General features: G+C 38.2%; 1 protein-coding gene across 1 annotated transcript; it reads right to left on the reverse strand.

Annotated features, from left to right (window-relative positions):
* Nucleotides 1-7,040: 7,040 nt before the first annotated feature.
* On the reverse strand, nucleotides 7,041-8,038 carry LOC121998043 (chloride conductance regulatory protein ICln-like). Its single transcript, XM_042552769.1, has 3 exons — nucleotides 7,872-8,038; nucleotides 7,681-7,804; nucleotides 7,041-7,211 (listed from the first exon to the last, which is right to left on the reverse strand). The coding sequence occupies exons 1-3, from the start codon at nucleotides 8,036-8,038 to the stop codon at nucleotides 7,041-7,043; spliced, it is 462 nt and encodes a 153-aa protein (XP_042408703.1).
* Nucleotides 8,039-72,089: the final 64,051 nt, after the last annotated feature.

Genomic DNA, 72,089 nt, shown 5'->3' on the forward strand with positions numbered 1-72,089 from the left:
ATAGGATCGATAAATGTAAAACTTTATTTTTGTCGCGGATCGTATCCTTACAAGGCATGATGCTATTTGAGGACCAGAGGCACAGCGGAAAAGGAAGTAAGATAGATGCGACGACATGACCCTTTGGTGGCGGTTAGGGTTAGCGGTATATGGAGGACAACTATGGATGAGGCCATAATAGTTGGAAAATATTTTTTCATATTTATTGCCTTTTATGTGTTGTGATGTGTATGCCTTTTTGTGTGTGTGTGATATGTGTGCATGTTTAAATTTCTCGTCTTAAATAACTAAGTGGGAGAGAAATTATTTAAATTCCACGGTCCCCATTACTGGTTTGTAAGTGATGCATTTAAATTTGCGCGTTGGCTTTAAGTGCCTTCCTCCACATCAGATGAGTTTGTTTGCAGATGACTAGATCAAACTTCCTCTATGGATGATTATAGGAAATTATTTAGTTTTGTGTAATCTTCTCCATCTGAAGGGGCACAATCCTAATTAATGGACTAAGTATCAAGTAATGGTATACACTTAGGCGCATTTAATAGTATCCTCCCGATCGGAGTCACTGCTATTATTTGTGTGACTAAAATTAAACCAAATATTAATTTTATTTGTCATAAAGGTAGTTTGACAAGATAATAAAATTAATGGGTAAAACCTCCTCTTACAAATATTTGAATTAGTATACGTCCACACTATCGTGGCATACTAAATTCACGGTGTTTTGAGGTGTTGGTAAATTTAAATTATATTGTTTGAGGGATCAATATTATTTTAAATTCTAAAGTTTTGACCAAATATCTTATTTTATGATTCTCAGGATTTCAAAATGGCTTTCAATCCTCTCACTATTATTTTAAAAGAAAACAAACTTACTAGTCCCAATTATACTGATTGGAAACAAAACTTGGACTGTTCTCATAGAAACAAGAACAATAAAGGTGTATCTTATTCATTAGTCGTCGAAACATATTTAGTGGTGTTATCTAATGGTACCTGGTGTGTAGATACGGGAGCCACTGATCATGTCTACAATTTATTGCAGGGGTTCCAGGAAACCCGATGACTACATGAAGGAGAAATCACCGTCTACATGGGCAATGCAACAAGAGTGGCGGCTATTGCAGTGGTAGATGTTTTATTATCTTTCGATAGAAATAAAACTTTGATTTTGAGAAATTGTCTTCATGTACCATCTTTTAGAAGAACTTGATTTCGGTTTCTAAATTATTTATGGATGGATATTCTGTTTCTTTTGATGACAAAGTAGTTATCAAGAAAAATAGGGTAGTTATCTGTTCTGGTACGTTGGTTGACAATTTATACACTTTAAATCCAATAACTCCCACGACGCTACAAATGGAAATTAATAACACATCTTCTAATTCAAATAAGAGAAAGCAACCTTTGGAAATGAACCAAACATATCTTTAGCATCTAACGCTTGGTCATATTAACTTGCACTACAAGGAAAACCCTCATAGACATCAGTTTTCCACCGTTGTCTATTACAAAATCGATCGATGTCTTTGAAGGCGATGTTAAAAGTTTGCCATTTTAGACATCGGGTTATAATCGGTGCAGTATCACTTAACGACATCGATTTTCGAATCGGTTATGAACCGGTGTAGTATCAACTAACGACACCGTTTCAGCAACAGTGTAAAATCGATGTAATATATGTTAATAACACCAGTTTTGGCAGTGGTGGAAAATCGATGTAATATCAATATTGTTTAACGACGCCGATTCGATTTCCGAAACAGTGAAAAACCGATATTATACAACATTTTAATAGTACAAAATTTAGTTAATATTATTATACATGTAACAACCCAAATTTCCTCATTTGGAGTTCTAATAGAGGTTAAAAATATTTAGAAATACTTTAGAAATATTCTAGATATTTTTAAAAAATTTTAGAGTATTTTTATGTAATTTTTGGAGGTCGTTTGGTATTTTTATTAAACGAAGGAAGTTTGATAAAAAAATATCCAAGTCGAGATTCGAACCGTGGACCTCGAGTTAAGTCAAACCTTAAGTAAACCGGGTTAACCAAGTGTGCTGTGGATATTTTGTGATCATATATGAACCAAATTAGTATTAAGAAGTTTTTGGGAACAGAAATACCAAAATAAAAGGGAGCCGAGCAGAGTTCGAACGCGCGACCTCCAACTCGCGCTAAACCGCTGCTGACCAAGTGTTCAGGCCGTTGGTTCTGTTTAGAATTGATAGCAAAATTATTTAAAGAAGTTAACCGAATATTGAAGTTATAAAAGAGGAGAACTTAGGGCTTGATTGATTACCCGTAACCTAAATTCTTTCCTCCCCTCTCGCTCACGCGTGCGCAACGTCGGCGATTTCTCGTAGGCGGAAATGAAACCGAAGCTAGGTTTCGTCCCCGGCGGCCGGCGAGCACCTTCCTCCGTGGGGTCTTCACACCTTCTCGGTCGTCTCATCGAGGGGAGCACGCGGACACAGAAGAGTCACCGAGAGCTCGAGTGGTTCAAACCCTAGAAGTTGTCTATCCGGCCGTGAATCCAAGAACACGCTGTAAGTGCTTACTCACCTGCGGTAAGATAGTTTCGAGCCTTTGATTTAGAGTTTCTCTTGTTTTGTGAATGTGCCGTGAGGAATTGTTGACAAGGAAGCTTGATGCCGTGAGTTTTATAAAGAAGATTGTTCTTCCCTTTTTAAGCTTTCGGATTTGTTGTAAGGATTTCGGAATATCTAGGGATTTGGTGTTTGTGATTGCAATCGTTGCTGTGCTGTTTCTATTGGTTTTCTCGAGTTCAGGACAGTGTCCTTAGTTTTTGTTTGGGTTATCTCATGGCAGTTGAGTTCCGGATCTAGATTTTGATGTTTTGGTTGATCGATGTTTTGTTCTCTTCTAGTGTTTATGGAAGTTACGGACAGAATGTTGATGACTTTGTTTACCTATTGTTGGTGAAAGGCTGGATTGATTATGAAGATAGGAGTTCGATCGATGTAGTTCGGTTTATTGAATTTCCATGGGTTGGTATGAATTCCATTCATTGTGATTCTGTTTCACTGAATTGAAGCAGACCTGTGTGGATTTTGGGAGTTAATCCGATGGATTATGGAAATTGTAGATGGTTTTCGATGAAGTTCCTCTCCTTCGTGACGCCTACCGGTCTTCTAGGCATATTTGATTTTTATTGGTGTTAGCCGTGACTTGTGGACGCATCTGATCTTAATTCTTGTGTTAAGTTCCTTAGTTGAACTCTTGTTTTAAGTTCCTTAATTCATTGCATCTTTGCTACAGATTCTGCGTTATTGAAATGCTGCGGATTTCTCTTCCTTAGACATATAGCAAGCTAGGGGTTTTCATAGTATCTTGGTTTTATCTCGCGATGTTTCTTGTTTTCTGCTAGGGATAGGAACAATTTAGTAGTCTCAGTGTTGAATAGACTTCTTCCTCATAGATTAAATTTCGGACTTGGGCTTTTGGTGGTACATGCTGAGTTTCAATGGTGTACGTTTATTCCTGATGCTCGGTTAGGTACATGTGGGTTTAGGTGATTGTTAACATGGATGCAGATTTGATATTAGGTTCCTTACCTATCTGATGTAGATTTAATGCAGACTTGGTTTTCGAAACATGTGAGTTATGAGCACAACTTAGTATTACTAGAATTTTCTTTAGGAACATGTTTATGCTCGTCGGAATCTAGTGATAGATTTGTAAATGCTGAAATATAGTGTTCAGATTTATGTATGCTAGAATTTTTGTGAACAACTTTAGGTAGTGCTGGAATTTCATCATGATCACTTGTGCATCGTTAGGATTTTTCCATGACCAGTAGATTGCTATTATGTTTAAGCTTAGATTGATATGGGTTGTATTTTAAATTTGTTGTGCTCGTGATTAGATATAGGTGCTGAATGTATGGGTTTAGAGAGGTTCTCTTGGAACAGTATTATGTGGTTTAGATTTTCTAGATTTCCTCGCTATTAGAATAACATGAGCAGATTTTCTAGATTCCTTGCTATTAGAATAACATGAGCAGATTTTCTAGATTCCTTGCTATTAGAATAACATGAGCAGCTATACATATATGTTATTTATTTCAAGCATTCAGAATTAAGTTTCTTGTTAACTCAATATGCATGAACGGTTTTATTTATAAGCATGCAATTTTTATATCTCAATTTTATATGAAACATTCTTTTATTAGAAGTGTTAGCAAGTTTAAGCAAGATGAAGAAAAGAAAGAAAAAGGTCAAGGCCTTAAGTAGATCCCAAAGTCAAGACTTTAGGGATTTTGGCACACAAGGTGCTTATTAAAATGCCGAGACATTATATATTAGAAGTATTAAAAGATAACAAGTATTTTACTTTTATCAGTGGCACTGTACTGGACTCTCAGTTGTCCTTGGGTTGGGCTCCCATAGTCGTCCCTAGATTTAGATAACCTAGTATGCAGGACTCTCAGTCGTCCCTAGGTTTAGATAACCTAATAAATCCTACTAGATTCGGGACCAGCTATCTCGGGTCTAGTTAGGGATGCGCGCATAGCAAGTACAGTTGCCGGGCCCAAGAAGAAAGTTTATTATTATTTTGAAGTATTATAAGTATAAGTTTTTGAACAAACAAAATAAGTTTCACATAAGTATAAAAGTATAAAAGAATAAGTTTAGAACAAATGAATTAAGTTTCACTTCGTTTTAAAATCAGCAAGTTTAGTTTCCTTTTATGCTAGCATGTTATTTAGATTAGGTTACTGTTCTTTTCTATTAGAAGAGCATGAGTAGCTTTACATGTTTAGCACTTCAGTATGTTTTTTTATTTACTAGTAGATGAGCATGAGTAGTTTTTCTTTTGAGCATTCAATTTTAGTTTTCAGTATATTCACATGCATATCAAGTTTTTGTGAGTTAGATAGCGCTTACTAAGCATTTTGCTTATAGATTGCATTTCCTCTTACTGCAGATACAGGAAAAGAAAAGTTTTAGCAAAGGAAGGCGACAAGGAGGTGCGGATGGATGTGTGATGCCAGGACTATGGAAGAGACTTGGGACGTTATTAAGTTTTCCGTATTTTAGTAATTAATAAACATTTGAAGTTGTATTTTATGTTCATGTCATTTGAGATTTATCCTTGTTCTAGGTTGCATGTAGGATGAGTTCAGTTTAGTAAATAGATATTTGTGTGTTTGATACTTATTTAACTGCGTGGGTGTTTGATAAATGTTCCAGCCGCCTGTGGCTGAAGTATACTATGTTTGTATCTCAGTTTAAGGTCACCGGTACAGGGGAGACTTTGTCGAAATTTTTCGGTAGAGACTCCTCGTGATTTCGATCATACCGGTTAAGTAGAGTCAGTAGTTAAGTAACGGTCATCCTTAGAGAGTAGTATAGTATAGTAAGAAGGGTGGTCGTTACAATACATCGGTGTATCTAAACACACCAAGTCAATATCCATCTAACCAACACATAAATATTATTCTTACAATATAAAAAGATAATAGATATTGTACACATCAAGTCCGTATCCACAAATTACACAAATATTCTTCTTACAACATCAAAAGATAATTAACTGTGATGACTAAATCGCATTGGCTGATGACAAATCACCGACAGGGGCTAAATCACCTGGAAAAATTATATCAAGCTTACAGTTGCAGGGAGCAGTGTTGCCATTTTCAATCAACTTCTGTAAAAATCTTCTACCATTGTTGAATTTATGTTTGTAGCTGATGCCAAACGCATTTCATCAATTTCTATTGTAAGCAAAGCGTCGCATACAACTCGCCTAACTTGGAGAATTTTTGGGCAACCTGATAGGATGTAGCTGTAATGAGCAAAAAGATCAACAATGAAAGATCAACTGCAACAGATAGGGCACTTACCTGCAACTGGGCATCGAGGATGTGGTTTCTTTGTGCTTATGTAGTGGATTACTGGTTCCTTCTCATAAATGTGCTTGCAGTCCATCCTGCTTGATGAAGAACAACAGATAGAAAGAACACGGTTTATGACTTTAATAATAATAATAACATACCTTTTGCTTGGGAAATAAAAAAAAAAGTGAAACAGACTAGTCATAAGCTTCTTCATCACTTGATAAATAAATATACATCAAATATTGTTCATGTGTTTGCCACATGAACAATTGAATCAACAGAATCTGTTAAAAGGTTTTTTTTGAGTTGTTAGAAGGAAATATAAGTAGAAAGCTATGGAATGTTGTCTACGGCATTAACATATCCTGGGAATGCGCAAGGACCAATGTTTATTTGTATATGATACCAATGTTTTATTGTATATGATATTCTCATTTTCTAAAAATGCATTATAAACGATTTTAACGTTTTTCCATTCATAATTTCCAAATGGCTTACTATTAATATTTTCTTCAAATTGACATTAACAAGTACAAAAATTTACTGCCTCCTTTGGTCTTGAGCACAGTAAAATGTTTTAAGGATCGAATATACTAATTACCATGATGTTGCAAATCAACCGGAAAAGAGCTAAATCACTGCTTGGTACCCTCTACACACTAACAACATGATTCACAAACATAACTGCTACTAGCATTGTAGATCAACATTGTACAACATATGATTATTCAATATGTAATATTTTTATATTACCAAGATACTGAATATGAAAGAAACAATTGACCAAACCTAAATTCTAAGGTTTTTTCAATATCAAGAAAAGAAAAAAAAAGCAACATGCAAGGATGATCTGAACTTAACAACCATATAAAAAGCATAGAGATTTTTCTCTTAGTGAAAGATGGGACATGATAAGAAGACAATCACAGTCCCAGAATATGCAATCAATGAGTTACAGATCAATGCAATGAACTTGCAGGATAATCAGAACAATAAGATAAGATGACATTCATAATTGTATTATTATGCCATAACTAAAATCCATGATGAAGCAATGCCAACTGCATCAGATTCTTTCCTACTTTGACAAACACACTTATAATAGCATTAAATAGAAAGTTGACCACAAAAGATTCAGCAACGCCTACTTTATACATGAAAATGCATCAATCAATGAACTTGCAACAAATGAAAACAATATGAGGCATGCATGATAGCAAGGATACACTTTCCAGCATCTGAAGGAAGAAGTCTCATTTCAGTGACTTTTGACAATTCCAAATCATCATTACTTTCTGAATCTGAGCTTTCAGACTCTTCATCTTCGTCACCTATCTCAATCTGATGAAGAATCCAGCAAACAGTACATAAGCAATAAAGCAAAAAATAGCACAGGAGCCATCAGCCAATCTGACTATCCTCAATGGTGTAACTCAAATTTGCCCCTCAAATAATTCAAATCCTTCAGGACATTATTACTATAAAGAACCATTCTCAGCTAGTAATCACCAACTCAAATAGGCAACCTCAAGAACCAACATGTAGCTATCCAAGAAACAGCTTACCGGTAGCTCCTTAATTCATGCTTAGAAAATTCAAGTCAGAGGTAACAAAAGTTCATGTTTACCAATCAGCGAGGGAAAATATCGCATTATTGAGCACCACAATGAATTCCCCAAAAAAACACAGAAAGCTTTCTAATGTTCAAGATAAACAGAAAAGAAAAAAAGTTACGTTTTGTAACTTTGATCCTTTGGATTCAATAGAAGTTCAGGTAGAATCGCCCCAAACTCAGTCATAGATCAAATACCTGAGTATAGATGCAAGGAAAGGGGTAGGTCTCTGGGTCCCTCGACACAGCGTGGAGGGACAACGACAAGAAATCCACGGCATACCCTTTCCCTTTGTCGGCATCACTCAGCCAAATCACCCTCCTGCAGGATCCACTCACATCTGAGAGAAGATAAGAAGCAAGAAACTGAGTGAGCGTGGCACTGATACCTTGAGGTGACGTAGAGAGTTCCAGGCGACTCCATGGGTCGAGAACCGAGGGCGACGGCGACGCGAGGCTGAACATGCATCAGCTCCTTGCTGTGGTCGGATTCCAGCAGGGGTCGTCCATCGTTGTCGACGATGCGACCATTGAAGTGCAGCAGCCCTAAACCCATAACAGGAGTATCTTTAGGGTTCCCAGGACACAACGCCCCTTTTTAATCCAGCATGGAGAGCTCAAAGGCCTTCTTCAGAAGGCCTCTTCGGTGCTCGGAAAAGGTCACCTATTGGCTGGCCAGGTTCTCTATCCTCCTCATATGTGTCTTCCCCCTCACCATGTCGACCGATTAGTCAATAACACACCCGGAGGCTGCGCCGAATTCTACTGCGAGTAGTAAAATCAGCGAGCAAGGAGCTCTGATCAGTCCTGGCCACATGAGGATCGACAAGGAGGGATCAAATCGGAAGAAGGAGATGTGGAATCGAGGTTACCAGATATAGGATCGAGAAAGAGTGGAGGAGGGCGACTTCTAACGACTCGGCGATGACTCCAAGCCACGCAGGCAACCTCTTCTTACCCAAAGGGAGGAGTTGTAGGAGATGCGGTGTGGTTGGATGGAGAAGCAAGGGCGTCGTGTGTTGATCTTGATCGGGAGAGAAAGGGGCGTCGATCTAAGAAGGGGAAGAGGGAGATGAGGCTGAGAGAGATGGTCGGATGGCTAGCGGCAAGGAGGAAAGTGGCGGCGGCGTTGAGACGGTATACGGTGGACGATGCGATATAGGTTAGGTTTGGAGTGAAGAGTGAAGGGTTGCAAATTTCAGCTAAGTATTGGTGGGAAAATTAAATTATTTTATTTTATCATAGACACCGGATTTTAAAAACCGTTGTTAAAATCGGTGTCTATTAACGAAAAAAAGATGCTCATAGACATCGTCTTAAAAAATCGATGTTTATAAGCGAAAATCTGCGCTTATAGACACCGATTTTTGAAAAAACTGGTGTAAAATACTCAAAGACATCGGTTTTTGCTTAAAATCGCTGTTGTTCCACCGATGTCTATGAGGATTTTTCTTGTAGTGTTGAGTAGGATTTAAAGGCTAATAGCTGATGGACCTTTGGGTTCATTGATGGTGGAAAACTTTCCAACCTACAAATCTTGCTTGGAAGGAAAAATGACCAAGAGACCTTTTAAGGCCAAGGGGTATAGAGACAAAGATGTATTGGAATTGGTTCATTCTGATTTGTGTGGACTTATGACTATCCAGGCGAGAGGTGGTATCAAATATTTTGTCTCTTTTATAAACAACTATTCGAGATATGGGTGCATTTACTTAATGCACCGCAAGTCTGAGTTCTTTGATAAGTTCAAAGAGTACAAGGCTGATGTGGAGAAATGTCATGGTAAAAGTATGAAGACACTACGGTTTGATCGTGGTGGCGAGTACCTCTTAGGAGAATTTAGGAATTACTTATCAGAGGTCGGGATTCAATCCCAACTGTCTGCACCTGGTACACCCCAACAGGATGGTGTGACAGAATGAAAGAATATGACCCTTATGGAAATGGTTAGATCAATGATGAGTTATTCAGAATTACCAAATTCATTTTGGGGATATGCTCTGGAAACGGCGGTGTACATTCTGAACTTGGTACCTTCTAAGTCAGTACCCTCTACACCCACAGAATTATGGAATGGGCGTAAGCCTAGTTTGGAATACATTCGAATTTGGGGTAGTCCAGCACTTGTGCTAAAGGGAGATGCTGATAATTTAGAATCACGTACAGAAGTTAGCTTGTTTGTGGGTTATCCTAAAGGAACGAAAGGTGGTTTATTTTATAGTCCTAAAGATCAGAAGGTCATTGTTAGCACCAATGCCCGATTTTTAGAAGAGGATTACGTGATGAACCATAAGCCCATGAGTAAAATTGTTCTTGAGAAAATAAGCGAGGGCATGTCTAATTTAGTACCAACGGTACAAGATGAGATACCACAAGAAACTACAATGTGTGTCACAAATGATATACAATTACATGTAGTGCCTCGTCGTAGTGGGAGGGTTGTTCAACAACCTGATAGATTAATGTTTTTAGAAGAGTCTTCAGACTTGATCCCTGGTGAACATGAACCTGATCCCTGGACATATGATGAAACACTCCAGATAAAGATATAGCATCTTGGCAAAGTGCAATGAACTACGAAATAGAATTTATCTATTCTAATCAGGTCTGGGAGCTTGTAGAACCACCAAATGGTATAAAAGTCATTGGATGTAAATGAGTCTACAAAATAAAAAGAGGGATAGACGGGAAGGTGAAAACCTTCAAAGCAAGGCTTGTTGCAAAAGGGTATACTCAAAAAGAGGGAATCGATTATGAGAAAACCTTTTCTTCGGTAGTCATGCTCAAGTCTATCCGGATTCTTTTATCTATTGCTGCTCATATGGATTATGAGGTTTGGAAAATGAATGTCAAGACAGCTTTCCTTAATGGATGTCTTGAAGAAAATATCCATATGAAGCAACCAGAGGGATTTATTGCGAAGGGCAAAGAGCATCTTGTATGCAAGCTCAATTAGTCTATTTATGGACTGAAGCAAGCTTTGAGATCTTGGAACATCTGGTTTGATGAAGTGATCCAGTCTTATGGATTCATTCGGTGTCCAGATGAGTCTTGTGTATATAAGAAAAGTGACAGAAACGTGGTGGTATTTCTTGTACTATACGTAGATGACATTTTGCTCATTGCCGACAATGTCAAAGCATTGTCAGACGTAAGGGTATGATTGTCCAAGCAATTAGATATAAAGGACTTTGGAGAATGTGGGCGTATTCTTGGGATCAAAGTAATAAGGGATCGCAAGAAAAGAATGTTATGCTTATCCCAAGCTTCATACATCAATACTATCCTAGCTCGTTTTAACATGCAAAACTCCAAGAAAGGTTTTCTACCTTTTCGACATGGAGTACCTTTATCTAAAGAGATGTGCCCTAAAATATTAAAGGAGATAGAGGACATGAAGGCAGTTCCTTATGCTTCCACTATAGGAGGCCTAATGTATGCAATGCTCTGTACGAGACCGAATATCTATTTTGCCTTGGGTATGGTTAGCAGATATCAAAGTAATCCAGGATAGGGACATTGGACTGTCGTAAAGCATATATTAAAGTACCTGAGAATGACTAGAGATTATATGCTAGTTTACCAGGTAGATGATTTGCTCCCTGTAGGTTACACGGATTCGAATTTCCAATCAGATAGGGACAGTAGTAAGTTAACCTCAAGGTATGTGTTTACTTTGGGAGGTGGAGCCATAACATGGAGGAGTGTTAAGCAAAACTGCGTTTCAGACTCCACCATGGAAGTTGAATATGTGGCAGCCTCTGAGGCAGCCAAAGAAGCAGTATGTGTAACGCCCACCATCCTCCTACCCTTATAAAGGGGGGTACAGTAAGGGCGGTGCTACACGAACATACATACATGCATATGCAATCGTTTCAGCGGAAGAATTTAAATTTAAACATGGAGAAACAAACATTTAAACATGTAAATCTCTTAAAGCATGTAAACATGTAACACATGTGAGCATGCTTAGCATTCTTGCATATAACTTGGTTTAGTATCTATTTCTTGAAACATGATACATGATTGTTTAAAACTAGAGCATAAAGCGTACTAATAAAGAGAGGATGAACTACTAAGCATGTATATTGTTCTCTAAAGGGGTACTTGGTACTTCTTTAATGAAAGTTCATGATAACTAACCTGATGGAAGTATAGGAGTCTAAACACCAGTATGAACATTAATATGGGGTTCGAAGCATAAACTAAGTACCTAGTCATCTATCACTTAACACTTCAAGCATGATAAGGAGGTTCTTAGCAATTCTTTAACTAAAACAAGTGCTTATCATTTCAAGGTTTCATGGAAACAAAAGATAGTATAGTTTCACATCAAGTAGCAACCATTAAAAGCATCAAGTAAAAGAACAAGTTAACATGCAGGACTTAGAACATGCATAAGTCTTGAAACACAAAATAGATCTCTTCCACCATGCCACTACCACACACATCTTTGCCCCTCCTGCTGCTCCCTTTAGTTTAGCCATTCTTTACCCTTTTCTACAGTACAAGGAAAAATAAAACTATAAGCACATAGGCTTAGTAAGATCCTTTCTTACTCACGAAAGCCATAAATCATGAATTAAACATAGAGTAGTGACCTGTTCATTCAGACAACATATAGGCATATCACAAGAGTACATCATCTTAAAGCATAATAATCGCATAGCATGAAAAAATATATGCAAGATGTTCTTTTGAAAACATATATTATATAAATACTTAAACATAAATCTCAACATGAGAGCCCGACATTGTACCACATAAATGATTTGTGCGCATCCTTAAATAAATCCGAGGTAGCCAATCCTGAACCTACTAGGGAACTAGGCCCGTGCTTCGACCTAGGGGCGACGTAGGAGCCCATCCCCTAGACCTTGCTAGGGTTCGGTACAAGTCATGCAAAAGTAAAATAGCATATCATATTCCTTGTCATATCATAAAGAGTGCTCTTAGTCCCAATTTATAGGGAAGTATCTCTTAGGCCTTTCATCATACATAAGCCTTGCATAAGCATAACATGGTAACATAAGTTTCACCCAACACATAGCATATCATAGGGAACCATTAGTAAGCATGATTGGAGTGTTTGCTCTCTTCTAGCTCTAGTATTTCTCTTGGATGCAACTTACAAGTAATCCTAGGTTTTAAGCAACATCAACCATGAATAGCATCTTAATAACATCACATAACATATTAGGTATCATGAGAGAAAGCATAAGCAAGTCTAGTTGGAGTTTAAACTTTCCTAATCCCTTTATTTCTTCTTAGCCGAAACTTCAAGGGACATGGTCCTAGTTTTTAAGATACATAAGCCTTGCATAAGCATAACATGGTAACATAAGGTTCACCCAACACATAGCATATCATAGGGAATCATTAGTAAGCATGATTGGAGTGTTTGTTCTCTTCTAGCTCTAGTAGTTCTCTTAGCCGCAACTTACAAGGGCATGATCCTAGGTTTTAAGCAACATCAACCATGAATAGCATCTTAATAACAACACATAACATATTAGGTATCATGAGAGAAAGCATAAGCAAGTCTAGTTGGAGTTTAAACTTTCCTAATCCCTTTATTTCTTCTTGGCCGAAACTTCAAGGGACATGGTCCTAGTTTTTAAGAAACATAAAAAAAACAATGAGGAAAACCACTTGTACTATAGGTGAGGGGAATACTTACATCCTCTCGCTTGGTTTACCACAAGGAGAATACCCTTGGTGGAGAGAAAAAGAAGACCTTCCGCTTCTAGGACTCCCCCTTGCGTATCTTGCTTGTAAGAAGACTTAGGCCTTAAGGACTCCTCCTTGTGAAGACTTCCTAGGAAGGAATCCTAGGCTTGATTCCGAACATGGGGGAGAAGGAGGCTAGTTTCGGTGGAGGGAGGAAGGAGGAGGAAGAAGAAAATAACTTTTCATTCCCTTACTCCTATTTATTCTAAATGAAGGGAGAAAGGGAAAATGACCTTTTCATTCCCTTACTTCATTTACTCTAAATGAAGGGAGAAAGGGAAAATGAACTTTTCATTCTAAGTGAAGGGAGAAAGGGAAAATAAACTTTTCATTCTAAGTGAAGGGAGAAAGGGAAAAAAACTTTTCATTCTAAGTGAAGGGAGAAAGGTGTCCCTTCACCCTCCCTACCCTTAACCACAATTTCCCTTTCCTTCCTAACAGTGCACCCCTGCTGGGGCTACTGGTTATCCCATATCACAGAGAGCTTGTCACCTACTAAAAGGTTCAAGGTTCGAACCTTGGCCATGCCTCTTTTTGGTTCTATTTTTTCTCTTTTTTTTTCTTTTTTTTTTGAAGAAGGAACCCACACAAAACCCATTCTAACCATGCAAAAAAATTATATAAAATTGCTAGAAATTTTATGGGTGTTACAGTATGACTCAGAAACTTCTTGATGGACTTAGATATAATTCCTGGTTTGCCTAAAATTATCACAATTTATTGTGATAATAGTGTTGCAGTAGCAAACTCGAATGAACCACGAGCCCATAAGGCAAGTAAACACATTGGGTGCAAGTACCACCTGATACGAGATATCGTAAAGTGAGGAGAAGTTGTTGTCGCCAAAATTGCATCAGCAGATAACTTGGCAGATCCTTTAACCAAGGCCCTTCCAGTGAGAGCTTTTGATGGGCATGTTGAGGGGATGAGAATTAGATGTATGACAGCATATATGGCAGCATAGTCTTTTAGTATAAGTGAGAGATTATTAGGATGTATACTAAAAGCCTAGCTTTTTATATGAACATTTTTATTTTGAAATGAGAATCACTCTGGTCAAATATTGCATGTTAATGCAGTTGTCCATTTAATTTATATTGTAGATAACATGGTGTGTGGTGCCACATAGAAGATCATGTTATCAGTTCCTTATAAATTATAAATAGTTGTTACGCTCCGCAAGTGTACGGAAATATCACAAGTAATATAAAAGATTATCGTATCCACAGGGACTGGAATAAGCACTAGAAATGTCTCAATGCGAATTAGCTAAACAACTATCCAATTGTTTCAAATGCAAAGTGAAGGTAAACAAATCTAATATTAAAGATCAATAAACAAGAGTTTAGTGTTTTGGGTTATGATAAAGGGAGATTCTAGGAGTTTCGGTTTCTTTGTAAGATTTCTTGAATGTAAATGGTTCACCAATTCTTATCCCTCAATTGCCAAACACTTGTAGAAAGTTGCCGGTTCTCTCTTGCAATAGATAACCGGCTAAGGACTGAGAAATGTATCTAAATATGATCAATTAGACGTGAACCTACGTTGTCCTTACACAGAAGCGCACCTTGTTAGAATGTATATTAAAAGTCTAGCTTTTGGTATAAAATATTTATCTAGAAATAAGAATCACATTGGTCAAATGTCTACATTTGTGATAAATGTAGTTGTTCAATTAATTTATATTGTAGATAACATGGTGTGTGGTGTCACACACAGAAGATCATGTTATCAGTACCTTATAAATTATAAACAGTAGCTCACGACCAAGATGGAAAGGAACAAACCATTGGAAGGTCGTAGTGTAATTAGGTATTAGTTTATCTTAACTATATAATTACACTAGTACACTTAGAGTGTATTGAGTAGGACCATTTGAGGTCGTTCCTTTTATACTGACTTTATGAAGGAATAAAGACCTCAGTTATTATGGAAGTGTGTGCTCTTAATCCTAATATAATAACAAGCACATATATTTGATATTTATTTCTTTAATTTATCAATGGATGAGATTTAGTTCGATAAATCAATAAGCCCGATAAGTTGGGAAATGATATCACTTATAGTGTGTGTTGTTGATTATAGAAGGAAACTGTGCCCTAGTAATTAGGTTGAGAATGTCCCCAAGAGGAGCTCATAAGGATTGTCATGTTAAACCCTGCAGGTGGACTTAGTCCGACATGATAATGAAGTTGAGTGGTACTACTCTTGGAGCTAGATATTAATTAAGTGAGTTGTCAGTAACTTACTTAATTAGTGGACATTTGTTATCTTAAGCACAGGGAGACTAACACACTCATAATAAGAAGGAGCCCAAAATGTAATTTGGGATTGGTGCGGTAGATCAATAATAGTTCTCTAGTGGAATGAATTATTATTGATAAAATTAAGTTGTGTGTTCGGGGCGAGCACGGGATGCTTAATTTTATCGGGAGACCAAAACCAATTCCTCCTCTCGGTCCCTATCGAGCCTCTAGTATATAGAGATTTATACCCACGCATACCCACCTTCTAACCCATCCAATGGGGCCGGCCAAGCTAGCTTGGAACCCAAGCTAGGACCGGCCAAGACCAAGTGGATGAGCCATGTAGGTGGCCGGCTAAAGCTTGGGTCCCAAGCTTAGGTGGCCGGCCACTAGAATATTAAAAAGGATTTTTATTAAAATTATTTCTTATGTGGATATCATGATTTTAAAAGAGAGTTTAAAAATTAAAAATTTCCTTTTATAGCTTTCTACAAAAGATTAAGAGAAGAGATTAATCTCTTTCCTTATTTGTAGTTTAAAAGGATGGTTTTAATTTTTGGTAAAAACTTTCCTTATTTGTAAATCATCTACATGTTTAAAAGAGAGTTTAAAATTTGAAATCTTTCCTTATTTGTTGATTAAAGGAGGATTTTAAATTTTAAGAAAACTTTCCTTTTTAACCATGTTCATGATTTAAAAGAAAGTTTAAAAATTAATAATTCTCTTTTATTAGTTTCTACAAAAGATTAAGAAAAGACTTGATATCTTTCCTTATTTGTAGATTAAAAGAGATTTTAATTTTTAGAGATAACTTTCTTTTTATCCACATGTTTAAAAGAAAGATTTTAATTTATTAAATTTCTTTTTTATAAACCAATCATGAAGGGATTAAATTATTAGAGAAATTTTTATAAATTTCCGGAAACAAATTATGAAGTTTTAATTCTTGTTTTAATTAAAACTTTCCTTGATTTGGGGCTTGAGGTGGCTGACCATTGTATTTGAAAAAGAAAATTATTTTTAATTAAATAATTTTTCTTTTCAATGGAAAAAGAATTAAGGAAATTTTTATTAAATTTTTCTTATTTGCCAAGACCAAGGATTATAAAAGAGGGGGTAGAGGAGGCTTCAAGGTGAACGACTCTATTCTATTTTTCTTCCTCTTTTCCTTGGTGGTGTGGCCGGCCCTTCCTTCTTCTCTTCTCCTTCTCTTTGTGGCCGAACCTCTTCATGCTTATGGAGTTTTAATTGGTGGCCGGATCTAGCTTGAGGAAGAAGGAGAGAAAGCCTACATCCCTTGGAGCTTGGTTGGTGGAAAATATCTTTATCTTTTGGAAGCTTTGTGCTTGGCCGAAATTTGAAGAAAGGAGAAGGTGCTTTGGTGGTTTCTCATCTCGGAAGATCGTTGCCCACACAACGTCCGAGGTTAGAAGAGGAATACGGTAGAAGATCAAGAGGTTTTTCTAAAAGGTATAACTAGTATTTTTTCTTTCCGCATCATACTAGTTATTTTTGGAAATAATACTAAATACAAGAGGCATACGATTCTAGAGTTTCGAATTTGTTTTCGATATAGTGTTCTTTTGTTTTTCTTTTCCTTGTGATTTGATTGTTCTTTTCGGTTAACCTAAAGTTATTTTAGGAAATTAAATATTAGCTTTCATAAAAGGTTTTGTCTAGTCGGTGGTGGTTGCTCCCATATCCAAGAAGGCCATGTACCTCGCCACGTCAGTACTGGGAACCAATTATGGAAATTAATATTTAATGGAATTAATAACTTAAGGTGACTTGGGTCGAACGTGTTAAGTTCTGCAGGAGATCCAAGTCAAAACCTAAAAGAACAAATAAATTAAGTTTTGGATCAAACGTGTTAAGTTCCGCAGGCGATCCAAAATTTAATTTAAAAGAACACATGGTAGCTAGGAAAAGGTTCAGACCTTTGTACAAAATTTTTGTACAGTGGAACCTCTAGGTTTTCCGAGTAGCAACCAACAATTGGTATCAGAGCTAGGGTTTTGCCTCTGTGTATTTGGTATTAGTTTAATTATACACATGTCATACATAATTTAGGTAGGTTAATAGTAGGATGTGCTAACTTTGTGGATGCAGGATCCAACTATTATGGCTTATAGTTATTATGTGTGTGATTGGACCCTTGGACATGTCAAGAGCATTTTATTATGTGTGCATGATTGTATTATAAAATACAGCAGGAGCTGTATTTAGTTTTATTAGGATTTTATTTTTTGATCTAGTTACATGTACATTCCTTTTATGAAATATAGGATCGATGGATGTAAATTTTATTTTATGTTCGATCTAGTTTACATGTACATTCCTTCAAGGAATATAGGATCAAAATGTAAAATTCTATTTATGTCGCGGATCGAATCTTGCAAAGCGTGGAACCTTCTAAGGACCAAAGGCGCAGCGGAACTAGGAGCAAGATGGATGCGACAGCTAGACCCGGTGGCAGTGGCCAAATATGGCAGCAGCTTGGGATGGCAACACACGGAGGACAACTAGAGATAAAAGCCATAATAGTTGAAAATTAGATTTTCTATTTATTGCTTTTATATTGTGCTGTGTGTGCATGTTAGTTTACATATTTAGTAGGCTAGCATAGTTAAAATTCCTCATTTATAAATAACTAAGTGGGAGAGGGATTTTTAAGTAAATCCCATGGTCTCCATTACTGGTTTGTAAGTGATGCAAACAAGCTTGCGCGTTGGCTCTGAGTGCCTTCCTCCATAACGGATGAGCTTGTTTGTGGATCACTAGAACAAACTTCCATTTTTGGATGACTATAGGAAGTTAATTAAGACCGTGTGATCTTCCCCAACGGAAGGGGCATAATCTTATTAATGGACTTAGTGTCAAGTAATGATATACACTTAGACACATCTAATAGTATCCTTCCCATCGGAGTCACTGCTAATATTTGTGTGACCAAATGATACCAACTATTAATTTTATTTGTCAAAAAGTTAGTAAAATTAATGGGTTAAAACCCTCCTTTTACAAATGTTGAATTTGTATACGTCCACACTAACGTGACATGCAAAATTCACAGTGTTTGAGGTGTTGGAGAATTTAAATAATATTGTTTGAGGAATCAATATTTTTTTATTCAAAAGTTTTTGACTAAATATTTGATCAAAGACAGATCAACTATTAATTTTATTTCGTCATAAAGTAAAGTTGATGAGATGAATAAAATCTCATCTTCGATTTTGTATACGTCCACACTATCGTGGCATACAAAATTCATGGAGATTTTTAAGGAGTTAATCTTGACCAAATATTTTTGTGATTCTTAGGATTTAAAATGTTTGTCAATTCCCTAGTAGTCATACTATAGAAAAGACTTAGTAATCCCAATTGTAATGATTGGAAATAGGACTTGGACATTAAGGTAGACTGTCTTCTTAGAACTAAGAACAATATAGGTGTATTTAATTTATTAGTTGAAACATGTTTAGTGGTGTTATCTACCAGAACCTAGAGTGTAGATACAGATGTCATTAATCATGTCCGTAATTCATTGCAGGGTTCCAGGAAACCCGACAACTAAATGAAAATTAAAACACCGTCTACATGAGCACTACTATAAAAATGGTAGCTGTGGCAGTGGGAGATGTTTATCTTTTGATAAGAATAAAACATGGATTTTTGAGTAATTGTCTTTACGCACCAAGTTTAGAAAGAACTAGTTTTCAGTTTCTAAACTATTCAAAGAACTTGATATTCTGCCTCTTTTAATAACAAAGTTGTTATTAAGGAAAAGAGGGAAGTTATCTGTTCTGGTACGTTGGTTGGCAATTTATAAATCCAAGAACTCTCACGATGCAACAAATGGAAATTAGTAACACATCTTCTAACTTTAAGAGAAAGTAACCTTCGAAAATGAACCAATTATATCTTTGGCATCTAAGGCTAGGTTATATTAACTTGAGTAGGATTCATTGGTAGCTGATGAACTTTGGGTTCATTAGTAGTGGAAATCTTTCCAACCTACGAGTCTTACTTGGAAGGAAAAATAACCAAGAAGCTTTTAAGTCTAAGGGGTATGGAGTCAAAGATATATTGGAATTGGTTCATTCTGATTTGTGTGATCCTATGAGCATCTAGGCAAGAGGTTGTTTCAAATATTTCATCTATTTTATAGACAACTATTTGAGATACGAATATATTTACTTGATGTGCCGCAAGTCTAAGTACTTTGATTAGTTCAAAGAGTACGAGACTGATGTGGAGAAATGACAAAGTAAAAGTATCAAGATACTACGGTAAGATCGTAATGGCAAGTACCTCATGGGAGAATTTAGGAGTCATTTAACAGAAGTAGGGATTCAATCCCAACTAACTGCACCTGGTACACCCCAACAGAATGGTGTAGGAAAAGGAAGGTACAGGACTCTTATGGAAATAAGTAGATTGATAAGTTATTAAGAATATTATCAAAATCATTTTAAGGATATACTCTGGAAACGGGAGTGAATATAGTACCTTCTAAAGTCAGAACTCTCTACTCATATAGAAATGCTGAATAGGCGTAAGCCTATTTCGAAGCATATTCGGATTCGGGTAGTCCAGCACATATGTAGAAGAGAGATAATGATAAGTTGGACAGGAATTCACTTGTTTGTGGGTTAGCCTAGTGAAATGAAAGTAGATTTATAGTCTTAAAAATCAGAAGGTCATTGTTAGCATCAATGACCAATTTTTAGAAAAGGACTATGTAATAAACCATGTGCCCATAAGAAAATTTGTTCTTAAGGAAATAATAAAAGGCATGTCTAATCTAGTACCAACTGTATAAGATGAGATACCATAAAGAAACTGCAACACGTATCACAAATGATACACAATTGCAGAAAGTGCCTTGTCGTAGTGGGAGGGTTGTTAGGCAACCTAAAAAGATTCATGTTTTGGGAGAGTTTTTGGACTCGATCCCTGGAGGACATGAACCTGATCTCCGGACATATGACGAAACACTCCAAGATAAAGATGCAACATCTTGGCAAAGAGTAATGAATAACAGAATTAGAATATATGTATTCTAATAAAATCTGGAAGCTTGTAAAACCACCAAATGATGTAAAAGCCTTTGGGTGTTAAAAGGTCTATAATAGGAAAAGAGGGATAGAAAGGAAGGTAGTAACTTTCAAAGCAAGGCTTGATGAAAAAGGAAACTTTTCACTGGTAGCCATGCTTAAGTCTATCCGGATTCTTTTATCTATTTGGCAAGTGGATGTCAAGACAGCATTCCTTAATGGAAGTCTTGTTGAAAGCATCCATATAAAGCAACCAGAAGGGTTCATTGCAAAGGGCTAAGAGCATCTTGTGTGCAAGCTCATATGGACTGAGGCAAAGCTTCAAGGTCTTGGAATATCCGGTTTATCAAAGTAATCCAGACCTATGAATTTATTGAGTAAACGGATAAGTCTTGTGTATACAAAAGGTGTGATGGAAACGTGGTGGTATTTCTTGTACTATACGTAGATAGCATTTTTGGTAGTTGGAAACAATATCAAAATGTTGTCAGAAGTAGGGGTATGGTTGTCCAAATAATTCGATATAAAGGACTTGGGAGAATGTATATATTCTTGAGATCAAAGTAATAAGGGATCGCAAGAAAAGAATATTTTACTTATCCCAAGCTTCATACATCGGAAAAATCCTTGCTCGTTTTAAGCATGCAAAACTCCAAGAAAGGTTTCTTACCTTTTCAGGATGGAGTAACTTTATCTAAAGATATGTCTCTGTAGACATCAAAGGAGATAAAGGAAATAAAGGCAGTTCTTTATGTTTCGACTGTCGGAAGCCTAATGTATGCTATGCACGAGATCAGAAATCTGTTTTGTCAAGGGCATAGTTAGCAGTTATCAAAGTAACCCTGGACAAGGATAGTGGACTGCAGTAAAGCATATATTGAAGTACCTTAGAGGCACTAAAGATTATATGCTAGCTCACAAGGCAGTTAATTTGGTTCTTGTGGGTTGCATGGATTTTGACTTCCAATCAGATAGGAACAATAATAAGTCAACCTCGGGGTTTTGTGTTTACTTTAGGAGGAAAAGTTATAACTATGGAAGAGTGATAAGTATAGGTGTTTTTCTGGACTCCACCATAGAAGCTGAGTATATGGCAAGCCTCTGAGGTAGCCATAAAAGCTGAATGACTTAATAACCTCAAGATAGACTTAGATATGATTTCTAGTTTGACCAAAAATTATTACAATTTATTGTAATAATAATGGTGCAGTAGCAAACTCGAAGAAACCATGAGTCTATAAGGCAAGTAAACACAATAGAGCGCAAGTACTACCCAATACGAGAAATTGTATAACGAGGAGAAGTTGTTGCCGCCTAGATTGCATCAGATGATAACCTAAGGTCCTTAAGGCAAGAGCTTTTTAAAAGGCATGGGAATCAGATGTATGGCAGCAGATATGACAGCTTAGTCTTTTAGTATAAGTGGGAGATTGTTAGAATGTATATTAAAAGTCTAGCTTTTGGTATAAAATATTTATCTAGAAATAAGAATCACATTGGTCAAATGTCTACATTTGTGATAAATGTAGTTGTTCAATTAATTTATATTGTAGATAACATGGTGTGTGGTGTCACACACAGAAGATCATGTTATCAGTACCTTATAAATTATAAACAGTAGCTCACGACCAAGATGGAAAGGAACAAACCATTGGAAGGTCGTAGTGTAATTAGGTATTAGTTTATCTTAACTATATAATTACACTAGTACACTTAGAGTGTATTTAGTAGGAAAAACTTTCCTTATTGGTAAATCATCTACATGTTTAAAAGAGAGTTTAAAATTTGAAATCTTTCTTTATTTGTTGATGAAAGGAGGATTTTAAATTTTAAGAAAACTTTCCTTTTTAACCATGTTCATGATTTAAAAGAAAGTTTAAAAATTAATAATTCTCTTTTATTAGTTTCTACAAAAGATTAAGAAAAGACTTGATATCTTTCCTTATTTGTAGATTAAAAGAGATTTTAATTTTTAGAGATAACTTTCTTTTTATTCACATGTTTAAAAGAAAGATTTTAATTTATTAAATTTCCTTTTTATAAACCAATCATGAAGGGATTAAATTATTAGAGAAATTTTTATAAATTTCCGGAAACAAATTAGGAAGTTTTAATTCTTGTTTTAATTAAAACTTTCCTTGATTTGGGGCTTGAGGTGGCCGGCCATTGTATTTGAAAAAGAAAATTATTTTTAATTAAATAATTTTTCTTTTCAATGGAAAAAGAATTAAGGAAATTTTTATTAAATTTTCCTTATTTGCCAAGACCAAGGATTATAAAAGAGGGGGTAGAGGAGGCTTCAAGGTGAACGACTCTATTCTATTTTTCTTCCTCTTTTCCTTGGTGGTGTGGCCGGCCCTTCCTTCTTCTCTTCTCCTTCTCTTTGTGGCCGAACCTCTTCATGCTTATGGAGTTTTAATTGGTGGCCGGATCTAGCTTGAGGAAGAAGGAGAGAAAGCCTACATCCCTTGGAGCTTGGTTGGTGGAAAATATCTTTATCTTTTGGAAGCTTTGTGCTTGGCCGAAATTTGAAGAAAGGAGAAGGTGCTTTGGTGGTTTCTCATCTCGGAAGATCGTTGCCCACACAACGTCCGAGGTTAGAAGAGGAATACGGTAGAAGATCAAGAGATTTTTCTAAAAGGTATAACTAGTATTTTTTCTTTCCGCATCATACTAGTTATTTTTGGAAATAATACTAAATACAAGAGACATACTATTCTAGAGTTTCGAATTTGTTTTCGATATAGTGTTCTTTTGTTTTTCTTTTCCTTGTGATTTGATTGTTCTTTTCGGTTAACCTAAAGTTATTTTAGGAAATTAAATATTAGCTTTCCATAAAAGGTTTTGTCTAGTCGGTGGTGGTTGCTCCCATATCCAAGAAGGCCATGTGCCTCGCCACGTCAGTACTGGGAACCAATTATGGAAATTAATATTTAATGGAATTAATAACTTAAGGTGACTTGGGTCGAACGTGTTAAGTTCTGCAGGAGATCCAAGTCAAAACCTAAAAGAACAAATAAATTAAGTTTTGGATCAAACGTGTTAAGTTCCGCAGGCGATCCAAAATTTAATTTAAAAGAACACATGGTAGCTAGGAAAAGGTTCAGACCTTTGTACAAAATTTTTGTACAGTGGAACCTCTAGGTTTTCCGAGTAGCAACCAACACACCTATTACTATGCCTTCCTCGGATATCAACATAGAAGCCCACTACTTATTAATCTATCAAGATACAAGAAACTAATCATAAGATCCATCCTACTCTCTTGAATATACCTATTTCCTCATCAAGATTATCTCTCAAACGGCCTTACACGGGCTTGCACCTGTCACGTGGATCCCTCGGATGATCGAGTGAGAGTTTATCTTTACAAAGTCCACAAGAAATCCAAACAATCAATCAAGAATGAGAATTAAGCACAAATCACCATTAATCATTCAAGATCTAATTGATACAAGCAAGACAATGTCATTGAAACAAGAAAATGGTAAATCCATAAGAGATTACATCAATCCATCATACAAATACTCCCTTAATCCTAGAATACAAGATCTACTCCATGAATCGAGGAAGAATACCCGAAGAAATAAAGATTACAAGCATTTCTTAAATCCCCAATCCAAGAAACCAAGAAAAGGGGGAAAGAGAAAACTTATCTACGAAGAAGCCTCGTCTTCGGATCCAATCCTCGCTCCGGAGTCGAAATCGTCAAGAACTCCCCTCGAATCGCCCAGAAATCCTCCCAAGAATGGGAGGAAACCACCAAATCTTGCCTTCTCCCCAAAGGGGAAGAGATCCTCTTTCAATTCATGAAGGAGGGTTTAAATAGAGGAGGAAATCGGGCGCCACACGACCCCATGACACGGCCGTGTGAGATTCACACAGCCATGTCCAGTTCCTTCTCTGCCAAAGCTGCACGGCCATGTGACTCACATGACCTAGCTCTCTTCTGTTTAAAGCAACCAAGCACGACCATGTAGATCCACACGGCTAGGACCCTTCTGTTCTCTGGAAATGCTACACGGCCGTGTGGTGCACACGTCCACCACCTGCTTGGCCTCGGGAAACCTCACACGGCCGTGTAGATCTACACGGCCATGTAAGGCATCTGCTCTAATTTCTTCAAATCAAGACACGGCCGTGTGAGATTCACACGGCCATGTCCTCTTCCTACACGGCCTTGTGTGGTACACGGCCTGATGCTCTCTCTCCCTTCAATTCCTTCCAAGCTTGCCCGAGGACGCATAATCTTCACCAATTTCAACTCCTGTGTACAGAAAATGTACAAAAAGCATATCTCCGAACCAAAAGAGTAAATATGCTAAAAGGAAAGCTGGAAGTATAAAAATGCATAGATCAAGCATGCTCAAAGTATGTAAATGTGCGTAAAAACATGCATAAAAGAGTATATAATCTACGCGCATCACACCCCCAGACTTAAACCTTTGCTTGTCCTCAAGCAAAATGCTGCAGTCTAAATTCATATGTTCTACAACACATTCATAAAACCTAGTGCACTTTCCTAACTCTATCAAAAAGTTTCATTAACAAGCGTGATCATGGAAACAAGTAAAGTATGGTTCAAGCATAAGAATCTTGTGCACAGTGTAAAAGTAACTCAACACCCTTCAAGTTTCAATCCATGTCCTAATCAAGTCGTCATCAAATTTGAATTCCTAGTGTTTCCAGTGAAAGACAAGTAACCAGTGATAGGCACTTACTCACCATTCACTTGGTTCATATTTCTCAACTAACCCAAGGTCTCAAAAGTGTGCTCAATCTCAAGGGAAGTTAAGCAGTCATTTCCCCAGTAACCTAACTCGGTCTCAAAGGGGTGACTTGCTAGATTCCACTCATGACAACTGTTTTTTATATCCCTTATTTTTTATTTTTTTATTTTTTTTATAAGTGTTTGCATTGTGCAAAACTTATTCACAAATGTACTTTTAGCACACATGTTGGGATATTTTGATTTTTCCAAATGAGCTTTAATAATTTGAGCCTCATCCAGTAACCAAAATGAAAGTTGAGAAATCACCATGGAAACCAAGTACTAAGCAAACAAGATGAATCATGACTATTTCAATGACATCAACTATTCAAGCATCAAGCACAAGTGTAGTGAAGATAAAATCCTTAAGGTTGAACCAAAACTAAAACTCATCACCATAAGATTCTTAGCTTATTAATGCTTCCCAAGATAGAAAAAAGAACTACACAAAGTTTACTACTAGCATCATTCGAACATCATGAATCAAGACAATAATCGTGCTAACATTTCACTTGAATCCAAGAAAGCATATAAGTGAAGATTTGATGTTCTCAAAATTGCCATGATTATTTCAAAAACAAGCAAAATAAAGCAACAAGCAATGAAAATAAGAACCAACATGAAAAACTAACAAAAACTAAAAACTACATGACACCCCCCCAGACTTAAACTTTTCATCGTCCCGATGAAATCAATATGGTGGAGGAGGTGGAGGTGGACGAGGGAAAGGAGGTCTACGACGTGGTTGGCCAATAGGAAAACTAGGAAAACCTGGAATCTCACCCAAGGATCTATGATACTCATATAAAGCATCTACTTGTTGGCTAGTAAGCATCATGCTCTGCATAAAATCTCTCATCCTAGCCTGATCAGTATCATAATCCTGCACAAACTCAGCCACTTGACCTTGAAAATTCCTCGTAAACTGAAAATGATTTTGTACCTCCCTAAACTGATCATCAGATAAAGAGAAGCGCCCCTCCAACATTTTTCGTTGGGCATCTTGCTTCTCATGAAGTGATTCTAGGGACGTACGAAAATCTGAAAAATCAAACCTAGAAGATCCCGTGCCATATGCAAAAGAATGCCTAGCAGGCTCCATAAAACTAGAAGGCTGCGGGTGTCCAGATGACGAGGGCTCATGATGTGGCTCAGTGTCTCCAGGTATAGAAGGGTTATCCTCAAAATCTAACTTAGAAATTACCCAATTAGCCGGGTTACGAATATTAGTTCGTTCAGGAAAAGGAAGGGGTAAAGGAGAACCACTTCTCCTAGGAAACGCAAAACCATTCTCATCCCGAACGATTATTTTCATAGCAAGACATGCATCAATGTCAATCATGTCATTACCATGAATTATTTCCAACCCATCAACATCAAGATTTAAATTATAAGCTATTCGGGTAATCAAACCACCAAAAACAATTGATCCCGATGATGCCCTAGCAGATCTTAATAAGGTTTGAACAAAATGAAAACCAGAATCAAATTCAACCTTATAAAGCATAGCCCATAAAGCATAAAGCTCTATCTTTTTAACCACCCCATCACTCTCTCCCCTACCAAAAATAGTTTTACTCATGACTCTATGTAGATACTTAAAGATGGGGTTTTGCATATGGGAGGCCTTAGCTCTTGAAGGCTCATAAGGTTGATCTAACCTAGTTATTGCATTCCAAAAATGATTCCAATTAAACCTTGGATTAAACCTACGAGGGCTACCGGTAGTTAATCCAAAACAAGAATTAAAGTCACTAAATGCCCATAGAAATTCTTGATTCATTAGTCTAAATGAGATTTTTCCAAAATAATCATCTTCATTAGTAAAATGGACATCCAATGAACTTAAAAATTCCAAAACAAGACGAGGATATGTAGGCAAATGTGTGTACATAATATCACTCCAATCCAAAAACCCAATCATCAAATCTACATCTTCCCTAATTCCAAGCATATCAAGAACAGTTGGGTCCATATATCTAGTACACACTATCTTTCTATTGACAAGAATTGCAAATCTAGTTACTTGATCATCATTTCTAAACACAATATTGAATTTATTGTCATTACCTTCGTTGTGTGAAGTCCTTTTGCCTTTGCCCTTCACTGGTTGTTTTCCTTTGTCCCTTGATGGCTCCTTCTCTTTGTCTCCACTGGATCCACCACCTCCTTTGCGAAGTTTCTTCAAAATGTTGGACATCTTGATGAGTTTAGATAGGGGAAGAATTATCTAGGGTTGGAAAAATGGAACTCAAAGAACAAAACTTCAAAGAGCAAAGATCTTAGGTTAGGAGAACAAAAAGTCCAAGTCTTAGAGAGGAGGAGAATCCGGATCTAAGAGATCTTGAGAGATTAGGGAGGAGTTTTTAAGAGATTGGGAGAGAAAGAGATGTTTTGGAGAGTTGGGGGTGTGCGGAACACGGCCAAGATCTGGCCATGTAAGGTAGAAAGAAGACTTTAATAACTCTCCTACACGGGCAGTGCAGATCCACACGGCCTCCCCCTCTTCCTTCTCTGGATTCTTCGCACGGCCGTGTCTGGGACACGACCTCTCCATCTTTCTTCTCGGAATTCTTTGCACGACCGTGTTTGGGACACGACCTAGACCTTTTTCTCCTCGGGATTCTTTACACGGCCGTGTTTGAGACACGACCTAGACCTTTTTCTCCTCGGAATATCCTACACGGCCATGTCTGGATGACACGACCCAAGCACTTCCCTTCTCTGCAACCTTTACCTGGCCGTGTATAGCACACGGCCGGGCTCTGTTTTGCACCTAACCTGAAAACAAAATCAAAAGAATGCATCTAAAAACCAACAAAATGAATTTATACTAGCTAAAAGAATTCAATCTGGAGGGCGAGGTTCAGAAAAATACAACCTTTGTACCTCTTCTATTTCCGTACCATGAATATATTTTTTCAAACGTTGACCATTTACCTTAATTATACCAAAATCTTTGTTCCAAATATCTACAGCTCCAAAAGGATAAACCTTCTTTACCTCATATGGACCCGTCCACCTTGACTTAAGCTTCCCAGGAAAAAGTTTTAATTTTGAATTGAACAACAAAACCAAATCTCCTACATTAAAGTCTTTACGAAGAATGTGCTGATCATGCCATTTCTTCGTCCTTTCTTTGTAAGATTTAGCATGCTCATATGCATCCATCCTTAATTCATCAAGTTCGTTCAACTGAAGCTTTTCTCCCCTGCTTCCTTTAAATCCATATTCAAATTTGCAATTGCCCAATAAGCCTTATGTTCTAGTTCAACTGGAAGATGGCAAGGCTTACCATAAACTAATCGAAATGGGGTCATCCCAATAGGAGTTTTATAAGCAGTTCGATATGCCCATAAAGCATCATCTAATTTCAATGCCCAATCCTTTCTTGAAGTGGATACAGTCTTTTCCAATATGGACTTAATTTCCCGGTTAGATATCTCAGCTTGCCCATTAGTTTGAGGATGATAAGGTGTTGCTACTTTATGCTTCACTCCATATCTTCTAAGTAAGTTTTCAAACTGTTTCTCTATAAAATGTGATCCTCCATCACTAATGACTGCCTTTGGCACCCCAAATCTTAGAAAGATAATACTCCTAAATAATTTGATAACTGTTTTCGCATCGCACGTAGGAGATGCCACAACTTCTACCCATTTGGACACATAATCTAACGTCACAAGAATATACCTATTCCCATATGAAAGAGGGAAAGGTCCCATGAAATCAATTCCCCAAACATCAAATAACTCAACCTAAAGAATGTAATTTAACATCATTTCATTTCTTTTTGTTATATTCCCAGTTCTCTGACATTGATCACAAGATTGAACAAACAACTTAGCATCCCTGAATAAGGTTGGCCAATAAAATCCTGCTTGAAGAATTTTCGTAATCGTTTTTGAACTACCCAAATGTCCTCCATAGGACGAAGAATGACAATGAAACAAGAGATTTCTAACTTCTTCTTCAGGTATACATCTTCGATAAATCACATCATTGCACTTCTTATACAGGAGAGGTTCATCCCAAACATAATTCTTAACTTCTGAAAAAAACTTTTTCCTTTGTTGATGAGAAAAATCTGGAGGTAACACTCCACTAGCAAGGAAATTCACAAAATCTGCGTACCAAGGAGTTTTCACACTTGATAAAGCTAATAAGTGTTCATCTGGGAATATGTCATCAATAGATAAATCAAAATCCACCTCATTTTCTGACTTTTGAGATATTCTAGACAAATGATCCGCTACTACATTTTCAGCTCCTTTCTTATCCCTAATCTCAAGGTTGAACTCTTGCAAAAGTAAAATCCACCTGATTAACCTAGGTTTAGCGTCTTTCTTTCCAAGTAGATACCGAATAGCTGCATGATCAGTATATACTATTACTCTTGATCCTACTAGATAGGATCTAAATTTATCAATAGCAAATACCACTGCCAATAATTCTTTTTCTGTAGTAGAATAGTTTACTTGGGCTGCATCAAGTGTTTTACTTGCATAATGGATCGCATGCAAAATCTTATTTCTTCGTTGTCCCAAAACTGCTCCTACAGCAAAATCACTAGCATCACACATTATTTCAAAAGGAAGATCCCAATCAGGTGCTTGAATGACTGGAGCTGTTGTAAGAGCACTCTTGATTTTATTGAAGGCTTCAATACATTCGCTATCAAAACAAAACTCAACATCTTTAATCAACAGATTAGTTAATGGCTTGGAAATCTTTGAAAAGTCCTTAATAAAACGTCTATAGAAACCAGCATATCCTAAAAAACTCCTAACTCCTTTTACATTGATGGGTGGGGGTAATTTGTCTATTACTTCCACTTTTGCTTGATCTACCTCAATACCATGCTCTGAAATTTTATGCCCCAAAACTATTCCTTCCTTAACCATAAAGTGATATTTTTCCCAGTTCAACACTAGGTTTGTATCTTCACACCTTTTTAGAACAGTAGAAAGATTTGACAAACAAGAATCAAAGTCATTTCCATAAACTGAGAAGTCATCCATGAAAACCTCCATAATTTTTTCTATTAAATCTGAAAAAATTGCCATCATGCATCTCTGAAAAGTGGCTGGAGCATTACAAAGCCCAAATGACATCCGACGATAAGCAAAAGTACCATAAGGACAAGTAAAAGTAGTCTTCTCCTGGTCTTGAGGATGAATTGGAATTTGAAAAAATCCAGAATATCCGTCCAAGTAACAAAAGTAGGAATGTTTAGCTAATCTTTCAAGCATTTCATCAATAAATGGTAAAGGGAAATGATCCTTCCTTGTTTCTTTATTCAACTTCCGATAATCAATGCACATTCACCACCCCGTCACTGTTTGTGTTGAAATTAGCTTATCTTCTTCATTCTTGATAACAGTCATTCCTCCTTTCTTTGGAACCACGTGGACTAGACTCACCCATTCACTATCCGAAATTGGGTAAATAATCCCTGCATCAAGAAGTTTAATCACTTCCTTCTTTACTACCTCTTTTAAATTTGGATTTAGTCTCCTTTGATGCTCAATTGAGTTCTTGTACCCCTCTTCAAGTAAAATTCTATGCATACAGAGAGATGGACTAATCCCTTTTATATCATCAATTGTATATCCAATGGCCTTTCTATGCAACCTTAACTCATCCAACAGTCTCTTTGTTTCAAACTCATTTAACTGAGCATTAATTATAACTGGATAAGTAGAATTCGACCCAAGAAATTCATACTTAAGATTTGGTGGTAATGGTTTAAGTTCAAGTTGAGGTGGTACTATTTCTGGTAAAACTGGCTCTTGTTCTATCAACATAGTCTCCTCCTTAGCCAAGCTTTCTTCTAAAAACTCTTCATTAACTAAAGACAAATCATCCTCCTTATGATCACCAAGACATACCCCCTTTTCTGTTGAAAATGCTTTTTCACCAAACATTTTTGATAATGATTCACAGCACCAAGGAAATAATGTTTGCAAATCGTTTTGATTCAAGATAAGCCCTTTTTCAACATCATCCTTTTCTCTAATGATATCCATTGTTAAGAATGAGCTATCTTGCTCTGCTCAATCATTGGAATTTTGCGTAATTCTGTCAACTATCTCAAAAGTTTCTTCTAGACTTTTTTTCAAAAATGATCCTCCATATGCTAAATCCAGTTGATTCTTATTTGAGAAAGAAAGCCCATCATAGAACAAATGCATAATTAACCATTTCTCAATTCCATGATGTGGACATAACTGCAGAAGAGAAGAATATCTTTCCCAGGCTTGGTATAATTTTTCTCCATCCAATTGCTTAAAATTTAAAATTTGACTTCTCAAATAAGTAGTTTTCCTTGGAGGGAAATATTGGTCAAGGAATTTTTGCTCTAACTCATCCCATGTTTTGATACTTTGAGACTTTAGAGAATTATACCATCTTTTTGCATCATCCTTCAGACTAAAAGGAAAAGCAAGCAGCTGAACAATATCAGATGAAACTTCTTCATATTTCAAAGTATAACAATATCTATAAAACTCCATCAAATGGGAATAAGGGTTCTCAATCTCCAATCCTCCAAACTGAGTTTTCTGAACCATGGAAACAAAAGATGGTTTGAGTATAAAATTTCTTGCTTGTATGTTAGGGTAAACAATTGCTCCCATTTATTTTGCAGACTTCAGAGCTCCATAATCTCCTAGTGACTTGCACACCATGTTTAGATATTCTTGTTCTTCTATTTGCCTTTGCAGAATTCTTCTTTTATGGAAAGTTCTGTCAATTTCAGGGTCAAAAGGAAAGAATTCCCCTGCAAAGTTAGATCTTCGCATACACAAGAACAAGATAGCAAATGACAATTCAACAGAAAAAGAGAAAAATAAAAGAATCAAAAATGCAGAATTGAATTTGTACAAAAAGAATTAACAAGAAGTAAAAGTTATACAAGAAAGTAAAAACGGAAATCTAATGATTAGTTAAACTATGCAATATGAAAGGAAAACAAATGTTATGTTTAGTCTAACTCAATTGATAATTCCTAATGTTATAGCACAGTCCCCGGCAACGGCGCCAAAAACTTGTTACGCTCCGCAAGTGTACGGAAATGTCGCAAGTAATATAAAAGATTATCGTATCCACAGGGACTGGAATAAGCACTAGAAATGTCTCAATGCGAATTAGCTAAACAACTATCCAATTGTTTCAAATGCAAAGTGAAGGTAAACAAATATAATATTAAAGATCAACAAACAAGAGTTTAGTGTTTTGGGTTATGATAAAGGGAGATTCTAGGAGTTTCGATTTCTTTGTAAGATTTCTTGAATGTAAATGGTTCACCAATTCTTATCCCTCAATTGCCAAACACTTGTAGAAAGTTGCCGGTTCTCTCTTGCAATAGATAACCGGCTAAGGACTGAGAAATATATCTAAATATGATCAATTAGACGTGAACCTACGTTGTCCTTACACAGAAGCGCACCTATTACTATGCCTTCCTCAGATATCAACATAGAAGCCCACAACTTATTAATCTATCAAGATACAAGAAACTAATCATAAGATCCATCCTACTCTCTTGAATATTCCTATTTCCTCTTCAAGATTATCTCTCAAACGTCCTTACATGGGCTTGCACCTGTCACGTGGATCCCTCGGATGATCGAGTGAGAGTTTATCTTTACAAAGTCCACAAGAAATCCAAACAATCAATCAAGAATGAGAATTAAGCACAAATCACCATTAATCATTCAAGATCTAATTGATACAAGAAAGACAATGTCATTGAAACAAGAAAATGGCAAATCCATAAGAGATTACATCAATCCATCATACAAATACTCCCTTAATCCTAGAATACAAGATCTACACCATGAATCGAGGAAGAATACCCAAAGAAATAAAGATTACAAGCATTTCTTAAATCCCCAATCCAAGAAACCAAGAAAAGGGGGAAAGAGAAAACTTATCTACAAAGAAGCCTCGTCTTCGGATCCAATCCTCGCTCCGGAGTCGAAATCATCAAGAACTCCCCTCGAATCGCCCAGAAATCCTCCCAAGAATGGGAGAAACCACCAAATCTTGCCTTCTCCCCAAAGGGGAAGAGATCCCCTTTCAATTCATGAAGGAGGGTTTAAATAGAGGAGGAAATCGGGCGCCACACGGCCCCATGACACGGCCGTGTGAGATTCACACGGCCATGTCCAGTTCCTTCTCTACCAAAGCTGCACGGCCATGTGACTCACACGACCTAGCTCTCTTCTCTTTAAAGCAACCAAGCACGGCCGTGTAGATCCACACGGCTAGGACCCTTCTGTTCTCTGGAAATGCTACACGGCCGTGTGCTGCACACAGCCACCACCTACTTGGCCTCGGGAAACCTCACACGGCCGTGTAGATCTACACGGCCATGTAAGGCATCTTCTCTAATTTCTTCAAATCAAGACACGGCCGTGTGAATCTACGGCCGTGTGAGATTCACACGGCCGTGTGAGATTCACACGGCCATGTCCTCTTCCCTTCCTGTTAAAACTACACGGCCGTGTGTGGTACACGGCCTGATGCTCTCTCCCTTCAATTCCTTCCAAGCTTGCCCGAGGACGCATAATCTTCACCAATTTCGACTCCTGTGTACAGAAAATGCACAAAAAGCAGATCTCCGAACCAAAAGAGTAAATACGCTAAAAGGAAAGCTGGAAGTATAAAAATGCATAGATCAAGTATGCTCAAAGTATGTAAATGTGCGTAAAAACATGCATAAAAGAGTATATAATCTATGCACATCAATAGTAGCTCACGACCGAGATGGATAGGGGCAAACCATTGGAATAGTTGTAGTGTAATTTGGAATTAGTTTGTCTTGGCTATATAATTACACTAGTACACTATGTGTGTATTGAGCAAAACCATTTGAGGTTATTCTTTTTATACTGACTGTATAAAAGAACAAAATCTCTATTATTATGGATATGCGTACTCTTAATCCCTATATAATAACAAACACATATACTTAATATTTATTTCTTTAATTTATCAAAGGGTGAGATTTATTCAGTTAAATCAATAGACCCGATAAGTGGGGAAATAATATTATTTATATGGTGTGTTGTTTATTATAAAAGGAAACTGTGTCGTAGTAATCTAGGTTGATGATGTACCCTTGAGAAGCTCATAAGGATTATCATGTAAACCCTGCAAGTGAACTTAGTCCGACATGATAATAAGGTTGAGTGGTACTACTCTTGGAGCTAGATGTTAATTAAGTGAGTTGTCAGTAACTCATTTAATTAATGAGCATACGATATCTTAAACACAGGGAGACTAACACACTCATGATAAGTAGGAGCCCATATTGTAATATGAGATTGGTGCGACAGTTCAATAATAATAATAATTCTTTAGTAGTATGAGTTATTATTGATGAACTTGAGTTGGGTGCTCAGGTCGAACACAGGAAGCTCAAGTCCATCAGGAGGCCAAAATCAATTCCTTCTCTCGGTCCCTGTTGTAGCCTTATAAAGCCTCGCATTCACCCATGAAAGGGGTCGGCCACATCCTTGCTTGGTGCCCAAGCAAAGGGTCGACCAAGCCTTGCTTCCTACCCAAGAAAGGGGCCAGCCAAGCCTTGCTTGGTGCCCAAGCAAGGGGACGACCAAACCAAAAGAAAATAAAAGAAAAAGAAAAAAAAGGGGGAGATTTTTTCTCAACAGAATTAGAGATTTTTCTAAAAAGAATTACGTTGATTCTTTCTTAGAAATTTTCTAAAAAGAATTATATTAATTCTTTTCTAAGAATTTTTTCTAAAAAGAATTATGTTAATTCTTTCCTAGAGATTTTTCTAAAAAGAATTATGTTGATTCTTTCTTAGAAATTTTCTAAAAATAATTATACTAATTCTTTCTTAAGAAATTTTTCTAAAAAGAATTATGTTAATTCTTTTCTAGAGATTTTTATAAAAAAAAATCTATTACTTTTTCACCTTTTTTATCTGGGGCAAAGGGTTATAAAAGGATAGGAGGTTGTGCCACAAACATCAACAATTCAATTAAGAATTGATAAGTTTCTCTCCTTTCCCTTAAGGATGGCGCCCCATTTTTTCTTTTCTTTCCTCTAGGGCCGGCGCCCCACTTCTTTTCTTCTTCCCTTTTCTTCCCTGTAGGGCCAGCTCCCCATCTTCTCTTGGTGGTCGGAGCTTAGCGGAAAAGAAAATGAAGAGATAAAGCACCTTGGTGGCTGGTGGTTTGGAGGAGAAGAAGAAGAAGGAGGCGTTCCTTTCTTTGCATCTTTTGGTGGTAGGCGGCTTGGAAACAAAAGGGGTTCGGGTGTTTTTGTCTTGGTAGATCATTGCCCACACGACGTCCAAGAAGAGGAGAAGAATACGGTAGAAGATCAAGAGGTCTTTGTCTACAAAGAAAGGTACAACTAGTTATTTTTACGCAGCACAACTAGTTTTATTTTCTTTGTATGGATCCTGAAATACCAAAACATAAGGCTAGCGATTTCGTGTTTTCATTTTTGTGCTTCAATTTTATGTTTTGATCTTGTGCATTGATTGAGATCTCTGTAGTTAAACCTAAGGTTACTGTGAGAAGTTTAAATATTCAATTTCTTTGAAAGAATTTATCTAGGAAGTGGTGGGTGATCCCATAACCAAGAAGGCCTAGTACCTCGCCAACGACCTGGAAGCCAATCCTTGAAATAAATATTTAATCAACTTCTGTAATATGGTTTAACTTCTGAAGAACACAAGGGTTGAACTTGGAGTAAAAATGTTAAGTTTCATTTCCGATCCAAGTTTAACTTTGAAGAACAAACTTGGAGTAAAAATGTTAAGTTCCATTTTCAATCTAAGTTTAACTTCTGAAGAGCACATGGGTTGCTAGTGTAGGTGCAACGTAGGCCGGCAAGAGGGGAGTGAATTGCAAAAAAAATAAACTATACCCTCCTCAACGTTTTTAACAAAATAACTAGCAACTATAATAAAATTAAAAGCAGAAAGGAATCAGAGAAGACCCGGAATTGACTTGGTTACAACCGAGACGGTTGTTAATCCAAGGCGATGAAAAGCACAATCAAGATCTCCTTCTCTGAAGGCGGAGAAGCCTTTTACACACTTAAAGAGCTCACAAATTGCTAGGAAATCGAATACAGAATTCAATAATCGTTTCTTAGCTCCAGGGGCCTTTATATAGCTCCTGGAAGTTCTATCCCGAGGGTCCAAGGCGCCTCCAACAAGGTTCAAGACGCCTCTAACCAAAGTCAATGGATAAGGTTCTATCCATAGCTCAACGGCTGTTTTGACCAGATTGGAGGCGCCTCCAACCTAATTGGAGGCGCCTCCAATGTGGAGGCACCTCCAACCTGATTGGAGGCGCCTCCAATGTGGAGGCACCTTCAATGCAGATGGAGGCGCCTCCATTAAGGCTTGAGGCGCCTTAAGCATAATTTCCAGCATGGTGCTTCTTTTACTTTGGCTTCCGATGCTCCATTCTTTTGGGTGATTGCGGCCAACTGGAATAGGGCTCACCAGAACCCAATTCCCGGCCTTCTCCTCGAGCAGCCTTCCGTCCCAACTTAACGTCCCTCGAACACCGCGCACGCTCTTCACGCCCACCGGAGTACTCTTCCGCAGCTCTCTCGTCCTTCGGACGCACCGAGCTTGTCGACTCCTTTCTCGTGACGTCCTTCTCACTAGCTTCGTCTTCCGCTCGACTTCTTGCGCTCCTAAGCTCCTGCACACTCAGACACAGGGATTAAACACAAAGTAGGACCTAACCAACTTGGTTGATCACATCAAAACTACCACGGGGTCTAACAATCTCCCCCTTTTTGATGTGCATCAACCCAAGTTCAAGTTAGGGTTAACATAGACATAAATAGTAATTTTAAAGGAAATTACTAAACAAATATATTTAAGCATAAATTTGCAATAACTAAAATTGCAACACAGTTTTGAAAAAAAATATTAAAATTTTCTGTACTCCCCCTAAACTTGTACCTCTCTCTCCGCCTTTGATCACAGCAAAAATGGGGTAACAATAAGAGAATATTAAGCAAATTATTAAGGTAGAAAAAAAATTCTGAGCAAAAATGAATTTTTAGAAAAAATTTCTAAGTTAAGCTGAATTTTTCAAAAAGAACTTTCTAAGTCAATTAAAAAAAATCCTAAGTAAACTTTTTGAATGTTCCCACAAAAAATTTCTAAGTCAAATGAGGTTATTTAGAATTTCTCCAGGAAGAAAATAAAAAAAAATTTCTAAGTTAGAATTTTCAAGAAAAGTTTCTAAGAAAAAAATGTTTGATAAAATTTCAAAGCATTATTTAATTCTTGTTTTTAATGCTTTTTCAGAATAATTAAACATTTTCTTTCAATATTTTAGCTTCCAAGTCGTGGCGAGGCACTAGGCCTTCTTGGTTATTGGAGCAACAACCACTTCCTTAGACAAAGCTTCCATAAAGAATTTCAATGTTTAATTTTCTCACTGTAAGCTTTTAACTAAAGGAGAAATTTAAACTAGCAGAGATTTTGGAACCCAATAAAGGTTCCTTCCTACAGGGTTATTCAAAAATTTAGGGGGTACATAGTTTCTTGGTACTTTTCTAAATTGACCCTGATGGTTTCTAATGTACCAATTTAATTTACCATAAATTCTAATTTTTGAATTTGGAAACTTCTTTAAGCATGCATCATTTTTCAATTTTTCAATTTTCAATTTTAAATTTTCATTTTCTGATTTCAAATTTTCATTTTCTTTTTCTAATTTATCTAATTCTTTAGAAAGAGCTTTAATAAATTTAAAAGATTGATTCGAGGTTAGATTGCGTACCTTACTTACCTGATCTGGTGACTCTCCCCCTTCACTGCTACTTTCTTCTTCTGATGATCCTCCCCCTTTATCCATGCTCATGTCTGAGCTTGAGTCTTCTTCCGGCAGATGGTTCGCCATTAGCGCTAACCCCGAGAATTCTTCGATGTCTGACTCAGTGGATGACGAATCTGACCAAGTAGCCTTCAGGTTCTTGTGCTTGGAAAGTTCTAGTTTCTTATACTTTGACTTTTCCCTTTCTTTCTCCTTTCTCTTTAGCTTTGGACAGTCATCTTTGATGTGCCCCTCTTCGTTACAGTTGTAGCAGCGAACCGTCCTCTTCTTTCGATGATGCCTCCGCGATTTAAATTTATTAGTACTGAAAAACTTATTGAAGCGTCTTACCAGTAGTGCCGCTTCGAATTCGTCGACTGAGGCTTCGAAGTCAGAACTGTTCATTTTTGCCTTTAAGGCAATGTTCTAACTGGTCTTCTCTACTCCATTGGGCTCTGAAACTCGAGATTCGTGAAGTTCAAAAGTGGAAAACAATTGTTCTACAGTACTTACCTCGAGGTCCTTAGAGATTTAGTACGCATCTACTAAGGAGGCCCACTCTGGAGTTCTCGGGAAGGCTTTGAGCGCGTATCGGATGGAATCCCGGTTTGTTACCTCTTCTCCAAGGTTCGTTAGTTGTGTTATCAGCTCCTTGATTCTCGCTTAGAGTTGCGCTACCTTCTCGCCTTGGTTCATCCGGAGGTTCGTCAACTGGTTCCGGAGGATGTCGCGCCTCGCTAGCTTCGCTTCGGAGGTACCTTCGTGAAGCTCCAGGAATTTTTCCCAGAGATCTTTCGCGGAGTCGTAGCTTCCGATCCGAGTTACCTCCTGAGGCGGCAGAATGCTGAATAGGTGGAACTCAGTCTTTCCGTTGGCGACGAAATCTGCTTGCTCCTTTTTCGTCTAGGTATTTTCCTCCTTATCTTTCGAAACTGCATAGCCATATTTCATTATTAAAAGAATGTCAAATTCGGTTTTAAAAAATACCTCCATTTTGCGCTTCCATGTGGCGAAGTCTCCGTCGAACTTCGGGGGATGGATGTTCGCTCCGGCCATCATCTTGATCATAGTGCTTCAGTTGGCGGTTAGTCCTTCTGAGGCGATCAGGCTCTGATACCAATTGTAGGTGCAGTGTAGGTCGGCAAGAGGGGGTGAATTGCAAAAAAAAAATAAACTATACCCTCCTCAACGTTTTTAACAAAATAACTAGCAACTATAATAAAATTAAAAGAAGAAAGGAATCAGAGAAGACCCGGAATTGACTTGGTTACAACCGAGACGATTGTTAATCCAAGGCGATGAAAAGCACAATCAAGATCTCCTTCTCTGAAGGTGGAGAAGCCTTTTACACACTTAAAGAGATCACAAATTGCTAGGAAATAGAATACAGAATTCAATAATCATTTCCTAGCTCCAGGGGCCTTTATATAGCTCCTGGAAGTTCTATCCCGAGGGTCCAAGGCGCCTCCAACAAGGTTCAAGGCGCCTCTAACCAAATTCAACGGATAAGGTTCTATCCACAGCTCAACGACTGTTTTGACCAGATTGGAGGTGCCTCCAACCTGATTGGAGGCGCCTCCAATGTGGAGGTGCCTTCAATGCAGATGGAGGCGCCTCCAAGATGGAGGTGCCTCTATTAAGGCTTGAGGCGCCTTAAGCAGAATTTCCAGCATGGTGCTTCTTTTGCTTCGACTTCCGATGCTCCGTTCTTTTGGGTGATTGCAGCCAATCGGAATAGAGCTCACCCGAACCCAATTCCCGGCCTTCTCCTCGAGCAGCCTTCCGTCCCAGCTTAACGTCCCTCGAACGCCGCGCACGCTCTTCATGCCCACCGGAGTACTCTTCCGCAGCTCTCTCGTCCTTCGGACGCACCGAGCCCGTCGGCTCCTTTCCCGTGTCGTCCTTCTCGCTAGCTGCGTCTTCCGCTCGACTTCCTGCGCTCCTAAGCTCCTGCACACTCAGACACAGGGATTAAACACAAAGCAGGACCTAACCAACTTGGTTGATCACATCAAAACTACCACGGGGTCTAACAACTAGGAAATATTCTGTGCTTGTACAAACTTTTGTACAAGGGAAACATAATGGTATTCCGGGTAGCACCCAACAATAATGGTTGTTGAAGGCGCCTCCAAGCCTCTTGAGGGCATTGCCATCACCGCCAAGTCAGCCATGCGGATGAGCGCTGAAGAAGTCCTCGCTGATCCTCTTGAAGGCACCTTTATACCCCTTGAAGGCACCTTCAAGCCTGTCCGAGGTGCCTCAAGCTTCCATGAGGGCGCCTCCAGCCTTGCTGCGCGTACATCTTCTCCTTTGCACCCGAGGCGCCTCCAAGCTCCATGAGGGCGCATCGGGTACTACTCATCCGAGGCATAATGTGCTCTTTTATCCCTGCAAGATAGGTTAGTCCACAAAACAACCATATATCCTACAAAACAAAGTTACCACATAATTAATATAGCAACAGAAATATTTTGACAGTCTCCGGACTGTCCGGTTCTGACTTCGGATTTCTGACAGGAAATCCTAGGTCGAACCGACGCCTACTATTCCCTCTTTCGGGGAACGCGTCCTCACCTACTCGACTCAAGAGAGCATACCTGATGCCAGTCTGGTCCTACAGACTGACTGGACTTTCTACCTAGGGTTACCTCCCCCTAGGGGTTTTCGCCACGTAGGGTTACCTCCCCCTAGGACCTAAGGTTATCCCCCTCTTAGGATTTTCCTCCACCTAGGGTTACCACCCCCTAGGACCTAAGGTTATCACCCCTTAGGGTTTTCCTCCACCTACGGTTACCGCCCCCTAAGACCTAAGGTTACCGCCCCTTAGGGTTTTCCAACACCTAGGGTTACCATCCCCTAGGACCTAAGGTTACCACCCCCTAGGGTTTTTCACCTGCATAACCGCAGCTAAGACTTTTGCCTAAGAACACTTAGGACTTTCCTGCAAAGCTCATTCAAGTACATTAAATAACAAAACAACTTAACTTGAACCCTTTGACATAATCAAAACATAGGTTCAATTATCAGATGCTTTCTGCACCAACACAATTGCCATCAATTTACACTCCATCCCCTGAAACACATGATTTGACTATTTCTCCAATATGGGCTTGAAGCATTAACTTGTCATAGGGATCAGAGAAACAAGATCCCTCTTTACACCATGAGCTCTTCTAAATCTTGAAATGTAGTCTTCATTTGACTAGGAGTTGGAGTTTTCATATCTTGGGAGTCTCCCTAGTAAGTCTGCTCATTGGGTCGCAATTGATGTGGTCTGTTTAACAGTGAATCATTCTAAAATTTTGACAAACTCTGATTTGTTTGAAAAAATTGCTCAACACTTTGTGTATAGCTATAATTAAAATTTTGATGGTCCATCCGATCTTGATTGTAGTGCTGAGATGGGTTATGTAACGACCACCCTTCTTACTACTACTACTACCTAAGAGTGACCGTTACTTAACTACTAACTCTACTTAACCGGTATGATTAAAATCACAAGGAAACCTTACCGAAAAATTTCGACAGAATCTCTCCTGTACCAGTGACCTTAAACTGACATACATACATAATATACACAGCCACAGACGGCTGGAACATGTAACAGACTCTCACGCAGTTTAATAAATCCAAAACAAAAGAGAACAACACACAAATATCTACTTACTAAACTGAACTCAAATGTTTACAATAACTAAAATGCGGAAGCTAAAAAAAAGAATAAGGAAAGAAGACTAAAGGAACTCCTTTCTAGTCCCAAGACTTCCATAGTCCTGACATCACACATCATCCGCACCTCCTTGTCGTCTTCCTTTGCTAACACTTTTCTTTTCCTGTATCTGCAGTAAGAGGAAATTCAAACTATAAGCAAAATGCTTAGTAAGGGCTATCTAACTCACAAAATCACGAATATGCATGTATACAGAAAGAACTAGAAACTATATGCTCTAAAAGGAAGTAAAGCATAAACATAACTGCTCATGTCAAATTAATAGCAAAGAAAAGCTAAGGAATCTACTCATGTAACTCTAATAGCTAATCATGCTGCTCATCTAATAGGTAAACATGAAAAAAATACTCATCTACTAGATAAACATGGTAGAATAAAGAACTAAACTTATTGATTTTTTTAACTATATGAAACTTATTTCATTTGTTCTAACTTAATCTTTAATACTTTATGTTTATGTAAAACTCGTTTTACTTGTTCAAAAACTTATACTTATAATACTTCAAAATAATAATCAACTTCTTCTTGGGCCCAGGCGTAGTACCATCTTATGCGCGTTCCCTTAATAGGTTGGGGTAGCGAGCCACCAATCCTAAAAGAGTCGACCTCGGTCTACCAGAGCCAAGACCTCGGAATTGGACACCTGGATTTGTTTAACGACAACCTCGGAAGTTGGGTACTAGCCTCTTCTTAAAAGTAAAATACTTATAATCTTAATTACTTCTTCTTTAAATGCCTTGGCATTTTAATAGGCACCTTGTGTGCCAAAAATCCCTAAAGTCTTGACTTTGGGATCTACTTAAGGCCTTGGCCTTTTCTTTCTTTTCTTTATCTTTCTTATACTTTTCTTTATCTTTCTTATACTTTTCTTAAACTCTTAAAATTTGTAACTGAAATGCTTAATGAAAAATCTACATTGCGATGCATATTAAAAATCTGCACATGCACTACTTAACAAAAATCTACACTGCTCTACTCAATAAAATCAGCACTACTCTACTCAATAAAAATCTGCACTACTCTTTTTAATAAAAATCTACACTATAAGCCTACATAAAAATATGCACTATAAGTTTAATTAAAAATCTATATTTAAGCTCTAAGAAATCTACATACAAACTCAAACTAAATCTAAACCTTGCTGGAATTAAAACCTATGTGAAACTAATCTTGTTTATCAATCATAGCCTTATATTCAAACAAGGTGCAATGGCATGTTTCCATCATGGCGTTTAGAACTTGTATGCATATACCTGTTAGCATAGTTCGGTCATGGCTACTCCTACTTGTGGTACATGCAAAATAATTCATTACTAGCAAACCTTTAAACATTAACAAGGAAAACATTAAACTAAGCACATGTGAAACATTAACTGAACCAATGTACGAGCTATCCTCTACCACTAAGAAGGTGTAACATCAATTTTTTTCTTATCTGTTACATGAGATGGAAGATCATATTACTAAATTTACATTGTTACTCTAAACTATACATGATCAAAGTGCCCCTAATTAAATTAGGAAATTGTCCTAACCCTTATATCAGTGACCAAAACAAAGCTGCAACAGAAACCTACCACAACTTCCAGTCAAAACAGATCATTCTCAGTGGCAACAAATTAAATTCAAGCAAGTTCTTCAACAACCTAGCAAACTCAAGCATTAAACACTAAGTTCGACTGAATCATTCCTTCGGAAATCATCACAAAGCTTAGTTGACACTAGCATAAAGCACAGAGGAAAGAAAACTATCATTCCATCCAAGAAACCCCGTCCAGAAAGCTTGCCACCAGAAGCCAAACAGTGCAACAAATTGATCAAACACAAATGCCCAAATCTAAACATGTCTAAATCTGCACATTCTGAAATATTTCCAACAAAACAAGTATAAGGAAAGGATGTTTCTATTGAACTAAGAATCTGTTGAAACTAAAATCCTTGCAACATGTTCACAACATAAAGCAACAGAATTCATCAAGCATGCTTCAAACAACCCGAAATCACAGTCCAATTCCTTGTTCAGTGCCACGGTAGAAATCAGTGGGAGCAAAACACTCTACTTACTTAATCCTTTTCATGTTCTTCCCTTGGAAACTCACGACAGCGAACCCTAAACCTTAACTTTCACAGCATAATTCGAGAACCAACAGAAACTAGATCCCTATCACATCCAAATTCTTCACGGCGAAATCCGAAACCAAAAGAAACTCTAATTCGAATTCGAAACTACTCTACTGCAGGTGAGTAGCGACTTACCTTGCTTCTTGGAGTTCCTTGACTTACAACCGAAGGAGAAAACTTCTAGGGCTTCGGAGAACTCGATATTCCGGCAACTCCTCTGTCCACGCGCTCTCCTCGCCGAGGGGAGCTCGGATCTGTGAAGAACCCACGGAGCCTTGCCTTGTCCGACCGCCGGAGTCGAACCCTAACGCCGTCGGCTTCGTCTTCGCTCGAGCCGAAACGCCGTCGTGCACAGAAGGGAGGAGGAGAGGGGAAAGGTTAGGTCACGAGAGAGGAAAATAATCCCTTCTTATAACTTAGGTATTTTCTAATTCAGTTATGGCTTAAGACCAATTCATTATTAATTTGTTCACGAAACATCAGCGTGCGCGCTTGGTCCGCTGGAAAGGCGAATTCCCGAAGGTCTCGGGTTCGAGCCGCCCACGACTCCTTTTTAAACGGAAATTTTATTTCGTTTCTTAAGACCGCTTAACTATATTTAATTCCCTTATATTATAATAAAATAGCCGTGGAACAGTTGGCTAACCGGATTCATTCAAGGCTTGGCTTAACTCGAGATCCATGGTTCGAATCTCGGCTTGGACATTATTTTTTTGCAACTTCTTTCGTTTAGTAAAAATACCAAATGATCTCCAAAAATTACATAAAAATATTGTAAAAATTTCTAAAAATCTCTAGAATATTTCTAAAGTATTTCTAAATATTTTTAAGAACTTGTAGTACTCCTAATGAGGAAAATTGGGTCGTTACAATCTCCCATACCTTATAAAAAGTTCGTCCTCGAACTTAGAATAATTTTGTGACTATTGTGGGGCACCGGCAGCTTCTTCCCGAGTAAGAGAAAATACTCTGGCATTGGTTGGATCAGGTGGGGCTTCCAACCGTCCCTGACTGAGACAGGGTCCTTCTAGCGATGTTGTCATGTGGTGTAACTGTGCAGGCTCGTCTCTATATTGCACTGACTGTTGCTGAGGTGCCTTAAACTTGTTAGGACATGCTCTAGCTAGATGTCCTTCTTGACCACATGAATAACATCCAGTTGTACCCAAAAGACAGGTTCCTGGATGTACTCTTCCACACTTAGGACAGGGAGGAAACTTGGTCTGCTTGTTTGCTGGGCCTTCCTCTTGGCTACCTCCAAAATTCCATTGTTTCCTTTTGTTACCCTTGCCCTTCCAATTCTGATCACTTGACTGGGGTCTCTGATTCTCCACTTGTTGGGTTTTTTGGGCCGCGAAAACCGCTTTTCGCGTCGCGGAAACCCCGAATCACCCATGCCACCAGATCCATGCAAAGGAAAAATTCGAAAAATTTCAAGTACGAGTTAGAAAACTTCGATTTACACTAAATCTACAAAGGTTAAGATGTTTATACCCTTGATGCGTGCCCGACGTGAATCCCGCTCATCCAAAATGTCGGATCTCTAGAGTATCAAAATAGATACTCCTCTAGAAGTATCCACACAAACAACTCTAGATGGAGAAAACCAAAACCAAGGTGTGCTAGCACCTATGTGGTATTCGGCCAAGGAGGAGGAGAGGGGAGAGAGCAAAAACTTGAGGAAGAGGATGAAGTGAATGAGGCTTGAATGAAAAATTCATTTCATTCCCCTACAATAGTGGCCGACCACATTCAAAAGAATGTAACTCCCATTTCCACATTAAGTGCAATTAATGTGGAGCCATTAAAGAGTTGTAACCTCCATGAGATGACACCCATGATGATGTGTAGTAACATCATTGGTCCACATCAATGCCAACTCACCAATGAGGTGGCATAAAGTCAAGTCAAACTTAACTTTTAATCTTCCTCTCAAGTCAAGTCAAACTTGACCAAATCTCTTCCATGGTTGATCTAATCTAACCATTTGGTTCAAGCCAACTTAATATAATAAATCTAATTCATTAAATTAAGTTGATTTAATGAGTCATAATCTAAATTAGACTCATTGAATACATGAATCCACTTGAGTCCAACTCAAGTTAGCCCAATTAGGATTACTCTTAATCCAATTTGATTCATCAAATGAATCTAATCCTCTTGGTTCATCATATGAACCTAATCTCCATCTAATTGTCCTAAGTGTGTGACCCTACAGTTTCTTGTAACGTTGGCAATGCCCTAAACTCATTTAGGAGCATAAGTAATGAGCGGTATCTAGCAACACATCATTACTACCCAAGTTACAAGAATGTTGAGATCCAACATCACCTTGTGACTACTAATTGTGACTCCTCACAATATATGACAAGTGTCCTTCTATCCTAGACATCTAGATTGGTCAATGTGAGGCATAGACCGTGTCATCCTCTGACCAATCTAAATCTTGAACTCCAAGTAGACTCACTAAATCAAATGAGCTCAATATCCTATATTGACTCATTTGGGCATGGCCATGCACTTCGTGGTCTCACTCTATCAAGAATACCGATGTCTCTCCCGTCATATAGGAGGGATAGATCCCATCTACATCACTCACATCCCTCTGCATAATTTGTTATATACCCAGTAATCGCCTTTATAGTCCACCCAGTTACGGGTGACGTTTGACGAAACCAAAGTACATAACTCCTTATGTAGGGATCTATGGTGACTTCAGGTCTAAGGACTAGTAGTCATACTAATAGCCACATGAGAAAGTATATGACACTCATATAACGATCCATGATACTTTCTCATGGTGGGTCATTCAGTATACATTCTCTAATGTATACCCATGTGTCAACTTGATATCTCTATATCCATGACTTGTGAGATCAAGTCATCAAGTTGACCTACATGCTAGTCTTATTGCATTAACATTGTCCCTGAATGTTAATACTCGACTAGGAATGATTAAGAGTAGTGTTCCCTATATCATCTCACTATCGGTTCAACTAACCGATTGATATAGGTAAGAACCGTCTACTCAGGGACATTATTATACTTAGTTTATTTGGCACCAATACAAGTAAGTATAATAACCAAAATCCAAATGCCTTTATTTATATAGAATATGATACAATAAGTCCAATATACAATCATCAAATGATTGGCTCTAGGGCTCTAGCTAACACCACTGTCTTGTTTTTTATCTTGTCTGGCTTGTGTTGCTCTCGTTGTGCCTTGATGTTGTTCAAATAATGCTCAACGACTAATGCTCTGCTGACCAGCTCTTCACCAGTCTGAGGCTGGTGTGTTCCACTACTCACATTAAGTGTTATCACTGGTCTCAGCATCCTAAGCATCAGTCTGACTCGTTCCTTCTCCGTACTTACTAGCTCTGGGCAAATGTGAGCCAGCCTGTTGAACCTCTTGACTGCTTCTTCCACTGATAGATCACCTTGTCTGAATTTTATAAACTCCTCATAATGCTTGTTGGTGATTCGTTGACGAAAGAATTCTTCGTAAAACTACGTCTCGAAGTCAGCTCAGTTCATCTGATTGACTATTCTCTTGCTCTTCACTCTCTCTCACCACATACAGGCATCTCTAGATAAGCAGAAAGAAGCACACTTGACCTTCTCGACTTCTGGCCAGTCAAGAAGCTCCATGGTGCTCTCCAGTGTCATGAACCAAGCCTGAGCATCCCAGGGCTCAGTCGTGCCTGAAAAACTTTTTGCCTTCAGCTTCAACCACTGTATCAGGTAGGCTTCTTGACTTCTAGGTACTGTGGGGACTTCCAAGGCGGCTGGGGGTGTTGGGTTTTTCGGGCCGCGAAAACCACTTTTTCGCGTTGCGGAAACCCCGAAACCCCCTAGCCATTGGATCTCGTGCGAAGAAAAACATTCGAAAAATACGAGTACGAGTTTAAACGTTGATCTACAGTAGATCTACATAAGGATAAACCTTTTATACCTTTGTAGCGAAGCCCTTCGCAATCCCGCTCGTCCTCGGTTCGCCTGATCTCGAAAGTGTCAAAGTAGACACTTCTCTATGTGTATCCACACAAGCAAGAGATGGAGAAAAACCTCTAAGGATGTGCTAGCAACCTTAGAGATCAGTAGTGGAGGAGGAGAGGGAGAGAAGAGAACCAAGGAAGAAGAAGATAGAGTTACACATGAAAAATGAAACTCCTTTTCATGAATAAAAGTGGCCGGCCACATTTTTGGCTTGTAACTCCCATGGAATATCTAGAGTCACCACTCTTGGTAACTCTCATGAGGTGGCATTTGGTCAAGTCAAACTTGACCAAATGAAGAAGCCTTGATGATGTGGCATTGGTCAAGTCAAAGTCAAGTCAAAACTTGACTCTTCATCTTCCTACTTATGTCAAGTCAAACTTGACCACTTCACTCCCTTGGTTGATCTAATCTAACCATTGGTTCAAGTCAATTTTAATTTAATGAATCTCTATTCATTGAATTAAATTAATTAAATGAGTCTAAGTCCAAATTAGACTCACTTAACACATGAACCAAATTGAGTCCAACTCAATTAGCCTATCTTGGATTACTCTTAATCCAATTTGGTTCATCAAATGAACCTAATCCTTTAGGTTCATCAAATGAACCTAATCTCCATCTAATTGCCCTTTGTGTGTGACCCTATAGGTTCTTGTAACGTTGGCAATGCCCTAAATCCATTTAGGAGCATAAGTAATGAGCGGTATCAAGCAACACATCATTACTACCCAAGTTACAAGAATGTCGAGATCCAACATCACCTTGTGACTACTAATTGTGACTCCTCACAATATATGACAAGTGTCCTTCTATCCTAGACATCTAGATTGATCAATGTGAGGCATAGACCGTGTCATCCTCTAATCAATCTAAATCTTGAACTCCAAGTAGACTCACTAAATCAAATGAGCTCAATATCCTATATTGACTCATTTGGGCATGACCATGCACTTCGTGGTCTCACTCTATCAAGAATACCGATGTCACTCCCGTCATATAGGAGGGATAGATCCCATCTACATCACTCACATCCCTCCGCACAATTTGTTACATACCCAGTAATCGCCTTTATAGTCCACCCAGTTACGAGTGACATTTGACGAAACTAAAGTACATAACTCCTTATGTAGGGATCTATGGTGACTTCAGGTCTAAGGACTAGTAGTCATACTAATAGTCACATGAGAAAGTATATGACACTCATATAACGATCCATGATACTTTCTCATGGCGGGTCATTCAGTATACATTCTCTAATATATACCCATGTGTCAACTTGATATCTCTATATCCATGACTTGTGAGATCAAGTCATCGAGTTGACCTACATGCTAGTCTTATTGCATTAACATTGTCCCTGAATGTTAATACTCGACTAGGAATGATTAAGAGTAGTGTTCCCTATATCATCTCACTATCGGTTCAACTAACCGATTGATATAGGTGAGAACCGTCTACTCAGGGATATTATTATACTTAGTTTATTTGGCACCAATACAAGTAAGTATAATAACCAAAATCCAAATGTCTTTATTTATATAGAATATGATACAATAAGTCCAATATACAATCATCAAATGATTGACTCTAGGGCTCTAGCTAACAATCTCCCACTAGCACTAGTGCCAATCAGTGTAGGCTCTAAGCCTAAATGACCTAGTGTGACCATCATGCTTCCTCTGTGCCAAAGCCTTGGTCAAGGGATCTACGATGTTAGCCTCTGTAGGTACTCTGTAAATCTTCACATCTCCTCTCTCGATGATCTCTCGAATGAGATGGAAGCGCCATAGTATGTGTTTGGTTCGCTGGTGTGAGCGAGGTTCCTTCGCCTGTGCTATAGCTCCATTGTTGTCACAATAGAGCTCAATGGGGTCAGCAATGCTAGGAACCACCCCAAGTTCAGTGATGAACTCATGGATCCAAATCGCCTCCTTCTCGCCTCCGATGCGCAAAGAATGTACCGGCTTGTAGAATCATCTATCGATCCCGCTCGAACTCTTCCAGCTAACAGCACCACCATTAATGCAAAATACGAACCCCGACTGCGATCTATAGTCATCCTGGTCGGTCTGGAAGCTAGCATCACTGTAACCCTTTACAGCTAGCTCATCATCGCCTCCATATATCAAGAAATATTCTTTAGTCCTTCTTAGTACTTAAGAATATTCTTGACCACTATCCAGTGACTTTCACCTGGATCTGACTGGTATCTGCTCGTCATGCTCAAAGCATACGAGACATCAGGTCGAGTACATAGCATGGCGTACATGATCGATCCTATAGCTGAGGCATAAGGGATCTGATCCATGCGGTCTCTCTCCTCTCTAGAAGAGGGACCTTGAGTCTTCGAAAGACTCACGCCATGTGACATCGGCAGAAATCCCTTCTTGGAGTTCTGCATGGCAAATCGAAGGAGTACCTTGTCAATGTATGTACTCTGACTTAGGCCAAGCAATCTTTTAGATCTATCTCTGTAGATCTGTATCCCTAGAATGTGGGATGCCTCACCTAAGTCCTTCATTGAGAAGCAACTCCCTAGCCAAGTCTTGACAGACTGAAGCATAGGGATGTCCTTCCCAATGAGTAGTATGTCATCCACATACAATATGAGGAAGACAACTATGTCCCCTACAACCTTCTTGTAGACACAAGGTTCATCTTCGTTCTTGATGAAACCAAACTGTTTGATTGCATCATCGAATCGAAGATTCCAACTCCGAGAAGCTTGCTTTAGTCCATAAATGGACCTATGCAGCTTGCATACTCTGCTAGTATGCTGTGGATCTACAAAACCCTCAGGTTGTGTCATCACTACAAGAAATTTTAGATTTAACCACACCTAATAGACAACAGTTTTTCGAGAAACTGTTGTCTTTTTTCCATTTAACAACGGTTTTATTGAAAACCATTGTTGTTCACCATAATTTTTTTTAAGTGACAACGATTTTTAAAAAACTTTTGTCTAATGTATGTCAAAGACAACGGTTTTAAAAAACTGTTGTCTTTTAGGGTTGCTTACATGATAATATACAACAGTTTTATTAAACTGTTGTCTATTGAATGTTGTTGAATCCCAAAAAAATAATAGTTTTTTTTAACCTAACTTCTTCCACCGAAACCTCCCTTCACGAAATTAACCTAGCCTCTCCACCAAAACTCCAAAACTCATCTCCACCGAAACCAACCTTCACCCCTCCATCCATCGACCAACTCACACGTCTCCACCGTCAGCCGGCCGACCACCATCCCTCATTCTGTCTTCTCCAATCAAGCAGAGACCCAACATCATCTTCTCGACGCCAACATAAGTTGTTGTCTTCTTCTCTATCTTCCTCCTTTCCTACATCCGGCCAACCACCTCCTCTCTATCACCGTCGGTGGAGCTACTTACTCTCATCTCTCCTGTTCAGGTTAGAAGAGGAGAGGCCATAACTTCCTTTCAGCAGCCACTGCTCTTCCATCCATCATCCGAAAACTTCTACTTAGGTTAGAGGAGGAACTGAAGCCTTCCCCTTTCTCTCTTCGGGTTAGAAGAGAGGAAGCTCCACTCCTACTTCCGGTAATCCCCTCTTTCACCGACTCTTCTCTTCCTCATCAAGCTCTGGATTCATTTTCACCACATCACCACCTCTCCTCTTCTGGGTTAGGAAGAGGAAAGCTTTATACCTACCACCGACATCCCCCATTCCCTCTCCACTTCCGGTTAGAAGTGGAGAGTTCATTTCCTCCACTCCGGCATCCCTTCATCGTCTCCAAACAGCTTGCTCCACTCTGGCAGCCCTCCATATTCCATCTTCTGGTTAGAAGAGGGGAAGAGGTCACTTCCAGACAACCACTACATCTGAAGGTCCATCCGCAACTGAAGCTTCATTCACGTCAACGATATTGGGTTATTTCTACTTGTGTTGGATTGAGTTGCTTGTCGGTTGTTGTTTATCTTTGTTATGTGTAGATGGTTTGATTGATTGTATTGAATTATCCTTCTATGTTATGATTGCATGTACTTTGCTTAATTCAATTCAAGCTCACCAAATGTTTGATGAAATGTATCAATCATTTGTAGTCTATTTATTGAAAACAAAATCGGTTATTTAGATTTCTAAACTTCTCTTTTTTATGTTGAGTCCATGTAAATATTAATTAATATGATTTATCATGCTTTTCTAAATTTTCTTATTATCTATCTTTTGCTGAAGTAGAAACAAAATATTAGTGTACTTAATAATCTGGGAAGATTATCATATATTGAAAGATGTGCTGCATGCATCTTGATCAGCATCCACAATCTAACACCAAGTTTGGTTTCCTATGAATCAGACTTCCTTCAAAGTTCAAACACATAATGTGTGTCCAAATCATTTAGGTATTATTCCTAACAATTCATGTGTTCTTGCTTGCAAGTTCTCATCAGAATCTTAAGGAATTGTTACAATCATTTAAGCATATATTGACATTGTTACAAATCAAATAACTTGGAAAACATGATAAGACATTTTACCATAAGATATTTGTAGATTTATCTGCCGTGTCATCTTGAATTATATTTGTTTAGACAATGTGACATTACAAGCAAATCAATATGGAAAAAGGTCTATTGGTAACTTGATAACAGATGACTTGTATTTTATGAAAATTACATGTTAGTAACATAAATGAGCTTTAGCTTTCAAGGATTATTTCAAGATATTATTTTAATTGTTACTACATTTTTGCAGGGACCACTAGGAAAAACACCAAATTACCCATTTCAACTGATGCTCAATTGAGAACAATGCGAAAGGGATCTGACGACCATCTTGTTCTAAACATCGAGTCTGGGTCTGATCATTCAATTGCAGCAAAGTCTGATGCTAAAGGTTTGCACTTCATATTTGAAGAGATTTTAGTTTCCTTGACGAAGCAAATAAATTCATTTTGAAGACATTTTTCTTCTCATGGTATGGTACCTAGCACCAGAAAACTTAAGTTATCAAGAAATAACTTGCAACTCTGCCTGCAAGATTCTCATTTCATACTAACAAACTATTTTTGTTATTATGGAAATACCGTTCAATCTGAGACATGATTTTTGTAGGGTTTCCAGGGGCCATCTTCTGATGCACCGGCCTAGTGCAAGGCTAGGTCTCATGGCGTATATGATCTTCATGCATCTATGGTTGCTAGGAGTCATATTATGATATGACCAATAAATTTAGGTTACAAATTATATGATTAGAATGTAATATATCTTTTCATTATTTTTTATACATCTAGTTTATAAACTGGAACTTGAATTCAACAATTCATAAACAGATCCAAAGATGTAAAGTGATAAACTGTTCTGTCATAGTTAAGAGCATCAACAACATACGTTTGTGCGCTGCGGATAGTATCTTTCTGTTAGCATAGTCATGATCAGAGCCTAATTTTAGTTTACAATTATCTGAGTGTTATTGATTAACTGTTCTATCCTTTCTTATGGTTCTTTTTTTTTTTAAATTTGTGCACTCATTAAGATGGTTTATTATTCTTGTTGTGATGAATTCAGGTCTAGTGAAAATACTGAAGAAGTATGACAAGAGAACAGGAGCACTTATCAGGCAGCCCTTCATCGAAAAGGTGCCGCAGCAGCCATTCTTTACAACTGATCTCCTATACAAACTCGTGAAGGGGTGTGTGGCTATGCTCGACCACCTCTTCCCCAGCAACAACCTGTCAATTTCAGCAGAATGCGACGGACAAAATGGAGTGACAAAGCTGGCATAATCTGGTGGGAGGGTTCCGGAGTTGGAGGAGATTAAATATATGCAGAGCTTATACATGAAGAGCACCATAGCAGTGCTGCGGTCCTTGAAACATATTAGGAGCAAAAGTTCAACAGTCAAAACAGATTAGAAAATCTCGTGTTATATTGTTCAACCTTTGTTTTAATAGTGTTATCATTTTGTTGGTTGCTTATGAAATTTTGTTGGTTGCTTATGAAATTTCTTCAGAATGTTATAGATATTATTTTTGAATGTTAGAAAATTGTATATTAAATTTTATTTTGAATTTTAGTATTTTGAATGATTTATAATATTGGAAAATTATGTATTAATTTTTTTTATTTTTTATCTAAAAAAGACAACGATTTTTCACCGTTGTTGTAGATAGTTTAAAACTGTTGTTGAAGACCCTGTTATTAAAGGTAGACGCTCAAAGACAACGGTGAAAAACTGTTATCTTTGAAGGAAAAGACAACGGTTTTTCACCGTTGTAAAACTGTTGTCTTTGCCTTCAAAGACAACGGTTAAAAACTGTTGTCTTTGGGGACCCCTTTTAACAACACGGCCTTTAACAACAGTCCGAAAGAGGCTACGACAACGGTGAAAAACCGTTGTTGTTAGGTTTTTTTATTGTAGTGCATGTACACATCCTCGAGCAGGTTTCCATTCAGAAACGCGGTTTTGACATCCATCTGCCATATCTCATAGTCATGGTAGGCTGCAATAGCAAGCATGATCCGAATGGACTTAAACATCGCTATTGGAGAAAAGGTTTCATCATAGTCAATACCATGATTCTGCTTGAAACCTTTAGCTACCAAGCGACCCTTATAGATAAGTCCATCCATGTCAGTCTTTCTCTTAAAGACCCACTTACACCTAATGGGTTTTACCCCTTCAGGTGGATCAACCAAAGTCCATACTTGGTTGGTGTACATGGATTCCATTTCGGATCTCATGGCCTCTAGCCATTTCTCGGAATCTGGTCTCATCACAGCTTCCTGATATGTGGTAGGCTCATCCTCTATGAGCATAACGTCATCATGGTCAAACAAGAGAAATGAGTATCTCTCAGGCTGACGACGTACCCTATTAGACCTGCGAAGAGGTATGTCTACTTGAACTGGTTGTTGTTCCTCAACTCCTTGTGGAACAACATCATCCACAACACTTTGTGGTTCCAGTTCAATTTCCATCGAGGCATCAGTGCTATTGTTCGCATCTTGAACTTCTTCAAGATTAAACGCGCTCCCACTAATCTTTCTAGAAACAAAGTCCCTTTCTAGAAAGACCCCAGTCTTTGCCACAACTACCTTGTGCTGACTGGGAATGTAGAAGTAATATCCCTTAGTTTCCTTGGGATATCCGATAAAATAGCACTTATCGGATTTGGGTCCTAACTTGTCTGAGACTTGACGTCGTACGTAAGCCTCACAACCCCAAATCCTCATGAAAGACACCTGGGCATCTCTCCCAGTCCATATCCTATATGGTGTCTTTATCACGGCCTTGGATGGAACTCGGTTGAGTATAAAAGCTGCCGTGTCTAGAGCATAGCCCCAAAGGTATGTCGGAAGATCAGTGTGACTCATCATAGATCGTACCATATCTAATAGGGTACGATTCCTCCTTTCGGATACACCATTCCACTGTGGTGTTCCAGGAGGAGTGAGTTGGGATAGAATCCCACACTCAGCTAGGTAGTCACGAAACTCATGGCTAAGGTATTCTCCACCTCGATCTGATCGAAGTATCTTAATACTCTTGCCAAGCTAGTTCTGTAATTCATTCTTGAATTCTTTGAACTTTTCAAAGGATTCAGACTTATGTGTCATCAAGTACACATAACCATATCTACTGAAATCATCAGTAAATGTGATGAAATACCTATAACCGCCTCTAGCAGCAACATTGAAAGGGCCACATACATCACTATGTATGAGTCCTAACAAATCAGTTGCTCTCTCGCTGTGCCCACTAAAGGGAGTCTTGGTCATCTTGCCTCATAGGCATGACTCGCATATCTCATATGATTTAAAATCAAATGAGTCCAACAAACCATCCTTATGGAGTTGGGATAAGCGCTTGTCATTTATATGGCCTAAGCGACAGTGCCAAAGGTAAGTTTGGTTCATGTCATTTGACTTGAACCTCTTGGTATTTACGTTATAGATAGGGCTCTCAAGGTCTAGAATATAGAGTCTGTTTAACAGAGGTGCACTACAATAGAACATATCGTTTAAATAAACGGAACAACATTTGTTCTTTATAGTAAACGAGAAACCTTTCTTGTCCAAACAAGAAACTGAAATAATGTTCTTAGTTAATGCAAGCACATAACAACAATCGTCTAACTCTAGTACAAGCCCAGAGGGCAGAGATAAAAAGTAAGTCCCTACAGCAACAGCAGCAACCCGTGCTCCATTGGCTACTCGTAGGTCCACCTCGCCCTTTGTCAATGCCCTGCTATTTCTCAGCGCCTGCACATCAGTACAAATGTGAGAAGCACATCCAGTATCTAATACCCATGATGTAGAAATAGATAGATTGACTTCTATAACATATATACCTGAAGTGGAAGTCTTACTTCGCTTCTTCTTAAGATCCTTCAAGTATACCTTGCAGTTCCTCTTCCAGTGCCCGGTCTGACCGCAGTGGAAGCAGGTAGCATCCTTGACGACCCCTCCTTTCGGCTTCAGTGCCTTGCCTTTGCCCTTGGCTTGGGACTTTCCCATGCCTTTGGGCTTACTCTTGCCCTTCTGTTTCTGAACCATCAAAACAGTGTTGGGCTTTGCCTTCTTAAGGTTTAGCTCAGCAGTTCTTGACATGCTGAGCAACTCGGGCAGTGACTTGTCAATCTCGTTCATATTGTAGTTTAGAACGAATTGACTGTAGCTATCCGGCAAGGATTGCAAGATCAGGTCAGTGGCCAGCTCTTGGCCAAGAGGGAACCCCAACCTTTGTAGGTTCTCTATGTACCCAATCATTTTGAGTACATATGGGCCTACTGGAGCCCCGTCTGACATCTTGCACTGAAACAGTGCCCTTGAGATCTCAAATCTCTCATGCCTCGCTTGACCTTGATACAGTTGACGAAGATGTTCAACCATATCGTAAGCGCCCATTAACTCATGTTGCTTCTGAAGCTCAGAGTTCATGGTCGCGAGCATTAGACATGACACATCTAATGCGTCATCTTGATGCTTCTTGTAAGCATCTTTGTCAGCTCGCGGGCCATTGGCAGGAGGAGCCTCTGGAATGGGCTGCTCCAGAACGTACAGTTTAAGTTCCTGAGTGAGAACTATTCTCAGGTTCCTGTACCAGTCCAGGAAGTTTGCTCCGTTGAGCTTGTCCTTCTCAAGGACAGATCGCAGAGAGAAGGTGTTCATATTCGACGTCATGGAAATTCTACAACAGAAATAAATGTAGAAATAAGTATCATATTCTTAATCATTTAATTAGGCCTTTAACTAAATGATGCTCCCACTGAATTCTATAATTCACGTGGGACAAGATCCACATCATACTAACCCTTGAGTTAGCTTTGGCTAATACGCCCAAGACTTAGTATGATTGGTAGGTAACGATTACCAATTACATCTCTATGCAACTCTTGTTTATAGGATAAAATCCGTATTTATATTAAAACTCGAGTTAGCTTTGGCTAATACGCCCGAGAGTTAATATAAACGTGATTTTGTCCTACCTTTCCAACCATTGGAAGAATGCCTATAGTTATACTCGATCCAACCGAGTTAACTAGGGATACTCAATCTTATTGAGCTTATACTCGCCCATGCGTTGATAGGCGAGACCAAGATTGTCCCTCCGCACCCTACCAAGATAGTATGCGTTGCTCTGCTTTGGCAGATTCAACAACATCATGCGATCGAGGTAGTGATGGGTATCACGGCATGGTAGGCATTTTGAGTTGTCGTGATTTAGATCTAATCTAAATGATGTTGTATCATATACTCGAAGTAGATCTAATCTAATCGATAGAGTGCATCTTGTACACGATGTAGATCTAATGTAATCGTAAGGGTGCATCTTGTGCACGATTTAGATCTAATCTTAATCGCTAGGCACTAATTAATTACTTAATTAAACATGCATCATATACACAAGTAATTAACTAAGTTTTGTGATTAGTCATGGCCCTACTACGATCTTCTCAAGCCAATGAGAAGATCGGATGGTCAACCTAAGGTCAACTTCTCAAGCGCCTTCCTTTTGACCACCTTGTGTTGCTCGCGTCCTCCTCGTAACTCCGTCTCGTGTGGACCTTCCACCGCTTCAAAATTACATTACAATTTTGAAACTCGAGTTACATTCGAGTCTAAATCTAATTACAACCAGAATAAAAAGAAGGCACGACGCGCAGGTCGCGAAAAATAAAAATAAAAATAAAAATACAAGAACGCACAACACATAACGGCACGCAGGCCGTATTATGAATTACAACACAATATCCAAATATAATTTGGGTCATTTGGGCCATGACTATCACAAAATTAATATATAATTCAAAATTATATATTTCTGTAATTTTTCTGTAATTTTTCATAATTTTACAGATTTTATGAGTAAATTTTTCCCGGCGGTCCCGATTAGCGATTTCGGGCGCAATCGCGGAGCAAATCCCCTTGCGGGGTTAGGGGCAGTACCCCTACCCGCGATCTAACCATCGCGAGTTGCTCCTAAGTGATCCAAGAGCACCTTATCCCGCTGTCCCAAAAAGATTTGGGTCGAAACGATGCCATTTCGGAAAAAACTTCTCGGTAGTCGAAGCCTACAAGTGTATAAACACTTGTGCTTCGCTTCTACGAGAAATATTACTCTTAAAACTATAAAAACCATAAATTTACAGAAATGTACAGAAGCTTTAATTTTTCATAAAAATCAAATTAAACTCGTACAAGCTTCGCACGTGGCTCTGATACCACTGTTGGGTTTTTCGGGCCGCGAAAACCGCTTTTTCGCGTCGCGGAAACCCCGAAACCCCCTAGCCACTGGATCTCGTGCGAAGAAAAACATTCGAAAAATACGAGTATGAGTTTAAACGTTGATCTACAGTAGATCTACATAAGGATAAACCTTTTATACCTTTGTAGCGAAGCCCTTCGCAATCCCGCTCGTCCTCGGTTCGCCGGATCTCGAAAGTGTCAAAGTAGACACTTCTCTATGTGTATCCACACAAGCAAGAGATGGAGAAAAACCTCTAAGGATGTGCTAGCAACCTTAGAGATCAGTAGTGGAGGAGGAGAGGGAGAGAAGAGAACCAAGGAAGAAGAAGATAGAGTTACACATGAAAAATGAAACTCCTTTTCATGAATAAAAGTGGCCGGCCACATTTTTGGCTTGTAACTCCCATGGAATATCAAGAGTCACCACTCTAGGTAACTCCCATGAGGTGGCATTTGGTCAAGTCAAACTTGACCAAATGAAGAAGCCTTGATGATGTGGCATTGGTCAAGTCAAAGTCAAGTCAAAACTTGACTCTTCATCTTCCTACTTATGTCAAGTCAAACTTGACCACTTCTCTCCCTTGGTTGATCTAATCTAACCATTGGTTCAAGTCAATTTTAATTTAATGAATATCTATTCATTGAATTAAATTAATTAAATGAGTCTAAGTCCAAATTAGACTCACTTAACACATGAACCAAATTGAGTCCAACTCAATTAGCCTACCTTGGATTACTCTTAATCCAATTTGGTTCATCAAATGAACCTAATCCTTTAGGTTCATCAAATGAACCTAATCTCCATCTAATTGCCCTTTGTGTGTGACCCTATAGGTTCTTGTAACGTTGGCAATGCCCTAAACCCATTTAGGAGCATAAGTAATGAGCGGTATCTAGCAACACATCATTACTACCCAAGTTACAAGAATGTCGAGATCCAACATCACCTTGTGACTACTAATTGTGACTCCTCACAATATATGATAAGTGTCCTTCTATCCTAGACATCTAGATTGATCAATGTGAGGCATAGACCGTGTCATCCTCTAATCAATCTAAATCTTGAACTCCAAGTAGACTCACTAAATCAAATGAGCTCAATATCCTATATTGACTCATTTGGGCATGACCATGCACTTCGTGGTCTCACTCTATCAAGAATACCGATGTCACTCCCGTCATATAGGAGGGATAGATCCCATCTACATCACTCACATCCCTCTGCATAATTTGTTACATACCCAGTAATCGCCTTTATAGTCCACCCAGTTACGGGTGACGTTTGACGAAACTAAAGTACATAACTCCTTATGTAGGGATCTATGGTGACTTCGGGTCTAAGGACTAGTAGTCATACTAATAGCCACATGAGAAAGTATATGACACTCATATAACGATCCATGATACTTTCTCATGGCGGGTCATTCAGTATATATTCTCTAATGTATACCCATGTGTCAACTTGATATCTCTATATCCATGACTTGTGAGATCAAGTCATCGAGTTGACCTACATGCTAGTCTTATTGCATTAACATTGTCCCTGAATGTTAATACTCAACTAAGAATGATTAAGAGTAGTGTTCCCTATATCATCTCACTATCGGTTCAACTAACCGATTGATATAGGTGAGAACCGTCTACTCAGGGACATTATTATACTTAGTTTATTTGGCACCAATACAAGTAAGTATAATAACCAAAATCCAAATGCCTTTATTTATATAGAATATGATACAATAAGTCCAATATACAATCATCAAATGATTGGCTCTAGGGCTCTAGCTAACAGGGGGAACCTCAGTTACAACAGGAGTTTCCACATTAATAGTTGGAGGAGTGGGAGGGACTGGCTGCTGATTCGCCATCAGATTGACGATTACTTGTTGCTGCTCTACCACTTGTCTCTGGAGTTGAGCAACAACTTCAGAGAGATTTGGTTCAGCTATTCTGGGCTCTTCGTTCTCCTGTGCTCAGTCCTCAGTACGAACGGTACGGGGACGCCCTCTTCTTTACATCTAATTATGTAGGAGAGAAACAAAACTAAAATCGTCCCTATTCTTCCTAAGCATATGTTTCCAAACATAGAAAAATAAAACAAGAATTTTCTTCTTACTTAAGCGCACATAAGCAAATACTCTATACCGCAATTAATAAGGACAAAAGAAAAATTAAATACTTTCTTACTTGAAGACGGCAAGGATGGTGTTGATGTGTGATGCTGGAGAATGGAGACTGCTCTGATACCAACTGTAATGACCACCCTTCTTACTACTACTACTACCTAAGAGTGACCGTTACTTAACTACTAACTCTACTTAACCGGTATGATTAAAATCACAAGGAAACCTTATCGAAAAATTTCGGCAGAATCTCCCCTGTACCAGTGACCTTAAACTGATATACATACATAATATACACAGCCATAGGCGGCTGGAACATGTAACAGACTCTCACGCAGTTTAATAAATCCAAAACAAAAGAGAACAACACACAAATATCTACATACTAAACTGAACTCAAATGTTTACAATAACTAAAATGCGAAAGCTAAAAAAAAGAATAAGGAAAGAAGACTAAAGGAACTCCTTTCTAGTCCCAAGACTTCCATAGTCCTGGCATCACACATCATCCGCACCTCCTTGTCGTCTTCCTTTGCTAACACTTTTCTTTTCCTGTATCTGCAGTAAGAGGAAATGCAAACTATAAGCAAAATGCTTAGTAAGCACTATCTAACTCACAAAATCACGAATATGCATGTATACAGAAAGAACTAGAAACTATATGCTCTAAAAGGAAGTAAAGCATAAACATAACTGCTCATGTCAAATTAATAGCAAAGAAAAGCTAAGGAATCTACTCATGTAACTCTAATAGCTAATCATGCTGCTCATCTAATAGGTAAACATGAAAAACTACTCATCTACTAGATAAACATGGTAGAATAAAGAACTAAACTTATTGATTTTTTGAACTATATGAAACTTATTTCATTTGTTCTAACTTAATCTTTAATACTTTATGTTTATGTAAAACTCGTTTTACTTGTTCAAAAACTTATACTTATAATACTTCAAAATAATAATCAACTTCTTCTTGGGCCCAGGCCTAGTACCATCTTATGCGCGTTCCCTTAATAGGTTGGGGTAGCGAGCCACCAATCCTAAAAGAGCTGACCTCGGTCTACCAGGGCCAAGACCTCGGAATTGGACACCTGGATTTGTTTAACGACAACCTTGGAAGTCGGGTACTAGCCTCTTCTTAAAAGTAAAATAGTTATAATCTTAATTACTTCTTCTTTAAATGCCTTGGTATTTTAATAGGCACCTTGTGTGCCAAAAATCCCTAAAGTCTTGACTTTGGGATCTACTTAAGGCCTTGACCTTTTCTTTCTTTTCTTTATCTTTCTTATACTTTTCTTAAACTCTTAAAATTTGTAACTGAAATGCTTAATGAAAAATCTACATTGCGATGCATATTAAAAATCTGCACATGCACTACTTAACAAAAATCTGCACTGCTCTACTCAATAAAATCAGCACTACTCTACTCAATAAGAATCTGCACTACTCTTCTTAATAAAAATTTGCACTATAAGCCTACATAAAAATATGCACTATAAGCTTAATTAAAAATCTGTATTTAAGCTCTAAGAAATCTACATACAAATTAAAACTAAATCTAAACCTTGCTGGAATTAAAGCCTATGTGAAACTAATCTTGTTTATCAATCATAGCCTTATATTCAAACAAGGTGCAATGGCATGTTTCCATCATGGCATTTAGAACTTGTATACATATACATGTTAGCATAGTTCGGTCATGGCTACTCCTACTTGTGGTACATGCAAAATAATCCATTACTAGCAAACCTTTAAACATTAACAAGGAAAACATTAAACTAAGCACATGTGAAACATTAACTAAACCAATGTACGAGCTATCCTCTACCACTAAGAAGGTGTAACATCAATTTTTTTCTTATCTGTTACATGAGATGGAAGATCATATTACTAAATTTACATTGTTACTCTAAACTATACATGATCAAAGTGCCCCTAATTAAATTAGGAAATTGTCCTAACCCTTAGATCAGTGACCAAAACAAAGCTGCAATAGAGACCTACCACAACTTCCAGTCAAAACAAATCATTCTCAGTGGCAACAAATTAAATTCAAGCAAGTTCTTCAACAACCTAGCAAACTCAAGCATTAAACACTAAGTTCGATTGAATCATTCCTTCGAAAATCATCACAAAGCTTAGTTGACACTAGCATAAAGCACAGAGGAAAGAAAACTATCATTCCATCCAAGAAACCCCGTCCAGAAAACATGCCACCAGAAGCCAAACAGTGCAACAAATTGATCAAACACAAATGCCCAAATCTAAACATGTTTGAATCTGCACATTCTGTAATATTTCCAACAAAACAAGTATATGGAAAGGATGCTTCTATTGAACTAAGAATCTGTTGAAACTAAAATCCTTGCAACATGTTCACAACATAAAGCAACAGAATTCATCAAGCATGCTTCAAACAACCCGAAATCACAGTCCAATTCCCTGTTCAGTGCCACGGTAGAAACCAGTGGGAGCAAAACACTCCACTTACTTAATCCTTTTCATGTTCTTCCCTTGGAAACTCACGACAGCGAACCCTAAACCTTAACTTTCACAGCATAATTCGAGAACCAACAGAAACTAGATCCCTATCACATCCAAAATTCTTCACGGCGAAATCCGAAACCAAGAGAAACTCTAATTCGAATTCGAAACTACTCTATTGCAGGTGAGTAGCGACTTACCTTGCTTCTTGGAGTTCCTTGACTTACAACCGAAGGAGAAAACTTCTAGGGCTTTGGAGAACTCGATATTCCGGCAACTCCTCTGTCCACGCGCTCTCCTCGCCGAGGGGAGCTCGGATCTATGAAGAACCCACAGAGCCTTGCCTTGGCTGACCGCCGGAGTCGAGCCCTAGCTCCGTCGGCTTCGTCTTTGCTCGAGCCGAAACGTCGTCGCGCGCAGAAGGGAGGAGGAGAAGGGAAAGGTTAGGTCACGGGAGAGGAAAATAATCCCTTCTTATAACTTAGGTATTTTCTAATTCAGTTATGGCTTAAGTCCAATTCATTATTAATTTTTTCACGAAACATCAGCGTGCGCGCTTGGTCCGCTGGAAAGGCGAATTCCCGAAGGTCTCGGGTTCGAGCCGCCCTCGGCTCCTTTTTAAACGGAAATTTTATTTCGTTTCTTAAGACCGCTTAACTATATTTAATTCCCTTATATTATAACAAAACAGCCGTGGAACAGTTGGCTAACCGGATTCATTTAAGGCTTGGCTTAACCCGAGATCCACGGTTTGAATCTCGGCTTGGACATTATTTTTTTGCAACTTCTTTCTTTAGTAAAAATACCAAACGATCTCCAAAAATTGCATAAAAATACTCTAAAAATTTTTAAAAATCTCTAGAATATTTCTAAAGTATTTCTAAATATTTTAAAGAACTTTTAGTACTCCTAATGAGGAAAATTGGGTCGTTACAGGTTAGGGATCTGATGTTGTCCTTGTAGCTACATATTCTACTCAAAAGTGTGTTGAGGTTGAAAGTTATGATTTTGATGATCTCCCCAATCATAGTTATTAGTACTCAAAACTTGATCATACATGTATTGATTGTTGGACCCCATGGTTGTTTTGATGTGATCAACCAAGTTGGTTAGGTCCTGCTTTGTGTTTGATCCCTGTGTTTGAGTTGCAGTAGCTTAGGAGCACAGGAAGTCGAGTGGAAGACCTAGCTAGCGAGAAGGACGGCACAGGAAGGGAGCCGACGGTCTCGGTGTGTCCGAAGGATGAGAGAGCTGCGGAAGAGTACATCGGTGGGTGAGAAGAACATACGTGACGTTCCAGGGACGTAAAGCAGGGACGGAAGACTGCTCGAGGAGAAGGCCGGAAATTGGGTTCGGATGAGCCCTATTTCAATTGGCCGGAATCACCCAAAAAAATGAAACTTCGGAAGTCGAAGCAAAGAAGTAAGCTGGAAAAGCTGCTAGCTTGGAGGCGCCTCCATCAGGCATTGGAGGCGCCTCCAGCTTGAAGGTGCCTTCAGTCCTTGTTGAAGGCGCCTTCAACCAGGTCAAACTGACCATTTTCATTCGGATAGAGTTCTATCCGATCACTCACTTGGAGGCACCTTGGACCTCTATTGGAGGCGCCTTGGACCTTCGGGATAGACTTTCCAGGGCTATAAAAAGACCTCTGAAGCTAGGAATTATTAATCTATTGTTCTTTCAACTCTGTAGTCATTCCTAGCAACTTTCTGAGCTTTCCATTGTGTAAAAGGCTTCTCCGCCTTCAGAGAAGGAGATCTTTTCAAAGCGCTTTTCTTCTGTCTTGGATTAACAACCGTCTTGGTTGTAACCAAGTAAATTACTGAGCTTTTTTTCTTTATTTCTGTTAAGTTTAATTTTTAATTATTGCTATCCTTTTGAGTTAAAAGATGAGGAGGGTATACTTTATTTTTTCAGGCAATTCACCCCTCCTCTTGTTGGGCTCCACTGCACCTACAATTGGTATTAGAGTCAGACCGCCTCAGAAGGACTAACCGTCGACTGAAGTATGAAGATCAAGATGATGGCCGGAACAAGCATTCATCCCTCGAAGTTCGACGGAGACTTCGTGACGTGGAAACGCTGGATTGAGGTATTTTTCAAGACAGAATTTGATATGTATTTAATCATAAAATATGGCTATGCAGTTCCAAAAGATAAGGAAGAATACACCTGGACGAAAAAGGAGTAAGCCGATTTCATCGCCAACGGAAAAGTAGAGTTCCATCTGCTTAGCGTGCTGCCACCACAAGAGGTAAGTCGGATCGGAAGCTACGACTCCGCGAAAGACCTCTGGGAAAAATTCCTGGAGCTTTACGAAGGTATATCCGAAGCGAAGCTTGCAAGACGCGATATCCTCTGAACTCAACTTACGAACATCCGGATGAACCAAGGTGAGAAGGTAGCGCAACTCAAAGGAAGGATTAAGGAGCTGATAACTCAACTAAGCAACCTTGGAGAAGAAGTAACGAATCGGGACTCGATCCGGTACGCGCTCAACGCCTTCCCCAGAACTCCAGAATGGGCGTCTTTAGTAGATGCATACTACATCTTTAAGGACTTCGAGGTAAGTACTTTAGAAATTTTATTTTCAACTTTTGAACTTCACGAATCTCAGATTGCAGAGCCCAATGAAGTGGAGAAAACAAGTCAAAACATTGCCTTAAAGGAAAGAACAAACGATTTTGACTCCGAAGCCTCGATTGACCAATCAGAAGCGGCACTACTGGTAAACCGTTTCAATAAGTTTTTTAATTCTAATAAATTTAGATCGCAGACAAAGAGGCATGAGCGAAAGAGAAGAACGGTTTGTTGCTACAACTGCAATGAAGAAGGGCACATCAAAGATGACTCCCCAAAATTGAAGGAAAAGGGAAGAGTAAAGGAAAAGTGACAATCTTCCTCTAAACAGAAGAACCTAAAGGCCACTTGGTCAGATTCGTCTTCTTCCGGATCAGACGTCAAAGCCTTCTCGGGGTTAGCGCTAATGGCTAACCATCAGCTAGAAGAAGAGTCAAGCTTAGAGATGAGCATAGATGAAGGGGGAGGAACATCAGAGGAAGAAAGCTGCAGTGAAGGGGGAGCATCACCAAGTCAGGTAAGTAAGGTACGTAATCTAACCCCGACTCAGTCCTTTCAATTTATTAAGTCTCTTTCTAAAGATTTATTCAAATTAGAAAAAGAGAATGCTGACTTAAATAGAATTTTAGATAAATTAAAATCAGAAAATGATAATTTAAAATTAGAAATTGAAAATTTAAAAACTGATGCATGTTTTAAAACAAATGTTTTTCAAAAGTCAAAACTTAGGATTTATGGAAAATTAAATTGGTATGTTAAACATTATCAAGGTCAACTTAGAAAAATATCCAAAAATTATATACCCCCTAAGTTTCTGATTAATCCAGTAGGAAGAAACCTCTATTAGGTTCCAAAAGCTTTATTAGACTAAATTTCTTTTATTATTAAAGCTTCCAGCAAGAAAATTAAACGTTAAAATTTCTCTATGAGGCTTTGTCTAAGAAAGTGGTTGTTGCTCCAATAACCAAGAAGTCTTAATGCCTCACCACGACTTGGAAGCTGAAATATTGAAATAAAATGTTTAATTAACTTTCTGAAAAAGCATTAAACAAGAATTAAACAGAAGCTTTAAAAGTTTTTCAAATATTGTCTTTGAAAAATCTTCAAAATTTTTACGTAGAATTGTTTTTAAAAAAGTCATTTTACTTAATTTTTTTTTCAAAATTCAAAAAAATCATTTTACTTAGAAATTTTTTTTCGTAAATTCTAAAAAGTCATTTAACTTAGAAATTTTTTAAAAAAAATCAAAAAATTCATTTTAGTTAGATTTTTTTTTGAAAATTCTAAAAATTCATTTTGCTCAAAAATTTTTCTAACTTAAGAATTTGCTAAATATTTTTTTAAATAAATATCATATTCTCTTATTATTACCCCGTTTTTGTTGTGATTAAAGGAGGAGAGAATGGTACAAGTTTAGTGGGAGAGAATTTTTTTATTTTTTTCAAAACTTTGAGTTTTAAAAATATTTTTGAAAAATTCTATTTAAACTCTTAATTAAATAGTTGTAATTTATTTTAATTGCAAATTTATGCTTAAAAATGTTAGTTTAGTAATTTCTTTAAAATTACTGTTTATCTATTTTTACCCTAACTTAAACTTGGGTTGATGCACATCAAAAAGAGGAAGATTATTGGACCCCGTGGTTATTTTGATGTGATCAACCAAGTTGGTTAGGTCTGCTTTGTGTTTGATCCCTGTGTTTGAGTTGCAGGAACTTAGGAGCGCAGGAAGTCGAGCGGAAGACACAGCTAGCGAGAAGGACGACACGGGAAGGGAGCCGACGGGCTCGATACGTCCGAAGGATGAGAGAGTTGTGGAAGAGTACACCGGTGGGTGAGAAGAACGTGCGTGACGTTCGAGGGACGTAAAGCAGGGACGGAAGACTGCTCGAGGAGAAGACCGGAAATTGGGTTCGGGTGAGCCCTATTTCAGATGGCCGGAATCACCCAAAATAACGAAACTTCGAAAGTCGAAGTAAAGAAGCAAGCTGGAAAAGCTGTCAGCTTGGAGGCACCTCCATCAGGCATTGGAGGCGTCTCAAGCTTGAAGGCGCCTTTAGTTCTTGTTGAAGGTGCCTTCAACTAGGTCAAACTGACCGTTTGCATTCGGATAGAGTTCTATCCGATCACTCACTTGGAGGCGCCTTGGACCTATGTTGGAGGTGCCTTGGATCTTTGGGATAGACTTTCCAGGGGCTATAAAAAGACCCCTGAAGCTAGGAATTATTAATCAATTGTTCTTTCAACTCTGTAGTCATTCCTAGCAACTTGTTTGAGCTTTCCATTGTGTAAAAGGCTTCTCCACCTTCAGAGAAGGAGATCTTTTCACAGCGCTTTTCTTCTGCCTTGGATTAACAACCGTCTTGGTTATATTGGTTATAACCAAGTAAATTGTTGAGTTCTTTTTCTTTATTTCTGTTAAGTTTAATTTTTAATTATTGCTATCCTTTTGAGTTGAAAGACGTGGAGGGTATATTTTATTTTTTTAAGGCAATTCACCCCCCCCCCTCTTGCCGGCCTCCGCTGCACCTACATTGATATTTAGGTTGAAATAGATTCTAAAGATCCATTATAGAAGTAGCAACTTTTTGAAAGAAGTGACATAAAGCAGCTGGATGTGATGAGCTATGACAAACTTCACCAATGTTATAAGTTTGTTCAGTAGAAGGGCAATTATTTGTTTGGAAGAGGTGGCATATGGAGTCAAGTGAGTTAGGCTACCATAAACTCTACAAATGTTAACAATTTGTTTAGTATCTAAATTATAAATTGCATTGAAGCCACTAGGTTGTCAAGAATACGTATCCATGGCTAAAGAAAATTTCTAGTCTCGCCTAAAAAAATATTAATAAACTCACAAGACACAGGTGTAAGTACTCCGTGTTAGTTTTGATATGATCAACCAAGTCAAGTTAGACTTTGTATTATTTGATGTCTTGCGTCTAAGTGTGCAGGGACTTAGGAATGTAAGAAGTCGAGCGAAAGACACAGTAGATGAGATAGATGACATGAGAATTGAGTAGATGGGCTCGGTCCATCTGAGGGATGAGAAACTATGGAAGAGTACGCTGGTGGAGCCAGAAAGACGTGCATGGTACTTTTGAGGGATGAGAAACCTGAGCAAAATCCTGCTCAAGGAGAAGGAAGATCAGCTAAGGAGCTGATGTTCCTCAACGAAGGCGCCTTTGATGGCTTGGAAGGAGCCCTCTATGAATAGTGTCAAAGGCACATTCTAGCCTATTGAAGGCTCATTCGGATGACCATTGGACAAAGATAAAGTTTTATCTTTGACGATAAAACTTGTCTCATCGAAGGCACCTTGAACCCAACTGAAGGCATATTCAAGCTTCAGAAAGAGTTCTCCAAGGGTTGTAAAAAGACCCCCTAAAGATAGGAAATAGATAACAACTTTTATATTAACTTTCCTAATCATTTCTGAGCTGTCAACATGTGTAAAAGGCTTCTTCGCCTTCAACGAAGGAACTCTTTGTGACCTTTTCAATACCTTGGATTAATAACCACCTAGGTTGTAACCAAATAAAACTCTAGCCTTTTACCTACTCTTTTAAGTTGTTATTTCTTTTATGTCAATTATTTTCGCTTAATTTGTGCATCCTTGCTAAGCAAAAGTAAGAGATTTTTGTAACTTTGATCACAGGCGATTCACCCCCCTCTAGATGGCCGCACCGGGACCAACAACAGGGAGTAGTCATAAAATTACACATGGATATAGAATATATAGAAGAATCAAGGGACCCAACTAAATTTTGTATTGATTAAAAAAATAAATATAGAGTTTAAAAACAAAAATAAGAATATCTAGAGTAACTCATATGATAATCAATTAATATTAATCAGAAATATTCCCCAATAATAGTGCTAGAAACTTATTACGAAGCCTCAAGTGCACGACTACATCGTCAGTAATGAAAATATCGATCTCATAGGGGCAGTTGATTAAGTATTAGTTAACTTTGCATAGTGAGTTATCTAGAGGGTGGAAGGTTGGGTGATGTCTTGAGAACTAAGGTTGAGATTGAGAGTAAGAGAGAGTTGAGAGAGCAAGAGAGAGAGATTAAAGAGAGAAATTGATTTTGGGGGAAGATTCTAGGGTTTCGATTTCACTATGATACTAATTATTATTATTATATATTGTTCATCTCCTTACCCCCATGCCTACATTCTTGTAGGGTTTCAAACTAAAGTCTGGCACAATCCCACAAAAATCACATCAGAGAGTTTACCTAAGTTCTAACATCATTAAGTAAAGAAATAACTCGAGAAAGTATGATTAAAGGGTTACTAGGGCCCCTTAATCATACAATCAGCAGAGTTATCTAATGTACTTTATAATGGTAGATTAATTCAATTAACTAGAAGACATAACCTAGAGAGTCCGGTTAAAGAGATACCCTCTATCATAGGACCCCCCCCCCCCCCGGATCATATAATTGCTAGATTATACAAGTCACTTTCTAATATTAATTTGGAAAAAATTCTCTAACCTCTAATTAGATATTCCTTTGTAGAGAATCAGTCTCATTGTAAGAGGATCATTCTAGAAAGTTTATTTAAAGGAATACCCCATGTTATAGGACCCCCACGATTATAGTTAGAGCCATAGAGCCAATCATTTGATGATTATTGTATGAACTCGTTGTATCATATTCTTATGTATATAAAGGCATTTGTTTATGGTTATTATGATTACTTATATTGGTGCCAAATAACTAAGTATAATAGCGTCCTTGAGTAGAAGGTTCTTACCTATATCAATCGATTGGTTGAATCGATATTGAGATGATATAGGGAACACTACTCTTAATCATTCCTAGTCAAGTATTAACATTCAGGGACAATGTTAATGCGACGAGACTAGCATGTAGGTCAACTCGATGACTTGATCTCACAAGTCATGGATATGGAGATATCAAGTTGACACATGGGTATGCATTGGAGAATGTATACTGAATGACCTGCCATGAGAAAGTATCATGGATTGTTATATGAGTGTCATATACTATCTCATGTGGCTATTAGTATGACTATTAGTCCTTGGACCTAAAGTTGCCATGGTTCCCTACATAAGGAGTTACATACTTTGGCTTCGTCAAACGTCACCCGTAACTGGGTGGACTATAAAGGTGATTACTGGGTATGTAACAAATTATGCGGAGGGATGTGAGTGATGTAGATGGGATCTATCCCTCCTATATGATGGGAGTGACATCATTATTCTTGATAGAGTGAGACCACTAAGTGCATGGTCATGCCCAAATGAGTCAATATGAGATGTTGAGCTCATTTAATTGAGTGAGTCAACTTGGGATTCAAGATTTAGATTGATTAGAGGATGACATGGTCTATGCCTCATATTGATCAATCTAGATGTCAAGGATAGAAGGATACTTGTCATATATTGTGAGGGGTCACAATTATTAGTTACAAGGTGATGTTGGATCTCAACATTCTTGTAACTTAGGTAGTAATGATGTGTTGCTAGATACCACTCATTACTTATGCTTCTAAATGGGTTTATGAGCATTGCCAACGTTACAAGAACCTATAGGGTCACACACAAAGGGCAATTAGATGGAGATTAGGTTCATATGATGAACCAAGAGGATTAGGTTCATGTGATGAATCAAATTGGATTAAGAGTAATCCAAAGTAAACTAATTGAGTTGGACTCAATTTGGTTCATGTGTTAAATGGGTTTAATTTGGACTTAGACTCATTGAGCCAATTTAATTAAATCAATAGAGATTCATTAAATTAAAATTGACTTGAACCAATGGTTAGATTTGATCAACCATGGGAGAGAAGTGGTCAAGTTTGACTTGACTTGAGAGGAAGATGAAAGGTCAAGTTTGACTTGACCATTGCCACCTCATTTGTGAGTTGGCATTAAGTGGACTAATGATGATGTGCCACATCATCAAGGCTAGCACATGCATGTGCCACCTCATGAGGGAGATCAAGAGTTGTGACTCTTGAAATCCCATGGAGGTTTATAAGCCTCAAAAAGGTGGTCGGCCACTTAATTCACAAGTGTGAGTTTCATTTGGTTTTGGTAACCTCATTCTTCTTCCTCTCTACCTTTCTTCTCTCCCTCTCCTCCACCATTGCTAATCCTCTAAGGTTGCTAGCACATCTTTAGAGGTTCTCTCCATAGATTTGTTCATGTGGATACACATAGAGGGTTGTACACTTGACAACCT

The sequence above is a fragment of the Zingiber officinale genome, chromosome 1A, assembly GCF_018446385.1.
Source record: "Zingiber officinale cultivar Zhangliang chromosome 1A, Zo_v1.1, whole genome shotgun sequence".
Classification (NCBI taxonomy): Eukaryota; Viridiplantae; Streptophyta; class Magnoliopsida; order Zingiberales; family Zingiberaceae; genus Zingiber; species Zingiber officinale.

Bases quoted from the DNA above. Each gene is read 5' to 3' on its own strand.
- LOC121998043 (XM_042552769.1), bottom strand. From the start codon at position 8,038: ATGGGTTTAGGGCTGCTGCACTTCAATGGTCGCATCGTCGACAACGAT. The intron at 7,805-7,871 runs GTATCAGTGCCA...TGGATCCTGCAG, and splicing joins ACTCTCTACGTCACCTCAAG to GAGGGTGATTTGGCTGAGTG. The intron at 7,212-7,680 runs GTATTTGATCTA...ATTCTTCATCAG, and splicing joins TTCCTTGCATCTATACTCAG to ATTGAGATAGGTGACGAAGA.